We start from the raw sequence: 72,089 nt of genomic DNA on the forward strand, positions 1-72,089 counted from the left end.
TTTTCCAGTTACGATGGCCCAGGAAAATTCAGGACTGTGATGTCCCTATAGAACAAACTGGCTTTAGACAACGAACTGAAACAGGAGGGTTTTTTATTCAGGGACAGTAGGAAGAAACACTGAGTACAGTGGATCTGTGCTTCTGGACCCTGATCATCTTGCTGGTGCAGCAGAAGGCCATGATACCCACCCTTTCCAGATATAGGCAGGAATTCATGCTGCCGTAGGTGGGGCTGGCTAATATAAATTCAGCTTCCATGTCAAAATTATTCTTAAGGGACTATGACTCTCATGGCAGCTCCTCCTTGACCTTTTTGAAAGTTTGATGTCATAGATGAGATACATAGTGATTAGTCAGGCTTGTCACTCTCTCTCATCTCATAAATCAAGAGAAATGATGGATCCTTGAAAAATTCAATAGTTAAGTACAGGTGCCAGAGTAAAATAGAATATAGAACTCAGGTCAAGGAGAAACAATCCAGGTTCAAATAAAGAAAAAACTCAATCAGATAATAATCCCTTGAGCATTTCCTCTTAGGAATACAAGAGACCACCTGGAGTCTCCTGCTCCACAGAACAACTATGTGGAGTTTAGAAAGATACAGATGGTGCCAACAGTATGTTCCTCTTCTCTGCCCTTTCCCACACATCACAAGCCCCTAAACAATCATCAGTGTTCCTGTACTATAAGACTTAAAAGCACAAATGCCATACCCAGAATTCAGACCTACTGGTAAGAAAAGGAGGACAAATCTGGTCTCAGACACCTGCTCCATAGTCTTGCTTTGGGCTAGCTCTATGAACGACTCATCAGCTGAAGTTGGTGCACAAATACTGGGTTTTTCTGAGCATATCTCTGGAGGAAACTTATGTTCCCAAGGTACATAGGTTAGGTGAGGCCTGATCAGTGGGTTTCAGTATGTTGATGATGCCTAAGCAATGGCTTGAAGTACCTGCATGGATAGGAGAAAAACTGGGTGTCAGTGGTTTAACCAATTCACTCAAAGCTCTGGCAGAGCCAATAACTGGATCCAAATCTTCCAATATCTTCCCGTGTCCGCACACCTAGCTGGACATAAAACTGAACCACAGTTGTGAGTCTGTGCACTTTCATCCTTTTTTTCAATGGCATCAAAGGCTAAAACACCACAGCCAAACCTCTCCTTTCTTATTAGGCTGTGGATGACTTTAACCTCTTGCAGGTCAATGCAAAGCTTGGCAGGGAAGGGACTCCAGAGGAAGGGGAGGCCTCTTCTTCAAAGAAGCTTAATCCTACTAGAGAATTGCTTCTGAGCCCACTGCTGAACGTCATCCTCCCCTGCTTGCCTCAGCACTCTGGTGAGGAGTAACTCGATGGCTTAAGCTTCTCCCTGTGACTCGGGCTTCTCCCCAATGATTGCAGCGATGACGCAGCAACAGCAGCTCATCACTGACTCACTCCATCGATGTCTCTGAGAGAAGCAGGGGCAGGAGGGAGACCTGCGTTTCCTTCATTTAAATTCCAGATTTTCTGTGAAGCTGGCAAAGCATGCCTGAGATTGTCTGCATGCCGTGCTAGAGAAACCTTCACACTCGCTTCCTCTGGGAAGCTGCCTGTGGCATCCAGCGCTCCTCTGAGTCAGAGCTGGAGGCTCTTCTGTTTGTTTGTTTCACTGGACATAGACAAATGTATCACATGGGAAAACGAGAAATGAAAATACGTTCAAAGGATGGTCACTGGCACAGCAGTGAATGCCATAGCTTTTCACACAACACAAGGGAAAATAAGACTTAACAATAGCGGCATTAATAACGTATATGTGTGCCAAAGCACCACAGGCAACCAGAAACAGCTGCACGTTGCACAGTCTTCCCCAGTTCTCTGTGGCAATTCCCTTGGGATGTCTGATAAATCACCTTTGTCTCAAGCGGAATTAAAAAAGGGCTCTTTGTCAGTGCATGTGTTACTACGATGTTCCCAATACTCTGGTTCCTCATCTGCAAAGCTACCAGGTAGTGGAGCCTCCTGGAATCCTTATCTTGGTGTCTGACACAGTTTTGCCCTGAACATGTTGTGCCTTTGCAAATTATAATCCGATTTGAAAGTGATACTTATCTAAAGTGGGCTAAATGATTTACGGTTCATAATCCTGGACTTCAATAAAAGTCTAGGCAGCAGACACACAATATCTCTCTGTCCAGAATGTAGTGTTATAATCTGTCAAGGGCCCTTATTTGGGAGAAGGGATTGAATTCCTTGTGTGTAGCACAGACATCATCGCTTGCATGATCCCCTAGCTTTCAAGTCATTACACCACTGACTGCTCCATTTCTCAAGCGACTTCTACAGCTTCGTTTCTGTGCCTGATCCCAGGAATTTTATTTCCCTGGTTCACAGATCATCACCACAGCAGTCTTCGTCATCAAACCACTGGTGACATCGATGTCTCAGAGTTCAAAACCTTATCCAGCTCAGGTGCCTCTGCAAACAAACTTCAGCCAAGGGTTTTTTGAATAGAAAGGATATTGTCACAGTCATCAAAACAAGAGGCTTCCCTATTACAGGTTCTTTTCAGTATTTTCTGCAAAATGGTGTTCTCATTCATTAACGGGAGTAGTGCAGATCTTCATACACGCACTGTTGTTAGCACAGTGGACAAGCATTTGGAAGATGACCTTGGTGTGCTGGTGTCCTGATGCTCTGCATCAGCTCTTACTGTCACCAGGTGGATGATACAGTCCCTGGGAGGGAAAATGTTGCTGGTGGGGTGTTGCTGGTAACTGGCCCTTGCTGGCGTACGAGCTCCTGTGGTAACAACAGTGACCTTGGGAAGAATCTGAAAGCGCAGCAGATGATAAATCGTGGCTAAGTCTATCTACACAGCCATGCCCTAGCACTGCACAGGTTGCAGTTCTCAAAAGTATTTGCTCCAGGGCAAGGAAATGGAAAAACTGTATTGTGAAAAGCAAGCAATGTTTAGCATTGGAAGGCAACATCAAATATGTTTGGCTATAAAGACCCTGCAAATATATAACAGAAGGAGAGCACTATGAGGCAGGAACAGACCGATGAAGAATGATTGAGGTGGATCTGGAGACTGGTTTGAATCTGTGCCTTGCTGTGTCCAGGCAGCCTCGGACTGAGCGAGGACCTGCTCGGCAGGAGATCAGGGTCCCATCACATTATTGAGTGCAGTCACCTTCAGACTCTGATGAGTTTAGCTCAGTGAGTGCCTAGGCTTCAGATAGACGCTGGATTAGCTTGTGCAACATTGCAACAATTTGCTATAAAGCAATACCCTTCTCCAAATCTGGACACCCTTGAATAACCTTTCCCAGGCAGCTCTCTGCCTACTTTTGAGTCTTTTCTTTTGCAATCTGAAAAGAAGACAAGCGTTTCTAGTTCTAGGCTGACACTGTCCAGACACATAATGGAAACAACGTGCTTTGTTTCTGCTCCTCTGGTTGTGGCACATAAGACATATTGAAACAGGTCTCAAAAAAGTGCGGTGAGGAGGAGAGGAACAGAATGAGGTTTTTTGCCTCAAGTGGCTCCTGAAATGAATTTGTCTTCCTTTACTTTGGGCACTGCCCTTGTGGCATTAACAGGGTATATACTCCACTGCCTTAGGACATGGGAATGATGTATTCTGCTTGTGAGACCCATTTTATCCATTTTTTCCACCACTGTATGAATCCCTGCAGCGGTGGCTTCCTCACCTCCTGCAGATCCCACCACTGTTTTCTAGTGTTACTGCCATGCAAGACATCAGACTTCAAACTAGCTGTTGGTGAAAGTCTTGTCCAATAACTAGGTAAGAGTGGGATGAAATCTCAAATTTTAAGGGGTTTAATTTTTATGGCAAACAGATTTGATTCCTCCAAGGACATTTGCTTGACATTGTTAAATTAGAATTTTGGAAATAAACTAGCTGGAGACTAACTCATGGTTTGAAGGCAAAATGAGGTGCCATTACCAAAACTGCAGTATAGGCAGTCTCTAGAGATGGGAGATGTGAGGTCTGTATCTGGAGAGCGATTTGGAGATCCTGTTTAACCCATTAAAGGTTTCATGGCGAAGCTTAGGACAGCTGTATTATTCATGAGTGGCTCTTATACTCCTGGTTTGTTTATGCCACAGATTCTTACAGAAATATTATGAGTTAGAGAGTTGTAAAACATTTTATGGTCTGTACATCCCACTATAAATCCAGGTTGCCTTAGTTACCATCTGGCTAACTGCACAGGTGAGCAGAGAGAGAGATCGAGAGGGAAAGAGAGAGATTAGTACTAATATATTTTGTAAATCTCAAAAGATCTTGTGACTTGTAATGTTGTGATACAACAGAAAGCTTTCAAGACCTGCACAATACAAGAGGACTATGAAAGCAAAGGTTCAGACTGGCAGCTCTCTGACAAGATAGTGAACACACTTATGGGTCTTTTTATTAAGAAAATCATGAATCTGAATATTGCCTAATCAAAAGCTTTAGTGATGCTAATACTTAGTCCCTTCTTGAACGCTTTCTGTATTTGGGCTGGAGAGCTGTGTCTTTCCTGGTAATAAAATGTGTTTCAGCCTCTGACTGTGAGAGCAGGTGGCATGGCACAACTTATATGCATAGGATTAAAACATCTCCCCAACCCTCTTGTCTAAACTGTGTATTGGGACCAGTCTAGTCTATGCTACCTCCTGACCCTAGTGGTTAGGCTGCACTGTCCTGTGAAGCAGGCACAGGCGCTGCCCATGTTAGTTAGTATGGATCAAAATCATGCCATGGGGTAACCTAAACCATATGGGGATGACTAAACCATAAAGACTGGATGCAGGGTAGCATGATCTGGTCCATGCTCCAGTCTGATTTAACGTAAATGGAGCCACAGGGAGAAAAGACATCTTCCGAATATCTTCAAAAATGGTACGGCTACTTGAACAAAGCAGGCTGGAAGCGTGGCACTGGTATTCCTGTGAAGTTTTGTGACACAGTTGTGAGTCACATAATAGTTGATGTTTTTCTTAGAGCAAGTCCCAGCTGCCAGAATCAACAGCAAAGACTTGATATTCTCAGCCTTCATTTGAAAAGACAAAGGAGAAGATTAAATCAAATAATTCTAGCACACACTGTCGTGAAGGAAAGTTTGCATGAATGGAGGTCCCCCTGTGGGCAGAGAGGCCAGCATTTCATAAAAGCTGTTATTTTAAGCCAAGCTTGTAATGTTCTGAGAACAGATTCATTTATTTGTGAGGAGTACTGCTAGCAGGTTAAATGCCTCTGACTCCTAATTCTTTCTTCATTCAACTGCCCTACACATCCACGGTAAACCAAATTTGCATTTTTTTGTAAGGCAAAATGCGCCTAAGCTGGAAGAAGTTTGGAAACAAAAATAGAAGTGCCTGTCCCATGTCCGTTCTCTGCACACAATCTGGAATGGTAGTCACGGCTCATTGATTAGGCCTATGGATTGGCTTTTTGGTTAACTGCTACTGAGTAATGCGATCATGTAAGTTGAGAGCTGCGTATTGACTTACATGGGAGTCTGAGCCTCCAGGGAAGCTGAATAGAGATGTTTGCAGTCACTCTTCTCTAAATGATACCCTGGGGATCTTGGATATTAGTGATGATAGCTCCTAACTGTGTCCTGACAAAAAGAGCTTCTCTAAATTAGAATGAGGAGAATGGGTAGAAATCATGACACATTTATTTTATTTTTAGTCTGAGTTCATACTGAAATCAGTACAAAATGCGGTTGTGTTGGCACGCTGGCTGTTTGTTAGTCAGTATCCCCTAATCCCTTGTAAGTTTTAACCTGATGGCCAGCTTCAACCAAATCTAAAAGAAAGTTTGACATGTCAGATCTCAATTTTCCATGTGTATAGGATAAAAGATGCTACTAATGCTCTGACAGAAAAGTCGTAGGCATGGTAACTCCTACTACAGGTAGGAGAATTCACACAGGAATGCAACTTCAGGACATGGGGCCCACGCCTATTGGCTTCCCACTCAAGAGCCTACTAGTTTCTAAATGAGGTAGCAGAGGGTAGCATTCCAGACACCAAAATGAATGTTGGGGATAAGTGGAAGAATTTGTTTGAAAAATTTATTTATTTTGGGCTAGGAGCGAGCTGCAGTATTTCAAAAGAAGCTGTAGCTTCTTACCTTAACACGTTCAAAGGAGTAGCTGTACTATTTTATGTCAGAGGTATGAAAAATTTGGCCACCTAGATCAGGTTCTAACTGGTGTGTTGCATCTCAATGAGGTTTTTTTGACTGTTCATGCCCAACCAATATTTTGCAAGATTTCTTGACTCAGTGTGGTGGCTTAACCCCGGTAGGCAGCTGAGTACCACACAGCCACTTGCTCGCTCCCCTCCAGTGAGATGGGGAAGAGAATTGGAAGGGCCAAAGTGAGAAAACTTGTGGGTTGAGATAAAGACACTTTAATAGGTAAAGCAAAAGCTGCACACACAAGCAAAACAATATAAGGAGTTTATTCACTACTTCCCATTGACACACAGATTTTTAGCCATTTCCAGGAAAGCAGGACTTCATCACGTGTAACGGTTACTTGGGAAGACAAATGCCACAACTCCCGATGTCCTCCCTTCCTTCTTCTTCCCCTCAGTACTGATTGCTGAGCATGACGTCATATGGTATGGAATATCCCTTTGGTCAGTTGGGGTCAGCTGTCCCGACTGTGTCCCCTCCCAACTCCTTGTGCACCCCCAGCCTACTCGCTGGTGGGGTGGTGTGAGAAGCAGAAAAGGCCTTGACTCTGTGTAAGCACTGCTCAGCAACAGCTAAAATATCCCTGTGTTATCAACACTGTTTTCCTCAGAAATCCAAAACATATCACCATACAAGCCACTATGAAGAAAATTAACTCTGTCCCAGCCAAAATCAGTACACTCACTAAGGAACTCAAATATTATATGTATTGATCAAAAAATGCCCAGATCTCTGTCTTCACTGGTAGGCATAGTAAGGAACTGTAATAGGTAAGAAAATCAGGAGCGCTAAGTCGATGTGCTTCTTGGAAGGAAGCAGGATCCTCCATTCAGGTGAAGGTGAAAGGGGGACCCAGGCAAGCACTTGCTCTTCCTGCAGTGGCTGCCTGGCTGCCTGGCAGCATTAGCTTTCCTCATACTGTAATGACCCTCTCTCACGAAACCTGCACTCAGGCAAGCATGTGCTTCTTGGGATGATAAGACCAAACCAGCTCTTTTGGCAACAGTACATGTTGAAGGCAGAGTTATTGAGGTTCACCTGCAGACAGAAGACTTGGACATCAATCCTTATTCTCAATTCTGGCAATGAAGATGTAGTTCCTCAGGGCTTCTTTTTACCCTTTTCCATCATGAACGCAATCATAACTTGCCTGTTTTATCTGTTGAGACTTTCCTAAAGAGATTATAACATAAAAGTAGCTTTCAAAGTGTAACTAAGAAATATGTATTCTCACTGATCACTGAACTCGGTGGGATCAAATATTAGATTGGAATACAGAGTTGAGTACAAAATAGTCCCCAGTACTTTGTCCATGGCCCCCAGTTTCCTTTGCTGACTTGATGTCTGAAATATACTGGACAGATATTTTTTCTAGCAGTGTTACACATAGATGAGTAATTCTTAGGGTCTTTAAAAATAGTTCAGGCAAAGAACTAGCCATCTGCACAACTAATGCACTTACAACCACCACATCTTGAAATTGCCTGGCTTCCTTTAAGGGCTCCTTGTTCCAGCAATTGAAGCTTACTGAAACAATAAATATGGCAATGCTGTCATTTCTGATGGGGTGAGGAGCTCAGAACTGGTTAGTGTTAATTTACTCCTTGAGGTGGCTTGAATTTTGACAAAATATAGTGTTTTGCTGTTGCTGTTTCAGTTTGCTGGCTGAGCATTTCTTTAAATGCTTACTGCCTCTGCTCAGCAATATAAAAGCAAGATTGCTTTTTATTGCCATTCTCTCCCAGCACAAGATTGTGTCTGGGTCTCTTACAGACTTAGCTAAGCTTGTCAATCTGAGAACTTCATTTGTAATTTGCCAGGAGTCCTCAGGCCATATTTCTTGCAGTAGTCCTCTGTCTCGCAGGAGAAGCGATAGATTCACCCTTAGGAGTGTGGGATAGCAAAGGATCAGCATGCACCCCCCGTGCAGGTTCTGTGGGGGCTTGTGATGTTGTGGTAGGTGGGCTGCATGCTTTCCCTTGTGTCCCATTTGCAGTGGGACTAAACCAGCAAGCTGCAGGATCCCAGGGCAGTGGTACAGCTCAGGGAATTGTATTTGCTGTTCTGGGGACTGTGGCACTGCCCCGACCTTGCCCTCTGCTCATCCCAGTGCTGCTCCCTTCCCCTACCCTGCAGTCCTCAGGCTCCTCATCACATTTCCACTCATAGCCTGGTTCTTGTCCCTTCTGCTCGTCTTGGCTGCCTGGGTGTCAGCCTCCCTGCTTTCAGTCCCATAACTGTCCCTACCAGCCAAAAGAAGCAACCTCAGGAAAAATTTGGCCCAAAACCTGGGATGAAGCATGCTTGCTAGACTGAGAGTTTTAGAAGGACCCAGAGGCTGTGCAACATATTCCGCTGAAACTGCAGCTCATCAGGCACAAGAAGAAGGGACAGGACACTGCTGATAAGTGAGGCATGGAGGTGAGCATGAAGGTGTTAGATAATCATCATGAAAACAGTGAAATAATTACTTTAAATCTATGGAAGATTTACTTCCTAGATTTACTTTAAATTACTTTAAACCTGCTTCTGTCCTTTGCCTCATTCCTTCAAACAGCAGAAGCAATTTTGCTGAAATTTTCTAAGGACCCTGCTTTTTCCACAATCAAAATATACGTTTAAGGGAAAATGTTTAAGCCTTCCAACCTCCAAGCTTGCTGTTTGTAAATAACAGTTAGGGTGCGATAAGAAACTTTCTGTTGATCTCAACGGAAGTTGAGGACAGAGAGAGAAGGCTGAGACAGAAATGCAAGGGACAAAGAGGGGAGATCAGTCAAAATGTGTCAGATCAGTGAACACATGCAGCCCTGCCTTGACGGCTCACTTTTGCTTGTTTTCCTCCAGCAAAAAACCTGTCTTTTTGTGCTCTGCAAGTACAGCCCGTGTCTCACTGAAAATGCTGAGAGGGGGAAGGGAAGGCTCAGAGAGGAGCTGAAAAGTGAAGGGAAAATTCCGCTCATGATTCATTTCTGTGCTTGGAACTTGAAATTCAAGGTTCAAACTTCATTTAAAGGGATATGATTAAAGCTTGGGGAGTTTCCTACAGGATTTCTGCGTACAAAGATGGATAAGGGTGCCTCACAGCATTTGCAAAAGAACCTATGCAGGGTAGGTGCCTAATCCTCTACAATTCCCTTCTTAGGCTCTTTTGTAGATCATACTGAGTTCGTATCTCACATCTTAATGTGCCTTTGTAAACCTTATGCAATCTTGTATTCACCAAATTCCTTTGCTTGGTTATAAAGCAGGCAGTTATTTGCAGCAATATGCTATGAGAACAGCAGATGCTTTCAAGCAGCATTTCCCCAGAACAATTTCCTTTCTATAAACTGTTTTATCCTCCCAGTAATAACAGCAGCCCTTTAGGAAAAGCAGAGCACCAGGGCATTGCTGATACTGAGCATTCCCTGTATTTGTGCCGTACTGGGGCCAGTATGGTATGAGCTGGCTCTTACTTTACCCGACATAACTCCAGTCTGGTATTCATTCACCAGCCACTGAAGTCTCTTACTATGACATGTTCTCATCATGCCATTTCTCTTTCTCACTTCCCTCAAAAAATGAACACTTCAGCATCCAGCTGTTCTCTACTTTTGCTAAGTCTGAATCCAGAAATGATGTAGATGCACCTTTTTTTTCCCTAGCTTCATTGTTTGAAACAGCAGAATAATTTTTGCTGAAACTTTAAAGAGAAAGAGATATATCTATATCTATATCTATCTATATATTTATATCTCTCCCCATTTTGTGGCCTATTTTTAGATGCTACTGCTGACTACCATGAGCTACTGCATGTGAACAATGCATTGCAGGTTGATATATATTGCCTTTCCCTTGTTTCTCATCTTCTGTTGCAACTGTAAAGAAGAATGTGGCTTGAAATGAAGTAAATCTGAGTAACTCACTATATGATTACTTGGAAGAGTCAATCAGTTTTCCAAAACAGTTGTAATGGATTTTATATAAGAAGGTAACTCCCTAGCTAGAGGACTAAGTAGAGAGAGGTCAGTTTTATAAGAGTATTGTATTTGCCTGAATCTCTTTATAGAGCTGCCTGAGTCTCAGACATTGCAAAAAAAAAAAAAAAACAAACCCAAGCAAAAGAATAGAAAATAGTGCTGAAAAAGTTCTTGAGAAGCTACCTAATTACCCCTTTGAAAAAAGCCGAAGCTTAATAGATGCTTCTTTAACCTAACGATTCTCAAGCATTAGGTTACAAGCAAAGGGCCTGGTCCCTCTCATTCTCTATGAAATATGTAGAAGCCTTCAGTAGGAACCCTCACTGATGAAACTTCATGTGGTTTTTGTATTTTTACTGCCCCTTTTTCCAGTTTACCTCTCTCAAAGCTTCTTCCTCTTCCACACCCATGAAACAGCTATGACACTTACTTCGGGAGACAGGCTGAAACCTCCTTATTCTACTCAGTCCTGGTTTTGGCTGGGATGGAGTTAATTTTCTTCATAGTAGCTGCTATAGCGTTATGTTTTGGATTTGTGATGAAAACAATGTTGGTAACACACTGATATTTTAGCTATTACACTGCTGGGACAGCTGAACCCAACTGACCAAAGGGATATCCCATACCATATGATGTCATGCTCAGCAATAAAAGCTGGAGGGAAGAAGGAGGAAGGAGGGACATTTGGAGTTATGGCATTTGTCTTCCTAAGTCACCGTTACACATGATGAAACCCTGCTTTCCTAGAAATGGCTAAAAATCTGCCTGCCGATAGGAATTAGTGAATGAATTCCTTATTTTGCTTTGCTTGCGCACACAGCTTTTGTCTGTCTGTCTATTAAGCTGTCTTTATCTCAACCCACGAGTTTTCTCACTTTCACCCTTTGGATTCTCTCCCCCATCCCACTGGAGGGGAGCGAGTGAGCGGCTGCGTGGTGCTTAGCTGCCTGTTGGGGTTAACCCACAACACATTCCCCATTTTCACATGCTTCTACCCCTGTGCAGCTGTGAGCAAGCTCAGCTTGGCAGAAGTGCTGTAATGGCTGTGCAGGTGTGAAGTGAGGAGAGGCTGGACAGGCGTTGGGAGAGTGAAGGGTCAAAGGAATCCTTGCTGGATGTTGGACTGGGTGTGGCTTGAGTGTGGCTGTGCTGAGTATGACCAGAAGCTACTTTGTAAGAAGGTGGGATGAAAGTCTTTTTTGGGAGGGAATAGACAATTCACATTGCCAGAAGAAGATAGATGGCTGAAGGACAGAAGGTCTGGGATGACCAGAGGGTGCAAGTTATGTGTGTGGAAGAAGGTGGGACTGGATGGTCCCAAGTTATTATAAAAAGAAGGTGGCAGATTTTGATCTGAAGCAGGGGTGAAAGAAGGAATGGTGAGCCTTGATCTAACCTGTGCAGGAGGCCCTGCACAGAAGCCTCTCCTGACTCCCACCAGCACCCTAGACATTCTCTTGCAGTGTTTCTCCATGTCATATCTGTCAGCCTTGTGTGGTTATCCTAGAATACTTCAAGTGGCTCTACACACTTACTCTTTGGCAACTGAATTGCTTGCTTAGTCAAAAAGAGCGATTCAGTTCATCCTGAAGTAGCCACTTACTGACTGGTCAGGCAAATTGCTCTTTTGAGTCCATTCACTGTACTGACTAGATTGGACTAGATTCTAATGAGAGTCTGGGCCTCTACCATAGCTGTAGACACGTCTTTCTCAATTGGGGCTTGGTCGCACCTGCGATGTCAGAGGACAAAGGAACAACAAAGGACCTTGCTGTTAGCACTTCTTGGTTTTGTCTCACCACACTGGGTTTGGATTTCCACTGGCGTGTCTTTCTAAAGCTGCACTAAACCAACAACTTCTAAATATGTCCCTGTTGAAAGCAGCCAGCATCCTCTGTCCCTGCGTTAAGGCCAGCTTTCCCATTCCTAGTCTGCAGGAAATTCTTCACTTGGAGTTTCTTAAAGAATAAGGATAGAGGCCACAGCTCCAAATGGTAATCCTTGTTACTTGTTCTCACAGCATTCTCCAGCCTGATTCCTGAGCTGGCCAATTTTGGGATCTGGCTGTTCACTACAGGTCAGGTTAGATGCCCCCATAGAGAATGATTTCATGGGCTCTTAATCTTCCCATCAAATACTCCTGGCATCTTTTAGGAAGGCATGTTTGCCAGACCCCAAACAATTTTTTTTTTTTCTCCACTAAGTCCCTTCTATTTGTTTAACTTTTTTTTTTTAAAGTGTGGACAGGAAAACTGCACACAGCACTGCAGTAGTGTTTCCTCCAGTGTTCTATGTAAAAAGTAGGTAATTCTTCTCTCCTACTGCTATTTATGTTCTTCTGCTTATATATCTTATGCCTGAGTGAAAAAAAAAAAGAGACACTGACCACACCAATGTAATCTCTCAGCAAAGTTCTTAATGAGTGTTCCTTGCAAAGAAACAAATAAAGGAAAACGTTATGTTTTCTTCTTTTAGTTCCTTCTGCAATATGCCAAGAAGCATTGCTCTACACGTTATCAGCAGTATAAATCTAATCCTGCTTAGAAACATTTGTTTAAGAGATAAGAACCAGAGACCAAAATACATAAAAACTTGATGCTGGGTCTGCAACGATTGCTTTACAATAAATGATAGGAGGGATTTATTTTTCCGTATTTTTCCTCTCAGGGAATTCATAGCTTTTGCTTTATGACAGATAAAAATATTTTTAATAACCTCGCAACAAGGAATTTGGTGTGTGATTCTTAAAACTAATGCAAGACAAACAAAACCTTCTCTGCTTCAGGAGTATGAGTGATCAAAGAGTGTATCTGAAACACCTCCGGTGCTGCCTGGTACAATTCCATTCATTGGTGGCTCACTCTTTTCATATGAGTGTAAAAAACCAGGAACATTTAATGCATTCATATCCAGTCCCTTTTTTACACTTCATTTCCTGTTCTTATTATGAAGCATTGTCAGACAACTAGATCTCTGTACTTTATGGTTCGTTAGTACCCTTGCCAAAACACTCACAGGATTACCAAGTGCTGAGGCAGACTCACTATTTGCACAAACACACATATACACGCATACACACACAGGCTATTTAGATTGAATTCTTATTCATAAATTAGTCTTAATTAGACTGTTCATCAGTCTGAGAGATTATGCTCCCCTGTTATGAGTAGCATTAAGTTACTTCTTAAAATTCATTACCATAGCTTGTTTTTCATGTGTGCTTTTCCCACAGTTTCAAAATAACATCCTCTTATTGCTGAAACAGTTGATGAGATTTTGACATTGCCCAGCTTGGCGTTAACTCCATAATCCTGGCTGCTCCTCCAGGCAGGGTTCCTCACCTTGCATAAGAGGGGAACAATTATGGGACAAGATCTTATCAAGCAAAACTGGCTGACAGGGAAATGAAGTGATCAGGATCTGGTCTGGCTTGCATTCCCAGAGGTTTCATACATGTGATTCCAAATCTACATCCTAGCAGACCCTTGCACCTCCAGCAGTCTCTTTGAAAGGTATCTCCTATCTTAAGGAGAGGGTTTAAATGAATATTGTGCTAAGACACTTAGATCCTGAAGAGGAGAGGGATTAATCTGTCTTCGGCATTTCCTATTTCCTAGCATGGGTGCTCTCGGCTTTCATGCGTGGCTTTTATAGATCCTTTTCAGAAAAATCCTTCCCCTCTGCCAGGACCCTGAGCACTTTCTTAAGTGTGAGATTTCTACTATAAAACCACACAGCAAAATAGGATTTGCCGTCCTGAACCTCACAGTGGCTGACTGAACCTTTGGAAGGCCTTGGCCGGACAGAGAAGGTCAATGCACAGGGTAGGGAGAGCCATTTCTTTTTCCTGTGGGCTGTCTCATATAATTTAATGCCTGCTCTTGACTTCACTTCACAGTGCAGCTGTTTGTCTGCAAGCAGTCCAGGTTCCAATGTCTGGAAATGGGTCTTCGGCGCTCACATCTGCAGAGGCAGCTGTATCTTTCCCACCTTTTTCACTAGAAAGTATCTGCTTGTGATGCCTTCAGCTGGGCAGTCAGTTTGCCCTCTTCTCCATGTTCCTTAACAGACTGCACCATCAAATGCTTTTTTATTTCGCTTGTGACACAGTAAGGCAAGAGGCAAGAAAGCTCAGAAAAAAATAATACTCACAAGCAGCCAAGAAGAAGAAAAGACAAAACAAATCTTCCCACCGAGGTAGAGATCTCAGAGCTCATTTATTTCATCTTCCAACTTACGCTGAGATTTTCCAATTTGCTGATGTTGAAAAGTACATTGAATCTTGGCTGAGGTACAAGATCTCGAACTTTTTTTTTTTTTTTTTTTTAAAGCAGAATTTACATCTACAGCTGCACAGGAGGCAGATAAAAGAGCAGGGAGATGAAGCCTGCCCTTTCCAGGATGGGGAATTTGCGAGCACTGTGATAAATTTCAGAGAAGGAGAGTTGTTTCCTTTGAGTTTCAGTTGTATTGTGGTATTGAAAACCATCAAAGCTAATTTCCTTGTCAGAACTGTGAGGGAGGAAAGAGACATTGCTGGGTTATTTACTTCATTGCTACCTTTTCTTCCTTTGGGATTTCAGCATCTGTGATCTTTCTTGATGATGTCCAGCTTGTCTAACTATGATATTAAAGTGTCCTGCCAATCTATTACCTCTCTTCAAACAGGGCTTCCACGTACAAGGAGGACCAAAAATCTACTGTCAAAGTGTGTTAAACTTGCTTTTTCTCCACTTGAGAACTACTTTAGCAACTTGCCATGCATCCATCTCAACTGAACCCCAGCAGTACAGCAGGAACCAAACAGTGGGTAAACCAAATTAAGGGTCTGACTCACAGTTGCTCTGGGGAGCAAGCTGAACTGTTATGACTGATCCTTACTGCTTAGTTGAAGCAGTCCTTGTCCATGTGCAGAAGAGAAGGACTTGCTGTGCAATGGTTGCCCAACTCGCCTCATTGCCATACTCATGTGATGGGCTTCAGGGGGTTAGCGAAGGGCAGCAGGCTTATTTCCTGGCTAAGAAGCAAACTTGTACTTATTCATGTTTGCTCTAGGCTTGTACGGCTTTTGCTGTCCTTAACCTGCTGAAGATCGTAAGAGCTCTGTGACTCTGACCTACCTACTCAACAAGGAACATCTAGAGTTTATCCATCTATCTGAGCCCACAGTTTGAAGAGGTGAGACTAAACGTGCCCCACGGACGTGTCTTCAAATATCCCAAGTTATGAATGTCCTGTAAGATCCATGAAAGGAAATTTTCCTCTAATTACGTAATTTTCCTTCAATTTGTTCAGCTAGTGTCATATCCTTATAATTGATTTTTAAGCTAAAACAGATATATAATGCTCCTTAAACTTGAAATGCCTTAGTCCTCGTTTAAGACTTTCTTCTCATGTGCATTGTGTGTCCATGCTCAGACATTGGCAGTGGGGCTGCAGGGCGGCCTCTGTGAAGAGAGGCCGGGGCTGCCCCGTGCCAGACACAGCTGGTTCCAGCCGGTCCCAGCCGGCTCCAACGACCCCACCGCAGGACACAGCCCAGCCCCTCAGCCAAGCTGGGGGTGCCTGGGGGAAACCAGGTTTCAGCAAGGGCCAAAGGCGGCACAGGCAGAGGAGGAGGAAGGCAAGGAGGGAGCAGCAGCAGAGGGAGCCCGAGGGCGGAGGAGGAGGAGGAGGAGGAGGAGGGCAGGAGGTGCTGCAGGCCCGGAGCAGGGATCCCCTGCAGCCCTGGAGAGAGCCCGCTGGAGCAGAGACCCACCCTGCAGCCCGGGGAGGGCCCCACGCCGCAGCAGGGGGATCTTTCCTGCAGGAGCTGCGGCCGTGGAGAGCCCAGGCGGGAGCAGGTTGTCCCTGAAGGACTGCAGCCCGGGGCAGGGCCCGCGCTGGAGCAGGGAGACGTGTGAGGAGGGAGGAGCGGCCGAGAGGGGCTGGGATGGACGGAGCGCAACCCCCATCGCCACCCCACCCCCTGCGCCCCTCGCGGGGAGAGGAGTCGGGAGTGAAGGGGTGAAGCTGGGCCTGGGGAAAGGTATGGGGGAAAGGTGTTGTTTTTGTTTCTCACCATCCGAATTTACTTTAATTGGCAAGAAATTAAATTAATTTTTTCCTAAATTTGAGTCTGTTTTGCCTGTGACAGTAACTGGTAAGTGATCTCCCTGTCCTTATCTTGAGTCATGAGGCTTCTTATCCTATTTTCTCCCCCTGTCCTGGTGAAGGAGAGTGAGTGCGCAGCTGGGAATTTTGGCCCTTAGCCAGGGCTAACCTGCCACATCATGGCAAGTTGATCAGGTAATTAAAAGCATCTATTCATTTTCTTTGTTTCTTAGACAATATCTTTCGTTATGATTGCATGTGCAAAACTCCAGTAAAATTGCTCAGCGTTGACTCTTCCGTTGTCAGCAAAAGCCACTGTCTCCTCAGTGTCCCAAGACGTAACAACTGAAGATCCTTGCTGTATTAATGTAAAGGGCCCAGGAAAAGTGAAAGTTTGCTGGTAAAGCAGCTTGTGTAGAGAGACGTTTAGACTTCATGAGAAATGTTTAGCATCACAAATGCTTTTGAAAGTGTGACTGACTGACACACCACCGAGGACCCACTGGGAGCAGCACTGGTGAATACCACGACTTAGTTCCTCAAACAGCAGCTGAGGTGGCTGTCTCTGGGAAATGTTAGAAACTCTGTATGTTGTCTTCAGAGTGCCCTTTCATGGCAATAGTCCCAATAGGAACACGTGTGTAGCATTACTGTGACCCTCTAAGTACTGGAATAGGTTAACTGCTGGAGCTCTCTCTTTGTTTTCTACTAATGCAGTTTCTTTGCCTGGCTGCTCACACTTTCAAGATCAAGGGACCACATCCTTATATTGGCCACTTATCTGACTAGTTTTTCCCTCCAAGCCAAAAAAGGATCTGTGACGGCCAAAGTTTCTCCTGACAAACCTAGAAATCATTCTGTCTGAATATATGGTTTTCCTTGCTCAGACCTCCACCCCAGCTGGCTACACGGATTAGGCAAGGTGTTTTGAGAGACTGAGTTGTTACTCCTTCTCTTCAGCAGCAGAAGTTAAGGGCAAGTGGGAATCTAAGGGCCAAAGGGGTTTCAGTCATGCCAGTTTGTTCCTTGCTAGCTATGCAGGAGATAAGAACCTGGGAAATGTGATCAGTGAAGCTTGAAATTGTGCCCTGCTACACTCCTGTTTTGGACTTAGCAGGAAAGGGGGCACCATCTAGTTGCCTGATGAAAGGCATCTAGGACCACTTCAGAGTCCCTAAGGCATCCTGCCTGAAACTGCCTTTGCTGTAGGTCCTGTGGCATACCTGTGCAGCCATGATGGCTGCCAGTGGCATCTCAAAAGTCACTACACACTTATTTTTGGGCAACTTAATTGAGCCCAAAGAATCAAAATGGCAAAGAAGCATGTATCTTCCACTCAGGTGTTCCCCAGAACTCATACTTCCACCTCCAGATTTTAGTATAAAAGAGAAATAACGGTTTAAGCTTTTCCCAGTGTTCAGATTAGCAGAGGAGTTTAGTATTACTAAATACACAGATTCATAGCAAGCTCAGTAATGACCAGTGGAAATATCTCCATGACATTGACTCGAGTCTGATTTGAGAGGAGCCTGATTGGGGTTGCATACTCTGTGGAAAGGGGATTGTGTCTTTGGCATAGCAGCGCCAATAAATGACGATGATTAAGTACTGAGCAATACGCTATAGTCCCCTTAAGGAATGATTGGACAATCTATTTAAAACCAAGATAAACGGAAAATTAGAGCAAACACTGTGGGAAGGCTCATGCATCGACAGTGGAGTGCCTCTGTCATGCTGTCTGTCTGGAAGTCTGCCGGTCTCATACTGGTGGTTCTTCCCTTGGTTGCTTTCTGGACCAGCATGGCCGAGAGCAGCTTGAGACATGCAAACACTAAAGAAGACGTGAGGAAATGAAAGCCATAGTGTTATTTTCACTGGAGGCCAATAGCAGGAAAAAAACACTAGTGAAGCAGAGAACAAGGTAGAAGAGCATGAAGTGCAGTAAATTCCCCTAAGAGTGAGAGAAAGGTATTGGTAAAAGGGGAATAGTATGCATGAGAATAGGATAGGAATGAATATGAAAGACAGGCTAGGGCAGGGAGAAAACCACTAAGGGGCAGGATTAGTCGACATGAACCTAAGGTTTGTGTCAGGAAACCTAAGATCTCTCACCAGTTCAGTCATGATTTCCTCTCAGGTGAATTACTTGCTTTCTCTGGACATCTAAATTCCCTTTCTGGCCTTTATCTACCAGCCTTCAGATGTAAGGCTCACTACAGCAAGGACCCTCTTCTGTAGCTGTATGAGGACTAGCACAGTGGAGTCCTGATCAGTGACATAAATAGCAAGGAGAGAGTACAGCTGAAGAGAAGCCTACCTCTTGGAGGGATCTGGGATCCAAAGCAAGCAGGAGGTGGGTGGGAGTGAACAAGAACAGCTGGTTATAGAGGGTCCCCACCTTGTTCAGTGCACCAAGATCCCTGATGAACTCATGGATCAGGAATCGTCTGGGGCCTCCAAATGCAACCGTGACCCTTGGCAATAAGCCAAAGGGGTTTGGTTCTCCAGAGTGGCTTCAGAAGGTCAGGAGGGAGACAGCTTGTTTTTTACTTTCCTGGTGTTACTCTTCCATGATTGCTATCCAAGTAGCTGTTGAAAAGACATCAGAAAGTCACTGGATAAAGAGCAGCACCTCTGGCAGAAGGAGTGGTGGGACTTACCTATGGAGAAGTCTAAGGATGACTAAATGTGATGACAGACTTGTCTCCTTTCTCTACTTGCGCCCCTTCCCAAGTCCTTCATGCTGAGACTTGCTGTCCACCTGTATTCTAGGCGTACTCTGGCTGCCTGGATCGTATGGTTTTAGAAACCTCCTGATGCAAAATAATAATAAACAAACAAAAGAGGTTATTGAAAACATTACAGGCCATAATTTTAATAAATGTTGGCTCCTGTCACTATGTTCTCTAGTATTTATAGTTTTATATACTGCCAACAGATCCAAGCGTTTTGTCTTTTTGACAAACATTTCGTGCAATCATAAATTAACTCATTTTTCAGCAAAATCTGACATCAGTGGTTAAGCTGTCAGTATATAGAAGTGCTAGAGTTGGCAAATCCTCATCTCATAATGAAAACAAAGAGCTTTAAATGCGTCCCAGACAGTGAGCTAAGTGCGCCCGGGCTGAATCTGCTATCGCAGGCCACATTGGTCACAGATCTGACACACAGTGATTCTGCAGCTCATGCATCAGCCAAAACGGCTCTCACAAATGTTGGCCTTATTAATAATCCTGCACAGGTATGCAGGAGCAACTCCTGGGCTTTCAATGAAGCCAGGGAACTTAAAGCCTCTTCATTATTTCTTGCTGGCTTGTGTTGAGTTCCATGTGTTGCTAGTTTAGATCTTAAGAGAAGTTCTGCACCAGGTGGGTGGTTTTTTTAGATGCAGTGCTAATAAAAACAGACTACAGACTGATAGAAAATTGATTTATCCACTTGATGCTGGGATTTACCCACTTTCTTGTTGCGTAGGACACTTTGGGCAGATAGATCTGCTGCCATCTTTTTTGAGGGAACTGCAGAGGAGAAGGCAGAGCTGCCCTGAGCTATGTAGAAGCTCAGGAAGAGCTCTGTTTATTGCTATAATCCATATGAATCTTTCATTCTGAGCAAAGGCTCATGCTTAAAAACCCCAGTAGTTTAGTCTCATTAGCTGTTCCATTTCTCGATGTTCTTTAAGAGGGGGCTCCTCCACAGACTTCCTTGGGGGGACATCCTGCCTGCAGAAACCTGTCTAAGCACAGTGCTGTTAAGACACTTCTCAAAAAGGGGAAACATTTCACCCTTCCAGCACCCACAGGGTAGAAAACACACTTCTTATCTGCACAAAGATAGCAGATGAAATTACAGCAATGAGTGGCTCCTTGCAGGAGCTGAGGCAGAAGGCAAGAGTGAGGAAATGTACCCAGGCTACTACCAGCACAGTTGTAGTTGATGTGGGGGTACAGAGGCAGCTGAAAGAGCGCTTGGCAAGCTTGAGAGATTTGGGTGCCTACAGACCCACGTAAGTCCTTCCAGAAATCTTGGTATTAACAGGTATCGCCCAAACTCAGACTTGAAGGTCTGAGATTAAAGGTGAACAGGAATTTAATCCCATTTCCAGGCATGCATCTCTGACGGGAAATGGCTGATGTTAATATTAGGGAGTAATGTACAGAGAGAGCTCAGCTCACATTGCCTGGACATCAAACTGGCCACATGTGTGCCAGATCCAGGATCTATCAGCATGCTAATGGGTTTCTTGGGAGACTGATTTTCCACCCTGGCTGTGGCACTGCACCAGCACAGCACATCTTTACCTGGAAACTGATTCATGCCAAGATAACTGTGAGCAGACAGAGCAAATTCTGTTTACTGGTGCATGCTGAAAGGGACTGACTGTTTCATTTGGATTGGCAAATCATCTAGGTCAAATTTTAGGAGACAGTGTGAAGGGATGGTGACAAGACTGCTCATAATTCACTTGGTGCCCACTGTGTAAACATAAGTACTTAGCACCTTCTTAGACTTTTTGGCACATCCCACCTGGTCTCTATTGGGTGATGAATCTTCCACAGGACCCATGTCATATCTGTGGATGTCTAGGACGTGGTAGGGCATTTCATGATGTTTGCAGAACTAAATGAAACCTTAAGGTCCGTGGAAACATTACCAAAAAACTTCACTGTGCTTTGGAGCCGACTTTCAAATGACTGGGGGATTAGTAACCCAAGAAAATTCTCCACTGAGGAAAAGGTTTCTATAACCCTCTCTTGACTGCAGATTTCTGCTTGCATAGGGAAGAAGAAAGTACTGTCTTCCTGCTCTGGAAGCTAGTATGGAGCAGCTCCCGCATGCATCTCAGGAACCAACCAACAACAGCTTCTGTGGATACCTTTTGCGGTTTCCAGCCTGTCTGGGGACTGGTTGTGGCAGTGGTGGACATTTAATTAAAAATAGCCACCATTCAGTTTATATGGACTATTAAGTTGAAAAAAAAAAGTGCTTATGCTTTAATAAGTGGCAGCCTTCAGATTCGCTAGTGACAATGAAAGCAGTACCATGCCGATGCCTTGCATTTTTTGTTCAGTGTTCCTGCTTCAGCTAATGTCTACTCTCATTCATCATATCTTTTCAAAAATTTGGCTTTCCTCCCAGGCAGGATATGTTTGATTTTTTTTTCTGAAAGGAATAGAATATAATAGGAACCATTTTTGTTTAGTTGCAGTGAAATATACAAGGAGATAAATAGTACCTGAATCAATAAAGGGTGAGACCGCAGGTCTTACTGTTTAAAGATTTAAACACCGCTTATTTCTCCATTCTTCCAAAGTGAAAAAATTGTGATTCTTTAATCATTTGAAAATGGTTATAGACATATGTTCGGATAAGGCCTTTGTTTATCAGTGTCTCTAGTGTGTTGTGTTCCTCTTGTCTTCACTTGTTTAATACAAAGCCTTTCAAGATCTCTCGCAACTATTTTGTTGAGGAGTGCATGGAGTACTTAATGCAGTATAATGCTCAAGAAGTGCCACTGACATCTCACTTATACAGTTGTAAACAAAGATCTTTGATTTTTTTTTGCTTAGGGAAACAAAGGAAAACAAGATGGAAAGCAGGGTGTAAGGATAGGTAATAATTTCCTCCAGCAGAGCTAGGCTAAGAGCAGATTTGGCAGGTCTTCCCACCTTTGGCTCCAGCGATTCTGGATCTTCATTGACTTCAAACCCTGCTGAGAAAACTTCTTACCACCTGACTTGCACTCTGGGCTTCTGCTGTTGACTACCCAAGAGGAAGACAAGAGAGGAACATGAGAAAGATGTTCCTAAGAACAGGGTTTTGGCACTAAAGGAATATAAGAAAGGTTAGGCTTGCTCATGTAACCTTGTGCCCTGTCTGCTCCTTAATAATTTCTGTTTTCTGGTAAAGTGAACTACAGCTCATTTTAATAATGCTATGGATTCAAACCTCCCACTGGACACTCCAGGCATTGCCCAGGTATTAACCCAGTATCTTAACACAAAGAGTCAAAACAAGTGTAAAAGTCCTACCAGGAAACAAGGATGAATCCTGGTATATTCATTACCATTTCCCCTTCACAATCTAGAAAGAGTGGGAGTATTTAGAAACAGAAATGGGTTTTACTCTTATAAACCGGTTTGTTTTTACCACAGCTTGGTGGTGGGTAGAGTTACGGGCTATTTCATAGTGGAGAAAAATAGAAATGAAAGAGACTAAGAGACTTGTCATGGTATCACACATGGGGCAAAAGTAAAGCCATTCTCCAAACTGTTGGACCTTTAGCACTAGGGAACCCATAGAAATTCAGAGATCTTCTCTCAGAATGAGTCTGAAAACACCAAAGCAGCTGGAAGTGACCACTGGGCCAGGCCAGATCCAGCTGTGCTGCAAATTCAGCAAGTCAGGTGAGCAGCTAGAGTTGCACCACAGCCAGGAGTACAGATGCTTTCTAAGGCAGCGATTTCCCCTTCCCAACCAGTAAATCTAAGCCTGGTTGTTTAATTAGTTTCCTACATTTTGATGTAGCTGAGCAAAGTGCTAGTCACATCATTTCCTGGTGCTCTGCAACTGTAAACATGGGGAGGCCTTAACTGCATTATCCCAGTGTCCTGTTTGTCTTGGAAATCCTTGCAAATCCAGCCATCATCATCCCAGTTATCTCAAGCAATTATTCTTGAGTATGTGTTTAAATGCTTCCCTGAAACAGGATTGTTTCCTGAGCTGGGCTCAAGTGGCTTATCTAAATGCAGACTGTACTGCAAGTTCACCACTTCAACAAGTGGTGAAAACTTTGACTAGTCTAGATTGTTGTAGTCTTTACACACAAAGGAGTGCAGCAATAATTAGAAATCAACTGCATAAGGAGATTTGAAAAATCCATTGAAAGAGTTTGGCTGATTAAAGAACTGGTCACACTGAAGTGAACATATAAACACTGGACTGGACTACTTAGTTCAACAAGTTCAATTCCTTACAATTATAAACAAGTGTATAATAAATGTGTAGTATAGAAAGGTCTATAAAACATTTATTCCACCTGCCTTCACAGGCCAATAAAGCATTTATAACAGCCTGTGCCAAGACTTATAATCAAAAAATCAAATGCCACCACTATAGTATGGCATGCAAAGAAGACCAAGGGCTTTGCCATGACATCCTCCAGTACTCATAGGAGGCAGGCAGTGCAAAATGCTACAGGCAAAGGCAAAAATCTTACTCCAGCACTCTACACCGCTCTGATCCCCCAAGGATGTGAGTGTGTCAGTGAGACTCACCAGCAAAGAGACAACTTATCACCTATGCATGTCTGTAGCAATCTGCAGTGATTCAGAGAGAGGTAAAATCTTCCTCTAAAGCATCCCAGGAGACAAATTGTACCTAAGAAGGAAACAGTTCCTCCATCATCCCTCTAGGCAACTGGCAGAAACCCTGAAGAATGACAATGATGATATATTCAATGATTTAGGCTTCCTTGTCAAACCAATGGCATCACCTGAAAGCATTAGCTGCTTCAAAGGAAGTTGAAAGGAATGAAGTTGGCATCTAAAAAGGAATGAGAGGATGAGAAGGCTGAGGGGTGGGGAAAGCTACATTTGACCTGTAGGTCCAGATCATTTCCAGTCCTCCTATAATACGACTATACTATGGACAGATGCTCCATGAAATAGGGAGGAAATAAAGGAAAGAAAAAGACCACATACTCTCTGGCTTATGAGGAGATAAAACTACTCTATGGTCCTGCAGAGGTAAGAGTATGGCATGGACGTCTGAAATGTTCACATATATGTATGTATGTTTGCTCAAATATAATTGCAAATATGCACCAAAGACATTTAATCAGGGCAGAGGCAGTCTCAGAAAGTTCCCGTCAGTGAAGTATCTTCTGATTGCAGAGGCTTATGATGAAGTTAATGAGAATAACACTTTAATCATAGATAGCTGCTGTTGTGGGGAGTATAATAGCCACATTATTTAGGCTGGATGTTTTTGCTCTGACAAACACAAATTTAGATCATAATGGTCAGATGTTTGGTTCCCAATTCTCAACTGAGTCAATTAAAAGTAGAGAGAGTAGGAGAGTTCTTGCTGAGAGATGAATGGACTCTTTTGAAAGACAAATCTTTTTTGTTCACATTTCTACATATTGATTTAGGAACTTAACATTGGCTACTGAATTTAAATTAGGAGCCAACAGATACTGCTCTGCTTTGTGAACACAGTTAATGAATTAAGCTTCCCAGTATGCCCTCAAGGTAAGTAACAATCATTATTTGAATTTTAGAAATGCAGAAAGCTAAGGCTGAGTAATCTCTGAAGTATTTATCAATGTGCCTAGTTCAGGATATCTACCTTTTGGTTTTCCGGAGACTTGTTCGGTATTCTGCTGACGGTAGGTGCAAAAATTAAGCCAAAGGACAAGATCTGGAAAAACACCATAAGCACTTCCAATTTAGGTGTCAGAGGATGAAAAATTGGATATTTGTGCCCCCTGCCCTGCCACCCTGCATGGTGAGAAAAAGGAAGCGTGTGGCATCTAGGATATCTGCAAACTCAATGGGGAGAGGTTACCACCCCATGGGGCAGACAGTCACACACAGCCTGGCATCGAACAACCAAGCAGTGTTTGAACAGAGGAGTGTGTTTAAGTGCCCTCTGTAGAGTGCATATGTCTGAATCAAGCATGTAGCTTAGATGCCTCCATCCCTGGGTCTCTGGCTGAGGGAAAGTTTGCAATGTGAGGTTTTGCTCTCTTTGAAGGTGATACTATGATGAATATGTATGTAATGAACTAGTGGTCAGAACCTCATCCAGAGCACTGTCCATGTTGCCTGTAGGCCTTCCCATCTTCAAATGTCACATCACTGAAAAGAAAATCTTAATCATGTCTTTTACTGAAGCTAGTTTACTATTGAGTTAAAGATACAAGAGATGTTGGAATAGAAGTTGAACAAAGGGGTCCTAGTCCTACCTCTGTTTACATACTTTTAATCAAGGATTATCTAATGTGACGTGCGCAGAGCAAGGGCTGGAGAGAACCTTCCTTTCAACACAGTTGAGTCTTCCAAACAGCACAGCCAAGAGGCCAGCCAGTGTGGAAGAACTGATATACCCCTAGGTCTGAGGCTGGCGTTAGTCCTACTCACATGTTTAGGAATTAAACCTGAAGCTGCAACAGTTATGTCTTGCACCAGAAATCTGTGCCAAAAAGAAACACAATGAAGATGTCGAGCTGGTAGAAGAGGATCACCTTGCAAGTGCAAACTTATTATCTGATAGCTATAAATATATATTCTGAATGTTATGTATGGTATCCAGATTTCTAGGAGTGTGGCAGCAAGGCAAATTGAAGTGGTAACAGGAAAATCTGAGGGGAAATTGAAAAAAGTTGGAAGCATGCATGCTCACTCTCTTCCTCTTAAACGAGTCAGCAGCTGTTATCGACACAGCCCGGTACTCATTTGAATGATGTCCACAGAGCACGGTTTCAAAGGAGAACTGTTTAAAACTCTAACAAAAGAAAACACTGGGAGGAAACATCTTCCTGCGATTCATAAGGTAGATGGAAGACATGGAAGTGCTTATTCCACAACTTGTTTCAACAACGGCAACTGGTGGTTTTTCCTTGCCTCAGTAATGATACTGATCTACTGCACAGGAAAGTGTTATCTTTCCAGGGCCCGTAAGTCCCTGCTAAGGTTAACAGCAGTCTTTTGGTAGCACAGACCGTCCTGAGGACAGCAAATTTAATCCCTGTCAGATTCCATTACTTACATTTTTGAAATGATCTTTTAGTAGTGCATATTACAGCTGCCTGCCTTCTCCACACGATAGTGCTACAGAAATGGAAAAACACTGAAAAGATTTCAAAATCTTCTTCCAGAAATATGCCACTTCTTGGATGAGAGAGGTAAGCAGTGTGAAGAACTCAGTGGTCCTCCACAGCTGTCTGGTTTGGCTTTCACTGTTGAGCTGACATCCAAACTTAAAGACCTTAATCTTGAAATTTAAGGTGAAGGGAAAACTGACACAAATTATTTCATCAGTAAGTGCTTTCAGAATGAAGCTTGAGCTTAGATAACCCAGTTCACCACAGATTTCTTTTGTCTGCATTTCAAAAGAAAGTCAAAGAAGAAATAAACTTTCCTAAGATGATGTAGTCAGAGTATTTGGAAAATGCTAAGGAGAATTTTGAGATGTGACTTTCTGTCCTCAGCTGCAACATACTCACCTCTTCGCTAGCTTCTTGGTTGCTAGACTTATATGCAGAATTCCTAATCAGATTGAAAGTGTCTTGAAAGTAAATGTCAGTGACCTGGAATGGAAATTATAACCTTGCAAACAGATGTGCAATTAAATGCACAGCCACGTCAACCATATTTTTAGCCATTACTGGAAAAAACTCAGCTTTCTCTTTCTGAGTGGAGTTCCCTTTTGATTAAGTGCATGTTTCAGGTCAACACATCTGAGTGAAGCTGAAATTTCCATGATGAAAATATTGAAGTCCAAGTTCAGGTCTGTCTTGTCAGATGACCTCCTTAATGACCGCAGACAAGTAGCAGTGACACATTACATATCCTGAAAGTGGGCTGAGAATATGCAATGCTGGAGTTCTCATTATTGCTTCTCTGAGAGCAATTTTTATGACACTGATGGCAATAATATACCTTTAGGTCTATGACCACACTGTATTTTTTAATATAATGTTATGAGAAATTTAAAATTATGTAAAAATGAGTTAATTATTAGCTACATATTATTTTAACCTCCTATTTTTGTGCAAAGTGCAGATCTTACTGAAAAATCTCACCCTGGCATTGGCCCTGAAGGGGAGCACAGTGGAGGCACACCCCAGCCACACAATGCAAGTCATAGAAGAAATTTAGAGCTATCCACAGATATCGGTGTTGAAATAGATTTATTGGTGCTGGACCTGAACTGACATTTCCATATACCCATGCTGGGGTTTGTGAACTTACTGGCTTGTTTGAGGATCTTTTTTCTGCACTTCATTGTGTGCTGTAATTGCACCCAGGTCTGAAATATATAGGTGGCACTAGGTCAATAAACGTTTATCCTCCTAGTCTAGTTCTATGGTTGGATGCAATCAATGGGGGGGGGGGGACAACCTCCGAAACCCCACAGAAACCTGTGGTGTGGAGAGTGGATAATGTGTCAGTCAAGTGAGCAATGCTGCCTCCCTGGAGCACGCTGTTAGAACTGGCCATCAGCAGTCAGGTGGTGCATTTTGTGGACATCCTTGAAAAGGTGAGTCTTGAGGGAGGGATCTGGAGGAGACAGAAGTGGTGACTGCACACTTCAAGATCATGTTCTCTTTAGTAGCAAAATGTGATTTAGGAGGAGAAACAGATGTGATTTGATTGGTGGGTAGACGTGTACAGTACAAGTACCTATGGCTTGATCACAGTGGCTGTACCCCTCTGCTTTTTTCCATGGCCTGGAGGTGTAGATCGCTAAATTCTTCAGAACAATAGGTTTTTGTTAACCCAGTTAGTTAATTTTTGCTGAGGTAGGTTGAGGTGCACTGATACCATCTGCTCTGCTGACAGGTCTGAGAAACCAGTAGCATCTACAGAGGGGGAAGCCTGGGCCTGCAGGGGTGATAATCTCTACCTGTATCTGGGAGAGGTTGTTATTGAAGGCCCCAGGAGGACAGCAAAAACCTAAACTCCTTCTGACCTTCTTTGTTCAGGGGAGTGACTCAAAAATCTCATTTTTTCCATAAACAGGCATTTATATCTGTATCAACATCACCAGAACAAAAGCAAAGCAGCTTGAAATAAGACTCATTCTGTCTCCTGAATTCAAACGCTCCACAGTCTGTTGTCAATGGCCCCTCCGGTTTGACAGCATCTATTGTTCTCATGTAAGTATTCCATTAACTCAAATTCCTACCAAAATGGGTTAGTCACTCCTGGCTTCTCCTTTATGAGCTGTACCAGATTAAAAATGCCTCAGTAATAAACACCTGAGTGTAACCTGAGTGCTGCGATAATGTATTGTGACTATACATTAGAAACTATTGGGTAATGCATTTTACAGTACAAAGCAACTTTGCAATAAATTATGAAACAGCCCCATCATAAAACATATAAATGATGATTCTTCAGATGAATATGCCATCAATATTTTGTCATTGTTTATTATGCTTCATAGCACAATACATGGCCATAAATATTGCTCAAATGACTAGCACATGACAGGCTGTACAGTGATACTGTACCTTACCTCTGTGCGGATAAAGATGCAATCATAGCTTTAAATCACCTTTGAGTAGAGTCTGTGGAGGACAGTGGCTGGCCCCTGCTATAAGGCAGAGTAGCCTCCAGCCACTGCCCTCTACATCCAGCGCATGTAGAGCTGAAAAGATTCATGTATTTCAAGGACCTCTACTGTTCTTGCATCTACAGGGAACTCTTATTACTATCCTGGCTATTTGCATGTTCTAGATCCTGGATTTCTTCCAGATCTTAAGTTTTTTCCCCTTATTCCTTTCATTGATTTTGGTGGAGCTACTCTTGGCCACAAGACATCAGGATCTCACCAAAGAACCAAAATATTAATCCTAGCTCTGGTAAAATATGTCTTGTGACGTTTCTTAAAGAGGGAGAGTAGGAGCATTGACTACAATTCTAATTTTCTGTGAGAGTGGAGCCAGCTGGCTGCTTTTGGTCAGGATTGGTCAAGTGTATTTTCTTCACAGTATAGCAGAAAGACACATTGTAGAAGGTGAATATATAATGATGGATATTTTATTATCATGTAGTGTCTGGAATAGTTGAGCACTGGGAACATAACCTGGGAGATTACTCTTGTCTGAGTACTCTCTCTCCAAGGAAGTGCAAGCAACCATTGTTGGAAGGTGAGGTTCCATGTAATCTAGTACTGTACAACACCTCGGAATGTATTAGCCGTTTCATAAAGAATGTACCAAGAATCATGTTGTCATTACCAATAACTGATGTGGTCTTTTCACAGCAGGGCTGATTCAGCTGCTCTGCCTGTTCAGAGAGAGGAAGGCAGGTAGCGCTGCCTGGGCTTGTCCTGGAAGTTCGTGAAGTGTTGACCCACACTCATTTATTCGGGGGGGGGGGGGGCGAATTGCTTTTAAGGTAAGTAAACACCTTTTATTGATTCATCCTGATCCCACACCCCTTATGAAGGAGGGAAGTGGAGCTCGAGAAGAGTTACCAAATTATCATAGCATCTTCCTGACTTTGCACTTTCTGCAATGTGAACAGGCTAGCCATGTTCTTCATCGTCCTAAGCATTCCTGGGTGATCTCGTTGATATAATTCTTTTCCTGCATGTGGATTAGTAAATGTAATTTAGAAGCACTTGAGCTTGCAGAAGGACAGTCCAAATAGGCTGGTCAGTCTTATGCGAACAGGGATTCAGGTAGATGCGTGCTGAATGGGAAATTGCTGTGGGAGAAAGACCCTTGAAAGATGTTATACGACTGCCTGTTTTTCCTGAGTCAGATCTAATGCAGTGCTCCAATTATACGGTAATGGTGAATGCATATCACTGTACAAGTGTGACCCTGTTGTATGCAACAGGCAAAGCTAAGGTCAAGGCAACAAAGTCCCTTGTGCTTTCTGCAGAAATAGTATTCTTGACTGTTCTGTGCTGATGAAATTCCAAGGTTTTGTTACAGAAAAACAAGCAAGAGGAATGGAAAGTAGTTTCTCCAGCTTCCTAGCATTAAAGCTTGCCTGTCCTCAGTATGACTCTCCCTAGGTGCTGGCATGTTTTCCTTCTGGTGCAGCATGCTCTGCATTATTAAAAGGCTTCTTGTTTGACCTCATCATTAGGTTTTTATTTTACTTTGTGATTGTAGTGACTAAATATAACAATAAATGATTTAAAGAGGAGACAGAAATAAGTGTTAGAGAAAACAAACAGCCTCCCCCCTGCCAAAATGCTGAGTGGCATAGCAGAGAATGGTTGAAAGAATCAGATTTAATTAGGGTTCCTTTCAGCACTGAAAATTCCATTTATGCACACTATTAAAATAATCTTCTGCATTAATACTAATTTACATCATCAAAATAGCACTTCATCTATTATTCATACGGCATTGTAATTTCTCCCAACTGAGAGGGTGAACCGTGGTAAGTCTCTTCTGTTAAATACTGCACAGATATTAAGATATCAGTAATGGCTTAGGTTTTTTTTCTACCACATTAGATATCCCACACAGTTTCCTCTCTTCTCTGGATCTGTGTAATGACCACTGAAAAGACTGTAATAATTATTACACTCTTTCTATGCCCCTTATGGCCAAAGGGTCTCCCTTTCACAGGCATTCTTGTAAAATCAATCTCCCTTTGCCTGCTGTCCAAGTGCAGCCTCGTTCAGGGGAGGGTACAGGAGCTGTTTAAGCAAAAGAGTAGCTCTTGAAGGAGAGCAAAGAAAAATCTCCTTTCTTCTCGAGTTTGAAGGGCGATAGGGAGAGTCAATGTGCGGAGCGCAAGACAGCTGGTATTTCATGCAGTCTTGTCTTGGAGATGGCAAACTCTTGCTTTCTGTACAAAAGCAAGTGACTGATGCTAGTTTGCAGCTTTCACTCTCTGTGGCAGGTTCTCCGTGTGCATGCGTGTGTGTCTGTAGGATGTTGGTGTAGCTCCCTGTTCCCAACGGGCATCATGGCATGCACCTACCTCATGCTACACCACATGCCAGACTGGGGCATCTGGCTTTTTGAGGAGCAAGTGCTAATGGACATCATGGTGTTTTTAGATTTCTGAGCCTGACTCTCACTATGCTAAGAAGAGACCTAAGTTGTCTTTAGACTACTCTGGCAGTAGAGAAGGATCTTTCAACAGTGTAGTTTTCATCTACTTGAAATCACGGTTCTCTGAAATGTTTACTGGGCAGATTCATTCTTCATCTACACACTTCTGAAGTGAAAATAAAAACTTCTAAATCACCGCTTAAGGAGAAACTTCCCTGATAACTTATCTATTAACCTGAAAAAAGAGTAGGTAGAGATATTTGAGCATTGACTGCATTGAGCATCAGCTTATATCTCCTGCTCCAGTGGAGGGAAGGGCAGATGACCTAGCAGGACTTTCATGTTCTGAAAGTCTGAGTCTCTGCTCCTACTAATTAATACAAAGGAAGAAATAATTGTCTACAAAGATTGCTGCTAATCACTGAATAACAAGCTGGAGGGAGGCAAGGAGGTAGGTGGGATGTAATTTTACTTTTGACAAAGAAAGAGGTCTAAACAGAAGTTTCATGTGTCAGTTGAAGATGAAAAAAACACCTCACATGGCATTTCTTGGCTTTGGGACTCAAGTGGCCTTTCTACTGCTTGTTGGTTTAGAGTCTGCAGCAAAGCACAATATGACTCTGCAACGTTTAAAGAGCAATAATCGTGTAGACTTGGAAATCAATAACTAAGAAAAAGTCATTCCAGCCTCAATAACCCTAAATATCAGAAATCTTATAAAAAGGATTATTTTCTTCCATGAGTTGAAAGGTCTTGCTTTATTACCCTTGTAGTTTTATTAATCTCTATAAAGCTTTTTTTCACCTAGACTGGTGTTTAATAATTACTGTTTGTCATATTCTTGGCTTTTTAGAATATATTAAGCACTGTAGAGCAGATGTACAGTAAAGTGCGACTAAGCCTGACTGGTCATCATGAAACTGCCTGTGGGAAGGCTACTTCGATAAAGACTTAAGTGTGGAGGCACCATAAATTTGTGGAAGCAGATTGAGTTTTCAACGCACTTAGAAAACCATTAACTAACATGCATTATGGATAGATTTCCATCACTGATTTCTTGCTGCTACATGTGATCATAATAACATAATAAAAGACCTCTGACAGAGTAAAAATTAAGCTTCAGAGTGGATTTATATGATTTAAATGAATATATGAAAAAAAAGATATTTTAATGTGCTCTGCATTATCTCTCACAGTGTGAGTTCTATGAACTTCATGAGTTCTTTGTTAACTTATTGATGCATGGCACTATAGTAACAATTAAATCAGGGTCCTCACGATAAGATATTCTGCATTCGTTTATTGATTTATTGGTCTTTATAGCCAAGACCTTACCTCTTCAACAAAGAAGATAAGCAGGTAAAAGATGTATGAAATGAGTTTAGATAAACAGCTGGGTATTTGTAGCAGAAAATATACAATGACCTTTTGCTCAAGGTCTCAGAGGATGTTTGTGGAAACCAGAAGTGGATACTTGGGAAGAGAGATCCAAATTAGGTGGTAAAGATTGATTAAGGAACTGGGTTTCACAAGGTTTGGTCGGCTTGGATCTGTAATGACTGGACAGAAGGGAGCTGTTCTGGAAAGTGGAGCTGCCTTTAGCAAATGTCAATATGTATGACAGAGAAAGCTTGAACAGATGGTTAAGCTTTCTCTAGCCCATTTTGAGAACTTTCAATGAGAAGCTGAAGGACCATGACCTCACACTGTACTCAAGATTCTCTGTGAAACTAAGGATTCTACTTTCCAGCCTGTCCAAAAGTTTCAACATCAGGTTGCTAATGTAAAATAGGCCGAAATAGTGATACATCTATATATATACACATACTGGAAACAGTAAAAATGGCAGAATTTAAAAGTCACTGTCTCATCAGGTAGTCTGACCACAAGAAGGACACCCAAGTCATCCACTCAAGTGTTAAGCAGGAAAATGCTGCATGCTAATCCTCAAATCCCAGTTATGACTCTCAAATGTGTTGCTATTTTCCTAGTGTAGCAGCTTTTAAAGCCAGAAGGAACTATAGTAATTATCCAGTGTGAAATGCATAGACCAAGCTGTAGGACATGCCTTAACTGATTCCTTTTTCAAGCCCATTATCTCTCCTTGAGTTGTGATGTAACTTTCAGAAAAACATCCAATATTGATTTAAAATTTTCCAGTGATAGAAAATCCGTCATAGCTGTTGGTAAGTTGTTCTGCTAGTTAATTACCTTGCCTGTTGAAAGTTCATGACTTATTTCTTGTCTGAGCTTGTCTAGACTGGGCTAGATCTTTCTGTGTGATTGCCTGTGAGATAGAGGAATGTTTAATTCACTTTTCAGTTCTGTATGTGATAACTGGTGGGCAGCTTAAGTTACCCATGTGATCTTCCTAATATTTTGATACCCATCCTGAAGTGTAGAGACCAGAACTAGAAGGAGTAATCCTACAGCTGTGATATCTTATCAAATTGAGAGGCTGTATAATTTCTGTTCATACACTCAGAAATCCTCAAATTTATGTATGCAGGAGTCATATTAACCCTTCTGACTATGTTACACTCAGAAGTCATGATTTTTCCCAAAGTCACTAATTTCCAATTGGGAAGAGGCTAATATATTATTCTTTATTCCTTCATGTATAATTTGACACTTGATAAAAGCATACTTTTTGTGTGTCTACTTTATTAGGTAGTTCTGTCTCAGTGACCTCTCTTTTCAGCATTGTCTGCTTAGAAATCCAACTAAATATTTTCTCTGTTTGCAATTACTTGTCAAAGACTATCAGTCAACCAGTTGTAAAAAGTTCAACATCTACATATTCATTTCGTATTCTCCTAGTTCTTGTACAAGTTGTTTCTGGTGTAAAGTCAAATACCATAGTGATTTCTACTGTTTTGACATTGTCTTTTTCATCCAAGCCTGCAGTCTCAGGAAAAAATACACTATACTATTTTAGCAAGATCTGTTCTTACACTTGAATTCTGATTTACATATTGCCATCTTTAATTCCTTATTAATCAATTCTCATATTAGGCAGGCTATTTTTTTTTGCCCAGGATAGGTATCAGACAGAAATTTAGCCCTGTAATTACCCACATTTTTCTTTTAAAATATTGGGTCATATGCATTTTACCCCAGTTCATTGGAATTTCCCTAGTATTCTAAAATATTTCGAAAATAAATAGAAAACCACCTGACCAAACATCTTCTCTTTTAAGAAGTTTGCAGGCAACAAATGTGGACCAACGGATTAAAAATGTCCGAATTTCATAGATAGCATTCCAAAATCCACCAAAACCAATAGTGTTTTTTCTTATTACTTATATAAAGAACTCGACCATGCATACCTTTTTAGCATAACTTTGGATAGTTGAATGAACATACATATCGTTCTTTAATGCCAAGGAGGATGGTCCATTATGGCATTAATAGCTCTTAATGGTCAAGGTTTAATGATCAAGTTCTCTGCTATATTTCTGTTGTGCTCCTAATACTTTGTTCATCAGGAGTAGGCTGCAATTTGATGTACCTTCATACAGCAGTGATGGTAAAAAGGTACTGCGGTTAATAGGAAGTTAATAGATATTGCTGTGTTTTTTCATTGTTAATGTACTTTTTATTTTATTGATCAAGTATGAATCAGAATAAAGTTATAAGGTTTTAAATGGTAGGTGATGAATGTCTAGTTTGCATGACGTATGCTTTAATTCCTGAGAGAACAAGGGAAACAGGTCAGCTGGTCTAGGCACTAGCCCGAGTTTTTAATGGTTTGTACGTACTACCTGCTATAAGAGGGGGGTCAGATGCTCCTAACTGTAATATTTGTTTTTTACTTCAGCAGATGTATTCAATCATTTGTTTTCTCTTCAGTTGCTTAGTACCTTGAGGACAGTCATTGCCTAGTATAAGCAAAGACAGATACATCCTTGATCAGAATAGGAGAAATATGAAACTGCGTGGGAACTCCCACATGATGTGACAGGGAATGTGTTTGCTGAAGAGAAAATAAATAGGCACCATTAGACAAATTCCTCTCACTGATTTAGACCAACTGAGCATTTGTCCTTCATTGCGTCTTTGCAAACTTACATTCTCTCTCTGTTTCTCTCCTTCTTTCTCTTTCTTTCTTCTTTTCTTTCTTCCTTCCTTTCTTCCTTCCTTTCTTCCTTTGTTTTTCCCTTCCTTCCTCTTCCTTCCTTCCTTCCTCTTCCTTATTTTCTCTCTTTTTCTTTGTTTCCTTTCTCTCTCTTCTTCTTTCTACTTTCTCCTTTCTCTCTTTTCTCACAGAATCACTAATGTTGGAAGGGACCTCCACACGTCATTTGGTCCAACTCTCCTGCTCAAGTAGGGCTACCAAGAACTAGTTGCCAAGGATGGCAAAGGTCCATACTGCTTTTGAATATCTCCAAGGATGGAGACTCCACAACCTTCCTGGGCAACCTGTGTCAGTGCTCAGTCATCCTCACAGTAAAAAAGTATTTCCTGATGTTCAGAGGGAACCTCTTGTGTTTCAGTTTGTGCCCATTGCCCCTGGGTTTGGCACTGGGCACCAACGAAAAGAACCTAGCTCCATCCTCTTTGCACCCTCCTTTCAGGTATTTATATTGTCGTGGTTTAACCCCAGTCAGCAGCTCAGCACCCCGCAGCCGTTTCCCCCTTCCCCCTCCCAGTGGGCTGAGGAGGAGGAAAGAGGAAAAAAAAAAGTAAAACTCCTGGGTTGAGATAAGAACAGTTTAATAACTAAAGTAAAACATAATACTAGCAATAGTAATAATGAAATATAATAATAGTAATAAAAAGGAATATAACAGAAAAGGAAGGGGGGTAGGAAAAAAACCAGTGATGCACAATGCAATTGCTCACCACCCGCTGACCAATGCCCAGTTAGTTCCCGAGCCGCGATCTGCGCCGCCCGGCCAACCCCCCCCTGTTTATATACTGGGCATGACGTTCCATGGTATGGAATACCCCTTCGGCTAGTTCGGGTCAGCTGCCCCGGCTCTGCTCCCTCCCAGCTTCTTGCACACCTGCTTGCTGGCAGAGCATGGGAAACTGGAAGTCCTTGGCTGAAGATAAGCGCTACTTAGCAACAACTGAAACATCAGAGTGTTATCGACATTATTCTCACACTAAATCCAAAACACAGCACTGTACCAGCTACTAAAAAGAAAGTTAACTCTGTCCCAGCCGAAACCAGGACAATATACGTTGATAAGAAGCCTTCTCCACTCCAGGTTAAACAGTCACAGCTGTCTCCGCTTCTCCTTTCTCCTTTCTCTTTTCTCTCTTTTTTGGATCCAAATATCAAAAGGACTTAAGCATGATGAATCATCACATGTTATGGAAGAGGTCAGTTACAGCGACTAGAGTTACAGCTGTCATGACTAAATTGTAAAATAATATTACAGAGCCATTAGAGACTTGTGAACTCAAGATACGACACTGCTATTTCAGGTGCAAAGGGATGCATTTTCCCATCTGTTCTTTCAGTCCCAGTAGTTAACCAGATTAATTACTGGCGTGATTCCAGCACATTAGGGATTGATTTGCCTGGTTATTTTTTGGTGTGTGTTATTGAAGGACTGTGATGAAGCATATAGTATTTTTACAATAAAAAGCACTAACCCATAAGCTCTAGAGAATGTGTTTCAAATCTGCCTTAATTTACTAGACCTTCAATGTCTGAAGCATGTCCTTGATGGGCATTTACCGGTGTTGCAAAATCACCAGAAGATGATTTGTTGCAATGCTCAGAAACTTCTGAGGGCTATAACAAGGCAGAGGGCTGCCAGCCAGGTTACAGTGCAGACATTTTGCTTTCTCATAATTGCTGTCTTCTAGTATGAGAATCCAGCTGAGGCAGACACAAAAAATAAGCAGCATCTCCAGGCTACGCTGAAGACTTTACAAAGACACATTTGAACCATACCTGTTTAAACACAGGGACTGTCACAACATTCAGAGGAGTTCTGGCACCGGTTGTCCCATGCCCTGGCTGATATTGTCTCACCAAAGTTGGGACCCAACTTATGTAGCCTGGTGGAGGAGCATACCTCTGACTTCTGGATTTCCCGTGATCTGGTACGGGGTGAAGGATTCATCCCTGTTTCTGTTTTTGCAGATCCCTTTGGAACACACACTCTGGCTAGCTTGGTTCTTGCAAGCACTCAAACCCAGACAGCTATTATGGTAAAAGTAGAGGATGTATGTACTGATGCAATTCATAATTTACACAGCAACCATGTAGGAAATGAAGGTGTCCTTCTACGACTGTGTGTATTTATTCACCTTGAAGGGATTCACTCTCTTTCAGCCCACTTGCTCAGCTCTCCCAGCTGTGATGAAATCCTTCAGCAAAGCTCTAGTATTCGGAATTGCTTTCATTGATTGGGGTCTTGATCTTGTTTGTCTTTGGAGACAAACATTTCCCTAGAGACTCATTTGTGCTTGGAATTCTGCTCAAGTTCAAACCTTGCCCCTTGAGCACTATCACTCATAAAACTGATATATAATGGAGATATTATGTATTCACTTTTCTTCTGAAGGGTCTTTCCTGCACATGCCTATCTTCAGAGGTGCTGGTGTCTTTTGAGTATAGATGGCCAAGCAGATGGATCTCCTGGCAGACTGTAAACAAAATTTACTAATTGCAGCTAACAGTAATATACTTTGTGAAGGAAACTCTGAATGGGCCATGGGGTTCAAACATGCTACTAGGCTCTATAAAATACTGAAAAGTGTCATACATGGAAAACATTGGTTGAGAACTACACTTACGAAAGCATACACAGGAAAACAATGTCTGCAAGTGATTATTTTGATTGCAACTATATACTACAGAAGCTAAGTATAATTTTTATCATAGTAGACTTGAGATAAATAACCCGTCAACTCATCTTTGAAAGATACCACAAGGTGGACGTCCCGTATAGACTCAGTGGCTAAGTTAGGATAGAGGCTGAATCTTGATCTATGTTTTCTCAAAACAAACAGGATATTGAAATATTGCCACAGTTTCATTTTTATTGTTTGATGACTTGATGCACTCTGGGGTTTTCAGCCATGACAAACCACAGTGCGGTAAGGGTGGAAGGAGAGGGAACTGACACCGTTAGAACATATATTGAAACCTGTTGTGTTAAACAAGAAAACAACGGAGCAGGCAGTGAGCAGAAAAATCTTTAAACAGTATAGATGTCATCGGAAGAACACACCTGGTTTGTGTCATTTGCCTGTCTGGGAACCAAAAATCAGACAAGGGTGGAAGAATCAGTGATGTGGGAACCAAACAGGTAGAATTGAAAGAAAACTTTCTTACCTCTAAATTGGAGAGATAGGGGTTTGATGGATGGACTGTTAGATGGATAACGAACTGGCTGGATGGTGGCATCCAAAAGGTTATAGTCAATGACTCAATGTCCAAGTAGAAACCAGTAGCAAATGGTGTCCCTCAGGGGTCCATATTGGGACAGTGTCATCAATGACAGACAGTGCGATTGAGTGCAGTCTCTCGGCAAGTTTGCAGATGACACCAAACTGAGCGGTGCAGTTCATTTGCTTGAGAGAAGGGATGCCATCCAGAGGGACCTTGACAGGCTTGAGGAGTGGGCCCATGCAAACCTCATGAAGTTCAACAAGGCCAAGTGCAGGGTCCTGCACCTGGGTCAGGGCAATCCCCAATATCAGTACAGATTGGGGGATGAATGGATTGAGAGCAGCCCTGCCGAGAAGGACTTGGGGGTACTGGTGGATGAAAAATTGGACACGAGCCAGCAATGTGCACTCACAGCCCAGAAAGCCAACCATATCCTGGGCTACATCAAAAGAAGTGTGGCCAGCAGGTCAAGGGAGACTCCACTCTTGTGAGACCCCACCTGGAGCATTGCATCAAGCTGAAGGTGGTGAGACACTGGAACAGGTTGCCCAGAGTTGTACATGCCCCATCATTGGAAGTGCTCAAGGTCAGGTTGGATGGGACTTTGAGCATCCTGACCTAGTGAAAGATGTCCCTGATCATGGCAGGGGGGTTGGACTAGATGATCTTTAAAGGTCCCTTCCAACCCAAACCATTCTATGATTCTATGTTTCTATGAAATATGGTTTGGGTAAATCATATAGGTTTCTTCTAGTACAGCAGAACAGTTGCTCTCTCTTCTCCCTCAGGCCCTTACCGGACTACTGTTTATTTTATATTTGCAAGTAATCTGTATTTGATCTTTTCTTTCCCTTCACATCCTTTACTGGAAAATACTTAATCTTTAAGCTAGCCACATTGGTAGAAACAATCAATCAGATACGGGAAATCAGAAGGCCTCAGGTAAAAGACGCAGAATTTATCAAACACTTGCAGTAATGTCACTGTCAGACTGTGAGTTTTGGCAGCTCTTCTGAACTAAGCAAGGTCGAGCTAAATCAGTACCAAGATGAGAGACCACGAAATAAAACCTGACTCAGTAAGCAGCACTTCATCTTTTCAAGCAATTTAGCTTGGCTCTTCCAACACAATGTCATTAGATGTCATGCTTTTTTTGAATGAACAGCTATTGGAAAATAATCGTGCTTAATTCCTTGTTGTCTTTGTTTTGTGTTCATTTTTATAGAAGGGAGTCTTTTTAGTTTCAGGCAAATTAAGAGCTGCTTCAATATCCCCAATTCGACGAGTATGTTAGCTGTTACTGTCCCTAAGATGCTGAAGTGGAGTTTTATGTCTAGAGTGACTGTTATGCACTATCTCTTATTTACTGCTTATGAATGCCTCCCTCCTAAGATAAATGGAATTTACAAGCAGAGAGTTGACTTCAGCTTGAACCCAAATGAAAACCTGGTTTAAAGGCGTATTTTTTCTTGAGCTAAAGCTGAACTGAATTAGTCAGTATGAAATCTTTTTTGAAACTGAATCACTTTGGTTTTCCTTTTTTTTTTCCTCTTTTCCTCTTGAAATGGAGCTAAAGCCAAACTGTTCCTTTGAAAAATGTTGAATTTAAATCTGTACTAAAACAGAACAGCTCAGGTCATGCTTGAAACAAGATAAGAGTTGAATAAAAAAGTTTCCTTGTGTGTCTCCTTGTTTACAAGTAAAAAGGCCTCCAAAACACAAAGTCTTGAAAAATATAGGTGTATGCCAGCTCTGCAAAAGCAGTCAGAAATGAGATGGGATTTTCTTTGCTCATGTACCAACACTAGAATCATAATTCCTTGTGCAAAGAGAGTCTCCCTTTACCTGGTGTCCCTGTGTCAGTGACTTGCCACCTCTCTGCAAATTAAATAATGAGGCAACTCAAGTGTGGAGAGCCTTGTCGAAAGCCTGCTCAAGTGACACTGTTCATTGACATCTCTGATGTTTGGACCAGGCTCTGAGACCACAAGAGCATCCAAACTCTCCTGAAGGGTTTGGGCTGACTCAGAGGATTCAGGGGCCCCAAGGGCAGTACAGTTTGTCTTCCCACTGATTTTATCCTAAAAAGTTAAACCATTGTTCTTAAACCAAATGTTTGGCTATTTAAGCATCACAGCAATTGAGAGTACCACATCCCTCACTCATTGTAGCTACTCCTGGGGAAACTTTGCTAATAGGATTTAACAGTCTGTTGCACAAGGAAGCCAGTGGCATTTAAAAAAACCTTTGTTCCTCTCCTCTCTCTCTTTTGTTCAAAGCTGCCAGATTGAAGTTTACTCAGTAAATATGCAGAGACTTAAAATTACCTTTCAGTTAGCATGGACTGAAATGGGAAAAATCTAATTTACTGCCAGTATCGAGAGTGTCAATAGAAAAGAGTCATCAATATGACGTGCACATGGAAAATAATTCATTTCTCTGTGTTCCCAGGTGGTTGTGGTGCAGATGCAGTGGTTGCTTGCATCCCATAATTAAGCCCCAACAGCTTTGCAATTGTATTATCTGTTACATACATTATCCTCAAATCGTCTTCCTTCCAATGATGTAGCTGACTGATACGCTGTGCTGCTAAACAGCTGACATGAAGATGATGATGCAGCACTAGCAAAATGTACCTTTCGATGCAGGCACTGGGATGATATATAACCCTATAATGACTCTGTTTAAGCTGGGCAGAAAGCATCCAGGTGGGACAGGATGACACAGGTGGAGGCTTTTGGGGAGCTGGGAACAATCTCCCCTTTAGGCTCCTTCTCCAGCACAGTTTCTGCTGGTTTTATAACAGTGGATTTCTAAACCCGTCTAACTTCCCTCCCTCCCTCTGTGTTTAGATAACAATATTTAACTTTTTATAGCACTGCAGTGGTAGGGATAAACTGTGACAATCGTTGCTGAAAACGGAGAGAAAGTACAATACAACCCCGTTCAACAGAAGACGGCTGTTGGCTCCTGATTCAACAGCGCATCACATTAAACCTTCTTGTCACTCTCTTCAAAGCTCTGCATAACTCTTCCCTTCCCTACTTCTCCCCCATTGCCGAAGTCCTCCTCACCCCCATGACCGCTCTCACTCTGCCAATGCTTCTAGCTTTGTCAGGTTGTTGATCAACAAATCCCACTGTTGCCCATGAGCCTTACCACATATAGCCCTCTATATAAATGGCCCAACTTCCACCCACATCTTAAAAACTCCTTTGTGCTGTATTACTTCTTATAATGAATTGATTTGAATATACTCTGCCCAGGCAGAGGCTTCAAAGACTGACAAAAAGTGGATGATTTTCTAACTGAGATAATAGGTACAGCAAGTATTTATTATTTGGTAGCAAATATACCTCATTAAAATTCGCTAGAGTGAAAAGTCTGATCCTATTCATATTTGATGGGGAGTTAGTCCAAAAACTTGGCATAAAGTACTGCTGCCTGCTCTCAAAAGTAGGCTAAAACTGGCTGTGTGCCTGGTTTTCTTTCTCTCCTTTAAACTACATCCATCCTCAGATCATGAGCTCCTGGGCATAAAATACCCCCATCCTGAACCAAGCAAAAATTGGGCATAACTTTAAAGAAACCATCATCTTTTATACAAATGATATCCCATAATGCTTTACTGGTTTAAGGGAAGCCAACTGGTATTAAAAACAGAAGTAAAAGATCGGGTAATTTAGAGTAGTGGTGGAAAGTGTTCGTAGCTAAGGTTTGAAATGAGAGCTCACACAGGACACATGGAAGAGGTCTATGGGAGTTCAGGTTGCTGCAATGAAAAGAGCTATTGTATTCCAGAAGGCAAAATTGTAGTGAGGAGGAAAGGCTCTGAGTGAAAGGGTTGCTGGGGCAAGTGGATGAATATTTTTAAATTCTAAAAAGAAGTGATTGAGATGGAAACGTCCAGTTACAGGAAAAGCTACTGTGAGGAGGTTAGGAAAACATTGTCTAAGGTAACTTTCTAAGAGGGGGAGAGTGATGGTCTTCATGATACAATATGGAGAGGCGCAGTGAAATTAAAAACCAAAAAAGGAAGCTCAAATAAGATTGTACATTTTGAGGAAAATGCCTAAAAGGTGATGATAGATTTCTAGACCTGAAAGCTGGGAAAGAGGCTTAAAAATTACAGAGTGTGAGTAGACACTGCCAACACCACAGTAATTCTGGATGGTACAGAATTAGCCTGTCTATAGACTTTTTGTGCACATGGTTCAAACTAAGTCAACAAGTCAACAAGTTGGCCATTGTCAAAAAACCGTCTACATGACAGTTACAAGGAGAGGTGGGCTGTTCCGAGGTGTCCGCTTGCATCTTATTTTTCTCATAGCAACACTGATTTGAGACTTCAGTGGGAATTATACTGGAACTGCTCTACCCTTCTCTTAGTCAGGTCTTTGGGCTTTTTTTCTTGGTTGATCTTCATCTAGCTGTTCTATGCTGCCTTTGGGCTCAATCCAAAACAATGAAAAATCAAATTGAGCCTTCCTACCAGTTCAACAGATTTTTAGGCCATGCCTTCAAAGTCATTAAAAAGGGATTTGGGATCACCTCTGTTGTTAGTTCAGGGGACGAGGCTGAGAGAAAGGCAAATTTCTTACTGTGTCCCCAAGGTCAGAATGCAAGACACTTGCTCAAATGGAGCTTAAGTGCCCCAATGCCAGGACTTCTGTTTCTGTGCTTTTTTTTTTGGTTTGTTTTTTTTTTTTTCTCCCCGGGTTAAAAGGAGCTGCAGGAAACTTAGGAGAAGTCATCAAAAATGAAATGACTCATCCAATAAGGCAGTAAGGGATTTAATTAGATCCCAAAATGAGTAAATCTGGTTGGTCCACGGCAGTATGGAGCAGATGCCAAGCATACAAGCATCTTTGTGAGGGTGGAAAGCCCTGTCTGTTAGTACAGAACAAGGCAGGGGTAGTGGAGGGTGCCAAATATCTGTCGATAACTCTATACAGGGAATACATCAGGGGAGGCAGAAACATGCCATCAATAAGCTCTACAGCTCACTCTGTCTGCCATGATCCCTGGAGCAGAAACTTATTGTAAAAGTCCCAGCATGCAGTGTACTACGGGATCCTGCTCCAGGGCTAGTCATTTATCTTTCTCTGTGGCAACCAGGCGAAAAAGAAATGAAAATTTTTAAGCAATGACAAGTGGAAAATTTAGAAAACTGGAGTGCCTGACAAATATCAGTTCAAAGATATTTAATGAACTGTGATTAAATATTTCATGTTTCAATTAGGGCCTAACTGAAAGTGAGTTCAGGTCCACACAAAAGCTACCAGTTCTGGCCCCTACCTTAATGTTTAGGTTTTATCTATAACGTCTGTTGTGTAGGAAAGCTTTACACCAGGGTCTAGTCTGGAGGTTCGCTAACTTTGTTTTGTGTATTGGTGTTAAAGGAGGCTGAAGAAGGATGGTTACGTGGTGCCCTTCAGGCACTCCCTCTTGGTGTGAAGAAGAGGGCTCCCAGGGTTTGCTCCCACCAGGTCCTTCCTGACCCCTGAAGCAAGTCATGCATGAGTACGGTAGAAACAGCAGGTTAACGTCCTAATAAAAAATACAGTGATCAGATGCAGGGCAGCTCAACGGGGACCCAGAACAATCATTTCTGCAGGAGGAGAAAGATACAGTTCTGTAAACATAAACACACTTATGGTCCGCTTAACTCTTGCTATTATGAGAGGAGTGAATAGCTCCCCATTTCATACAGCTTGGTTAACTGCACGTTTACAGCAGGGGCCACTTGAGGCTCCTTCGACTCAGATGCTTTTGCTTTGTTCCTCCTCCTGCCACGGCACTGAGGTGTATTCAATGACTGCTTTATTTCCATTACAGAGTTGATCAGCCTTTCACTTCCTTAAACAGCTGCCACCAGTTAAAATGAAATATTTGCACATATCACACCTTTTAAAATTTAGTCCTGTTCAGTTTGCAATCTCTTCTTTTCCTAAAAGCTGTACTTTCAAAAATTACATATTTGAACATAGAAGATATAAAGTGATTGTAAAAGGAAAGTGATTTAAAGATTTCAGTATAATTTAATGTAATTCCAAACAATATTCTGTATCATTTTACCTATAATAGCTTCTCTTTGATGATGAAAAGTTTTCTGTAACTCTATCCTACTCTCTGGCAATTATTCATATCCTAGTTGAAAGGCTTTACATTCCTATAACTGTAATCTTTTATATTAATGATTTGCCCATCAGCTACCCAGTAATATTTTATAGAGATATCTTTCTCATTCTACAAAATTCCTTCCTGCTTTTTATAACTATTCAGAAACCAAAGAGCATAAAATGTGCCATTTGAAAAGGAACTTGTTGATACCCCTTACTCACTGGAGATATTGTCATCTGGAAGTTCCCCCAAACTGACAACAGTCTTCATTTCATAACACCGCATTAGCTTCAACTACAAAGATACTGAAATCAGGATACAGCTAATTTTTCCATGGAGTCGAAGATTGCAAAAGTAGACTCTTGGTTAGTTACTTGTTCACAAATATTTTGAAACTAGTTGGAAGCTGTTTGGGTGACCTACACTCATAAGAAGGACAAAAGGCCAAAAAAGGTCACTTGTCCTGCTTTGGTTGTTGTCACTAATGAGAAATTTTTCCTCTTTCTAAACAACTTTGCACTGACTGAAAAAACGAGTTAAAGAGGACCAATAGCTGAGCTTCTAATGAGCCACTGTCTCTACCTGACCTCAAAAACTGTCAGACACAGTGCCCAGTGTGTCTAGATGTTGTTTGGTGATCATCTTATTTTCGCTGTCGGAGAGGACAACAGTGTACACTGTTTAGAGATGTTCCATCCATGGTGGTTTCGAAGCATTTGTTAGAGGAACCATTTATCTCTCCTGCCTGAGGGAATTTTAATCTAATTGTGGAGACCACCTTGGCATTGATCTCACAAAATTATTTTCATTTGGAGACGCTGAGTAACTGAGGTGGAGGTGAAGTTTCATACAACTTGAAGTTTTGTGTTTTTATGGGATCATGTTGGTAAGCCCTGTCTAGAAATGCTTGGAGAACACCACAAGTGAAAACAGTTCCTCTAAACATGATACATCAAAGTTATTAATTCTGTGAGTCCGTGTCCTAGAAGTTCCTCCGCCAACAGATTATTCAAACTGGATGAAAAAAGGAATTCTAACACTTCAGAGGGTTGCTGTTGAAGTAATAACATCATAGTGTAACTGATTATAATCACTTGTATTTAAAATAAAGTAACATCCTTCCTGTAAATGGCAGCTCATTTTTTCAGTCCCTCATACTCAGTGGAAGATGAATTCATGCCACTATTGTAGCAATTCTGTCAAACAATAATTCAGGTTGGCTTTATCTTTCAGGACAAAAAGGGAGATCAAATATGCAACTGCAAACTGGAGTCAGATCAATTTACCAAGGAAAGAGAACAGAACAATATGCTGCTTCTAGAGGGGTCCTAACTTAATTTTTCCCCATTCACATTTGTATTCTTGGAAAAAGTGATTCATGTTGTGAAATAATCAACGAACGATTCAGAGTAAATTCCAGTTATTGATATTCCTAGTAGCTGAGAACATCTCATCTTTCTCTTACCTTGGTTCTAATCTCACATGCTGAGTTTTCTTCCCTTCCAGTACTACAGCTGCATGCAGCATAACTGGAATTTCTGATTTAATCATGCCCTGTGGTTGTGCAAGGAGCTAAACTTATGCTTGGAGATACAGTATCAACTACAGGTTCACAGATTCCAGGACTAAAACATCCAAAGGAACCACTGTAGTCAGATAGTCTGACCTGTTGCATAGTAGACACCTGGGGACCTCCCTGATTTTGTGTGTGTTAGAACAGGAGGATATAGTTTCCAGCTCACTGTGATTTGGCTATAAGTGCTGTAGAATCCTCTGCAACTGCTATTCCAATCTTTCTGTACTAAAATTGTGGGTCTCAGCCTAGCTTGGTTGTCCAACTACAGATGCTTGTCTATAACTTTCGTCTACATGATTGAAGAGCTCATGATCCACAAATATGTTCAACTCCTACCCATCTCTACAGGTGTAAAAGATTAGTACTGAGCTGGAGAAATGAAAATTTGAAATACTAGGCATGCAGTATTTATTCCAAAATTGCAAGTAAAGTATTGTGACTCCCCAAAAGCAGCCACAACTATGAATTTTACTGGATGTTCACAAACTTCTCCATTCACAATTTTTAAGGCTAGAAAGGATAGTTATGATTACCTAATTTGCCTGTTTCCCTAAATGCTGTGAATTGCAATTAAGTGATTTGTACACGCATGCATTTGTGTGACACCATTTCTGTTGAAGACATCCATTGTTAGTGAAGAAAGTGCAGAAGAGAGCCATCTGGATGCTGGGAAATGGGAGAAGCAAAGCAGAACTCCCACATCCTGTAGCATGAGCGTCCAGAAGTGGTTATGTGAGAGGAAAAAAAAAAGAAAGTTCTTTAAAATGCTCCAAATATATCACTTTCAAGACTGAGGTCGCTGTCAGCAAAGTCATGTTACTCCCCATAGAAACTCTGTTTAAGTTTTACAACATTTCACATTCTAATGAAAAATAAAAAGATGATGCTCATGCGTTGATCTGGACTGTGCTTCTCTTTAAAGTTTTGGCATCTTGGTTCTAAGTAGTTTTCTTCTGTCAATGGAGCACCCTAGTGTTTCCAAAGGACAAGAAGTAGAAGGCAAGGCAAGCAGTAAGTGGACAAGTATCCTCCTCCTACTTTTGTGTAAGTCAATCTTCCATTACAGTTTGAAACAGGCAAGGATGGTAGAAAAGGAAGAACTGACACCCGTTTATTGCCATTAGGAAGATGAGAAGCGGATGCGCCTGTCCTGGAGAGCTGGTTACCACCTGGCACCCAGGACTGTGCCTCAGTTGCCAGGTTGTGCTTTCTAAGCAGAGTAAACATGAAATGAACCACAACTCTATTTTATGTCAGGAAAGCAAAAAATGTTGGGGCTCTGTCTCACCCATCAGAACTTGTATTTAATCTTTCCAATGAAAATAAAAATTTTAAAGGGGAATAAAGATTTTTAACATCCAGAAAAAAAAAAAGAGAATCTCTGAGGACTCATGCTGGAAAGTGTTTAGCTTTGATCCTGTGCCAGGTAGCAAACAGAGGATGTTATTTTCATTTACAGTGAGCTTATCATTTTAAACTACAATAACAATAATATCAAATTAAAAGTTCATACAATACTAACTCTTGCTTTAAGGACTTGATTGCATCTCATAATGCTCAAAAGCATGTAACTCAGAAAAATATCATCTTCAGTCATATGGGTTTTCAAAATTTGTAAAAGGCCATAAAAGTGTGAATTCAAATTCCCCATAAATCATGTGTAGCCTGGGATGAATCTTTGATGCTTGATGTTAGCTGTTCATCTCTGTCCCTTGTGAGCTTGGGATACACATTTCTTTCCGGTTTTGACTCCAGCAAAAGCATATGCTCAGTGGTCTGCCACATACAAAACTATTCTATGGATCTGGGTTAAAATACCACTGAAACATCATGTCTAGACCTCCTTTTGCTATTACTTGTACAAATGCTAAATGTATATTATATCTTAGAAAAGAAATTCAGCAGAAATATGCTGACTTAGTCCTTAGGTGCTCCAATCATATCAGGGCACTATTAGGAAAGGTGCTGTACAACCACCGACCAGAATGGTTGAACCATCAAGAGCTCGCAAATTAGACGTAAGTCAAGACACAAGAGGTGGTTATAACACAGAGGCAGGAGGAGCATTACAGAAACTTGTTTCCGCCCCTGGAGCCACGCATGAATCTTGACCTTTGCATTTTGGGGGTACAATTAGGATACCACATGGTCATGGGCTTTCTCCAAAGAGCTCCGTTATCCCATTTCTGGCATCAGCCAGATGTATTTATTGAATAAGCATAGGTTCCAGAATTTCAAAGATGTATGGAAATAAAACAAAACCACCACCAACAGGGAAAAAACGCAGCAGATACTTGTTCCAAACTTCTCACAGTTGAGAAGAATGGGGTGGGAGGGAGTGCATTTATATAGGAATTGTGTGTTGAAGGCAAGTTGTCTTAATAGATTTTTGGAACATTTATCTGAGAAATACACAGTGTTACTGCATCTCAAGGATTTCTGCTGTACTGCTGTCTAAGCTGTTTGCGGTGGGACAGATTCTGTGTGCCTGGTTCCTCTCTCAGGCAGTGCATGAGCCACTCTACTGGTGGCTGTGGTGTTGCACCAGTTATTGTTTGTGTAAATAAGATGAGAATCTACCTCCCCTTAATGAGTTTAAGGTAATGAACCAGTAAAATACAAACTAGAAACAGTTTTGCAGTGGTATTTTTATTTTCCTTATCCAACCACCTATGGTAAAGCTGGGTGGAACTCTTTTCACTAATTACCTTTCATTGCAGACCAAACTTACTTCCAGCTGGGAGTGCTGCAGGGGCCAACAAATCTTTAGGTGTCTCATTAGAGGAAGTCTGATAGAGCACACGCCACAGTCATGGTGTTGAGCAGGAAATTAGATAAGCAAGGAGAATCTGGGATCAATGAAAAGATCTTTCAAACTATCAAGTTACGCAACAGCTTTTACTGAAGTAAGATGCATGGATATATTCCCAGGAGGCGCTGCTGGGGAGTCTAAGCTAGGCATGAAAGGGAAGATCTCTGGAGATCCTGTGGAAGCACTGGGACTCCTCTGAAATACTCAGTGATGCTGCTACCAGAAAGCCATTCCAACTGCACCAAACAGGGATGGACAGGGAGAAAAACTGGGACAGCATCAGTCATAAGGCTGTTGTGGTTGTTTGATGGATTTGTGAAATACTTACTAGTGTAGCACCCAGATGCTCTGCTTTTGACATGAAAAGGAGCCTTTCGAAGGGATGAATGGCAAACCTGCTTATCTCCAAACTCATAGCTATTGACATAAGCCTGGAGTGAGGCAAGTGAGGCATACATTCCTCTCTTGCAGCATGCATTGTCTCAAAGACCCCTTTGAAACTTATGTACTGTGATGGGGGAAGGGTAGGAAGAAAATGAAGGCCTGGCTGTAAAACAAAAATCGTGCTTCACAGCGTGTCAAGGATCTCTTGGCTTTCTTTTTGCTAGTCTTTTGCAAACTAGTCTTTGATAAATTTTTCTCAAAGGAACATAGGAAAGAGATGCATCTTGGAATATCAGCTTGGATACAGCAGTAAATTACAGCTTCATACACATTTACAGTGAATTTCCTACCCACCAGGCAATTAGTTATCTGGTAATGTTTCCCTTTTGTCTCACTTGTACCCTGATATGATACTTTTGTGTTTACTTGTTGACTCACAGCTGAGACCTGGGAAACCTTATTGAATAGTAACTGTGCAAAGCGTACCATTAAGAAAATCCTGACCAGCTCTTGCACATCCATTTATAAGTGTCAAACACTCCTTCCATCCTCCTCTGTACACTGTTGTGTAGAAGGTCTTCAAAGATGCTCTCTTTTGAAGAGTAAGGAGTTAATTTCTTTGTTTCTCTTTAGCTTGATAGAAAAGAATTAGTTGTGATAGTGATGCATAGAAACCTTGGATTGAAACAGCAATACAGGCAGGAGTAAGTGTAGCAGCAGCAGTATTTTCCATGTACTTTTTCATTCCAAGTGCGTGTGCATGGGGAAGGTTGGTTGTATCTTCAAGTGATATGCAAAATATATTGGACTTCATTCTTCTTTGTTCTCCAGTTTGTGGCATCATCTTCTGCACTATAAGGTCCATGTGAAAGCTACAAACAAGTGTGAAAACATATTACATCTGGTTTAAACTGGTAAGAATGAGTTCACAATAAGGAAAGCAAAGATGAGCTCCAAAAACTTTGGTTTCAACTCACCTTGCAATTTTGGGTTGCGCCCATTTTTTTATGTAGGCCTCCCTGCACCTGCATAAAAGATGGGGTAAAATAAGACAAGTGGCTTTACTATATTGCACCAATATGCATTTTAACCTCCCTCTAGGAGAGGTTACTTGGTTACATGGAGTACCATGCCTTTGGCTTCACTGTCCTCAACAAAGCCCAGTCTGAATTCAGACTTAGGGTTTAGGATTATAAATATAGTATTTTAGGATAAAACATAAAGTGTGACGTATGCCTAGCAAGCAGCTATCAAGTTAGAAAATCAAACCGAGAGATAGAGAAGATAGGAAAGGCTGGGGGAGAGGGAAAAAGGGATATTTTTGATGAAGAGAAATAATTTCTTTGTCCTCCTTAGCATTGAATTCTCCTCCCTTGGGTGTGTCCTCTTCCATTCTAGTATCATCAATCCACTGCATTAATATGATGTTTGCTCCTTCTTCTAGATCATTAATGAAAGTGTTCAATCTTCAGTTCACTAATTAAAACTGACCTTGATAAAGACAGCTTAGATGGACGTTAGGGAATGGAAAGCAAGTAGGAGGAAATCCTACTTGGTGAGGATTTCCAAGTAGGAGAGTTTTAGGAGATGAAAATTGAGTATCTGAAGTCAGAGAAAGTGCTGAAGTTCCTGAAAATTTGGTAATGTGTCACAACTCACCAGAAATGAAACAGCTTAGCCTCTGTCTAGTCAAGAAGATGTGGACACCTTGTGGTCCAGTGATTACCAGACAGAAGGAGTATCTGGGATTCTGTGTCCTGAATCTGGCAGCAGAACTGATTGCAAGTTTTCCAGCATATCTCAGTTTACCTGAAAGCATGGTCTTATAATACACAATATTTGTGAGTAATGATTAAAAGGAGCTTCATTTTGATGACCATATTCATAAAAGCAAAATCGTATTTCTGAGTAAAGCAGGATGTTTGCCCAGAAAGTCAAACAAATGTATTGCATTCATCATTTGATAGTTGCTCATCTGACATTTTCGTTACATAGACATGGAAGTATATAATTTATAAACAGAATAAGAGTAAACAGAGTAATGCTGAAATAAAAGCATTTATTTGAAGGATGCCATGAGCAAACAAAAGCATCTAATTTTTCAGGTAACACACTGATGTGAAAGGATGTGAACCCTTTAGCCCATACATGCAACCTTAGATAGAGAATATCTTTTATAACAGGTTGTCTTCAGATACTGTCTCAGAAGTTAAAATAAAGAAGGGAAAGTGGATATTTTAAAATTTGTTTCTTTCTTTCTATACACAAAATTGTTTTTTAGAAATATGCTCTGCAAGAAAGAGTCCAGTTAATATTCTATTAAAAGATAACTATTGATAAAAGATAAAATTGATCTTCCTGCATTAGCTGTTGGTACAGCAACTTTGAAATCATCCAATATATCTTCTGAGCTGTGCGTACAATTCTAGTTGGTTAGAGGGAGATTGCTCCTCATTGGGCCCCTCACTAAAACAAAGACATTGAGGTGCTGGAGTGTGTCCAAAGAAGGGCAACGAAGCTGGTGAAGGGTCTAGAGAACAAGTCTCATGAGGAGTGGCTGAGGGAACTGGGGTTGTTTAGCCTGGAGAAAAGGAGGCTGAGAGGAGACCTTACTGCTCTCTACAACTACCTGAAAGGAGGTTGTAGTGAGGTGGGTGTCGATCTCTTCTCCCAAGTAACAAGCGATAGGACAAGAGGAAATGGCCTCAAGCTGTGCCAGGGGAGGTTTAGGTTGGATATTAGGGAAAATCTCTTCACCGGAAGGGTTATCAAGCATTGGAACAGGCTGCCCAGGGAAGTGGTTGAGTCACCATCCCTGGAGGTATTTAAAAGATGTGTAGATGTGGTGCTTAGGGACATGGTTTAGTGGTGGACTTGGCAGTGCTAGGTTAACGGTTGGACTTTATGATCTTCAAGGTCTTTTCCAACCTAAATGATTCTATGATTCTATGATTTGTCTTTTCAGTCTGCTGTCTCCCATGAATTTGCAAATTTTACCTGCTGTTTTCAGAAGCAAAAATACATAATAAAGCTTAATATCTTGCAGCAAGTTATTAGAAGATTTGAACTCTGAAAGCTGATATATCAGCACCAGGTGAGAAAGTGAACAGAGTGTCTGGATTAAGTGATAATAATTAAAAAAAAAAAAAGTCTTAAGAATTAACCAGGTGATTATGTTGCAATGCGATAACGCAATCAATCTCCAGTAAAACCTCTGCAGTGTGCTGACATAGGTTCTGTAGCCTCGGGTCAGCCTTGGTTTGTTCAGTTGCAGATCCATCTGGCTAGCAAGTTTGCTAGCTCGACTCATAAATCATTAAAAAGCTATTCTGTTATTCCAGGCACTGATGCTCCAGTTTGTTGATGCTCTTCTCATTCAGGGGCACAGCACAGCTAAACAGGTCATTGTTTGACTTATGCAGCACTTCTAAGAGAGGTTGGTAAAATGTTCAGAATCGCTAATGCCCATTATGTGTCCACTGACAATGACCTTTCTGTGAGCTACCCAGAAAAGCACAGCTTGCGCTGAAATTTACCACTAGGAGAAGCTAGAAGCTCTGTTGTTGCTAGGCAGATGTTATGGATGAAGGTAACGTTAGCTGTTAGTTAAGCAAGCAGTGTTCAGGATGACCATATCCCTGATATTTTATCTTTTCCACCCATTCCCAATACGCATTGCAGATGTGTGTGCTGGAATTTCCTGGGTCCATACTGTATTCTTGCAGCCCTCCTCTGGTAAGTACTTATTATGGTCTCCATTGTAATGGTCCCTGTCCTCCCTGCTACCAATGATGGCTCCAAAACTGGCCCTCCTAGAAATTCCCGTATATGTATGAAGGAATACAAGTGGAGCAAGGGAAAAAGGAACAATGACACTGTCTGTAACGCATTGTGAAAAGCAGTCGTGAATGTATCAGATCTCTGACCAGTGTTCATTACTAGAGAACCCTGCTACCAAGTTCTCATGCTATGCTGGAGGTTCATCAGGACAGCTTTGGTCCTGGGGTGGAAGATCAGGGAAGTGAGCACACACGTTATCATGTACATTGACCTTCACAACGTTCCTACCTAATTTGCTAGAACTTTTCTTCCAGTTGTTGATGTTAATTGATGCTGTTTCTACAGACGATTCAATGAGCTATTGTTCAGGGCTAGCAGCTGGCTACGCTGGGGACATGGAGGGATGACAAGGAAATGTCAGTTACACGTGTGTCAGAGAATAAGAAGGGTCTCATGTCCTAAAAATGAGTCCAACCAAATAAAGACCTCTACCTTCATTAGCCCACCTAATGAAAAGGGTGCCAGTGGTCAGTTGTTTAATAGGGCTGAGCTGTAGAAGGCAGCAGAAAAATCTTGCACATGCATCAGTAATGGGTAGTTTCCCATATAAGGGGAGTGGAGGGACTTCCAGCCATGATGTATTTGGAGAAGCCAATGAGTGACTAATGGATGAGTAACTGTGCATGCTGACTTAATTGCAGTGCCTGGATTTGGGCATGTTGAGTCTTCATGGAGACCTTAAATACGTATCCTCAGCTTTCAATCTACTTCTGAGCCTCCTATTTGACTGTTCAGATCCTCCCCCCGCCTCTAGTCCTCTGAAGCACGTGTGCAAATAGCACGCTTCTCCAGCAAATACCCTGGGCCACGAGAGAGGCAAGATTTGCTAAATCTGTAAAATCTCCCTCTATAACATCCAGTGTAAGTGACTTTGTCAAGCTCCCTTCTGCCTTTGTTCCAAACACACCTCATCACCTACAGCACAGCTTCATTTTGCATAGTGTCTCTGGGGCAAGCTGCATATTTAAGTTGCTGCCAGAGATAAAGAATGAGCAATGCCACAGAGAGAGCAATCATCGTACCAGGCACGTGCAGGGAGCTGGGGCTGCAGAGGAGATCTGCAAATAAATGGAAAAAGTAGATGGGTGACTGCAAAACTGCAGTACCTGCTTCAAGTGTGGGACATCAGCCAGAGCTGCAATACCCCAACTCAGAGTGGTACTGCTGTCTGCTCCAGCACTTCAGAAGGCCAGTTTTCTCTTGGTTCATATTTTTTAACAGTAAATCACGGTATATAAAGCTGACTCTGCCATTAAATCAAGAGTCAGATAATCTGGCTATTCACTTGGAAGGAAACTTCCTTGTTGATTAACATAAATAAAGCCTTTGGGGCTCGTAGGTGTCAGAGCCAAGGCACAAGGGAGAAAGTGATAAAGGCAGGCAACTGTGGATGGCAAAACGGGAGGATCCTTAAAAGGGTTGGAAATGGACCTGTCACATATAGTTTTGCTGGTAATTTGATTATTAAAAGAATTAAAATTTGACGATCTTAGAGAATAAATGGCTTATTTTACAGGGCTGGAAGGGAAATGCAAAGTGGAGTGAAGGGAGCTGCACTTTTGTTCTTCCTCCAACACGCCACTTCTGTATCATATAAATAACATCTGGGGCTAGTTCAAGCACCAGTGAAATGCTCTGTCTAGGAATATGATCAGTGATGTTTTCTTGGGCAAAAAAGTTATAGAGCAGGTTATAGAAACTGACTCCTCAGTGGTAAAGGGTAGTGCGGCAGTGCAGGCTCTAGGTACAGCTGAAGCAATGAGAGGAAAAGAGAGGTTGTCCCCCTTTGGTTCCTCACTCAGCCCCATTGGCCTCTCCTCTCCACTTGTAAAGTGATGGTGATGTACACACCCAGGATCTGGGTGAGATACATATACTCTAGATTGGAAAGCCCTGTTTGGATGATACCAACCTGCAACAGCAGCTCTGATCAGGAAGGGCATTTGTGAATTCCTCCTGCAGCTGCAGCATTGCAATGACAGGAGCAGCAGCTATTTCAGTCCTTCTGAGGACTTTTGCTCCTGTATAAGCCTACCAATGTGAATACCGGAGACGGTTGTTTTTTGTGGGGTTCTTGGAGATGCCATGGATAGAGCAAGGTGCTGTTGTGACCTTCAAAAAGCATATGAGGAACTCAGCCCAAATTGACATTCTTGTGTTTTTAAATATTGCTTGAAGGTTTGTGAGCCCTAGCTGGGAGAAAAGGCGGCATTTCCTTCTCCTTGAAAGAGTAAAGCATCACCCGGGGGCTCTGGATCTACTCAAGAAAGAAACCAGAGAGGGGAGTTAATGCAGCTAAGAGTGACCAGCCTTATTAGCTTGAAAGAAAATCCATGTAGAAGGGCTCCAGCTCACAGGTGTCTGACAGTTTCCAGGCTCTGCCTCATCTGGCTTTGGAAGTAATCCAATTCAAGGACAAAACTGGCACAATGTGCTTGGGAAGTTACCCAGAACCAAACAGCCTGGTGCCAGCTGAAGTACTAGCACCAAGGCATGGCAGTCAGATATCAGGCTAAGCTGAGGCACAAGTGCACGAGTGAGGATCAGACAAAAGTTTGCATGGCTTCTCTTTTACTTTTCTCCCTTCACTCCTTTGTTTTCATCGAAAGAACTCCTAGGAATCATTTAAAAAAAATAAAAATCTCTTGACCTAAAATCCCAGAGTGGATTGATTTTTTTCTTGCCTTAAGAGAGATCGCTGGTGCTAGCAAGTCACTTGTTAAACAAAAGACTTCCCTCTGAAGCACCTCTGTGCATGTGAGAGGAATAAAGGAGAGTTTTCCTAGAGAAAAGTCATTTGACTTTTTCACTCTAAGTATTTTAAATTTCCTTCCTTTCATTTTTTTATTGATGTATTTCAAACTGTTTAAAGGGACTGCTGTACAGCAGCCGCTATGGGAGAAATTAGGTTTTTTTCAGACATCAGTTAGGTATTTAAAATTTTAACAGGGGAAAGAACTTATCTTTTAGTGAGAAACATACCCTTTTTTTTTGTTAAGTTTTTTTGTTAAGCCTCTGAAGATGGACAGAAGATGAAAAACTTGAAACCAAAAAGCTTACCTATGAAACAAGGGAAAGTTTTGCAGTTTATTTCAGGGTTGAAATGTCTCTATTTTCTTCTCTATGATATATATCACTGGAAATGGTGTGATTTTGCTTGAGACAACTTGGTTAATTCACAGCGACAGCATCCCAGAGCTCTAAGTTCAGCTGGTTCCTTGACAGACTCTGGATGACCTCTCCTTTCATAAACCTGAAGCTACTTGGAGTGAAGGTCTGTCAAACTGTCCTTCTTCATTCAGAAACAGGCATTCAAAAGGGTCTGTCATTACTCTCCACGGTGTAAGAACTGACACCTTCATTACAAGGTGGCTGTAACCAGTAGGTAACCTTGTCAGAAAAGTCAATTAATAAATCCTCTGATAATGGTGACAAACTTTAACATTCCACATTGCTGAATGCTCCAGATCACTGATTGGGGAAAGATCTGAAAATTGTTTTCAGTCTAAGATTTCACTCTGCTGGGGAAGCCTTTTCCAGAACAAGAGAGATTTTTACGGTCCTGAAACCATAAGCAGCAAAAAACTGGAATGTAATATAAGCAAAATATAAGGGAAACGTCTTTTTATGGACTAAAGGGGTTATTTAATTGCTGCATGGAAAAGCCCCTGTCTCTTTGGGTGGGTATCCTGTTTGGGGTATGACTTATGCTCCAAGTTTCTCAGCTTAGGAAGTTCCTGGTGTGCTCCCAGAAGAACAGGGAGACACTGGGTGTTAAGGTCCTCCCTGGGCACTGGGTCAGGAAACAAGAGACATCGTCCTCTCAACGTCTGTCTGGAAAAGCCCTGGTCTGATTTAGGTGGTCTTGGTCCCACTTAAGCCCTTGTGCTTAGTGTTTTCTACCAGCTTGATGTATCTGAGAGCCTGGATTCAGCCCATGGGAAACATTAAGCCCAAGGCCATAGATCGGGCTTGGGCACATGAATCAAGGCTGGCAGATACCAGCCCTTGTGCAACTGTGTGCGGGGAAAGTAACTGAAGCTTCAGTCCACCAAATGCCATAACCCATATGGGACAGAGCATGTAAGAACTGCTCTTCTAATTTGAGCTGTCTTGATGGGAAACTTTCACAGAAGGAATTTCACTGTGGACCCCAAGATCAGTGGCAATGACATGAAAAAATAAGCCCATCATTGAACTGCAAGTTGCCATACAGGCTCCAGGGATATGTGCATCTTCATAAATGCATCAACCTCGTCTCACATGAAGCACTATGGTGCTTGCAATGGCAAAAATGGAAAATTTGGTTAGGCTAGCATGAAACAGCATCAGCAACTGCAGCATCTGATTGCAGTTGTATCAACGCAACCTTCTTAGCCTGAAGGTTGTCTTATTTCTAAACACAGAGACGGAAGTGGCCGTGCCCCGAGTAGGTGAGGAGAGGAGGGGGACAGGTTTAGGCAGGTCGCTGGTGTTGAAGATCAGAAGCTTCCACGTAGACAAGAAGTGATTGTGGTATGAAGTCTGCTAGTTCAGGGGGAGAAGCTCAGGTATTTCCATAGCAACAAAATTAAAGAAACAATTCCTGATGGATCCTTTGGCACCATAAATGAAGACTTGATTTGTTCCAGCCACTCTGTATGAGCTAAATTGGTGTTACTAGAAGGTCTCCAACAGACATTTCACTGAGTTACCTCTGTGCAATGAAGGGCAGTGGCATGAACAACTTTTGCACTTTGGAGGTAGATGCAGGAAAGAGAGGGGTAGACTCTCGTTTGGAGTGGGAATTTGGTTCAGAGTCATCTTTAAAATGAAGAAAGACTTTTAAAAGTCTTTCAGTCATAGAAGGCGGGGTAGAGAAAGCAAATAAATATTGATGAAGAATGAAGCTGAGCATATAACACCACTTTCATTAGCTTGCTCTCTCCTGAGCTCCTGTGATGTTTTATGCATTTTAAATTAACCAGTTTATCAGAGGCCAGGTTAATTCCTACCACCTGGAAATGTATATATATATATATATGTATATACATTTTGAAAGTGTTTCTGGAAGCAGGAGGTATTCATCAAGTGTATGATTTGCTCTGCAAATTTTCATTTTAAATTGAAGAATGTCTCATAAATAACGATTTGAAGCCTCAAGAACATGAGGCCAACACTAATATAAAAAAACCCTGAGGCAAATAAACATACTCACACGCAGAGAGAGAGGACCACAACCAGGTCTATAGAATGCATTAAGGCAATTTTACGGCAACCTTGTTGAACCATTTGTGCCCCAGACTGCAGAGAAATGAATCCATTCAAAGTTTCCTGTTGAGTGCTTGGAGAATTTTTATGGCAAATTTGTGTTAAAAAAAATTCTAGTCATTTTTTCACAGATATGCTTCCTTGCTCTTATTCCAGCTTTGACACCGACTCCTCCTGTTGCCTTAGGCAAATTCCATACATTGATTAAAACTCTGAGCTTTTCTAAAGTTAGTTTGCTGCCTTTTTGAAGAAATTAATGAGTGATAAGGTACTGTTCATCACACGTGAAATCAAAAACTTTCCTGCTGGTTGCATTTGAGACATAACCTTGAGATGGGACTTTGCTCTTCGATCTCCTTCTCACATAGCAGAGATTGCATAAGCAAATATTTTATCCAGGTGAAAATGTAACAGAAATTTAGGGAGGCAGATTAGGATGCCTAAAATGCTGAATACTTCTGTTTTCTTGTGGTTGACAAGATCTTCCCACTCCAGATATACATATTGGCAATTCAATCTATTTTACTGTAATGTTTGAGGAGAGCTCCATTTTCTATTACTACAAAATGCCCGTTGCAGAGGATGGATGGTTGAATTGTCATTTCTTGGCATCATTTTGAGTGAGGAGCAGCAGAAATAGTTGCTGATCTTGTACAGTGAGAGAAGGCAGGGGGGTTATTCATATCTTCCTGGGGAACTCCTTCATTTCATCCAACTCGAATACTGTGTCAGCCTCAGAGATGAATCAGACTTTAAAAAAAAACTAGGAAAAAAAAAAAAAGAAGAACAAACATAATGAATGCTTAGGTATGCACAATTGATAGTACACATTTACAGATTGTGATATCATCAAAATCTGTGTAAAAATTGGAGAATTTTCTGATCACCTTTACAGTAAGAAATAATTGGGGCTCTAGATGCAAGATCTGACAACCTTAGAAGTCCTTAAACGCTTTACTAGTTTTACTGCTAGTGTGCCTGTTGCCACATCAGTCCCCACATCATTGTGAGATCATACTGAAGTCAGTTCTGACAGAGCCCAATTCATTGCTTTCACCTTGAAATGAAAGTCAAGCTGGCAAAGTGCTGAAACGAGCTGTTTGTTGCAGCTTTTGGACAGTGCCTGATTGCTTCCCGGCGTGTCCGTGATGGTAGAGTCAGCGCGTTGGCCTGATCCTGCCTCCTCAGCACTGAGTCTGGGGGGAGTGCAGCAGAATTAAACATGAAAGAGATACCACTACCTACGTCTTGTCATATCTCAGGTTGCTGCTTGCCTTCATTCATCTATTTTTCAATATCTCAGTGGTCTGTTTCAAGCAATGGAGCAATCCCTAAAATTAGAGGAGCCTTGTATGTACCCAGAATTGCTGCCTGTAGCAGTGTCATCATGGCTGGCACCTGGCATTGCCTCCAAGTTCATGTAGCCTGAGAAAAGCCGGGCTACACAAACCTGTAATGCATACTGGTCTTTCCTCTGATTTGTTTCCTTTTGTTGGGGCTTAGAAAGTCCATGTGCTTTCCATTACAAGAAATGTGGTGTTAGATATCAGACGCGGGGGTATCCAGCATCGTACAATCACTTTCACTTGGCACATATTATACATAAAAAGAAATTCAACCTTTGTCATGAATTTATTATATTGAGTCGCTACACCGAGCATCATCTTGAGAAACAGAGATCCAGCAGAGTTAAAGGTACAACCAATTAAGGAGATGCCAGCCCAAAACCTTCATGTGTTTAAGTCTCATTTTAGTTCAGAAATGGTTCCTGACTTTCGTGAATATCTGTGTTATTTATAAGCTTTTGCTAAATACCATTGATGAAAACTTTTCAATCTGTGCACTGTTTGCAAACTGTTCACTTCAAATCATCACTATTCATCATATGTGTTAGCTCACGTGGCCTGGTTTTTTTGCATCCTGCTTGGATGCCTGAGATAGATTCATAGGAAAATAATAAGTAGTATTTATTCAGTACAATCTGTTTAACATTCAGAAATGTTTTCCAGAGCGGGAAATAGTTCTCCAATTCACAAGTATGCAGAATATGAAGAGTGCGACCTGTTGAATAGAAGAGCTCTAAATTAGAATCTAAATTGGATTCAATTATTCTGAAATATATTCATGAATATTTTACTTAGTCAAACGTGCGCACTAAAATATTTAAAACGATAGGCTTGACCCATGCTAGAAATAACTTCAATGTTCAGTATGAATAATAACAGACACTTTATGCAATAGAATTTCCCTCTGCATTCATATTATGCCCGTGTACAATGCTAGCGTTTTTCATTACTGTGATATGTGACACCACAGAAATGTATAATCTTTACAAGTGAATGTGCTTGAAGACCCAAGGTCCAACAGCAATAAAACATGTGGGCGTCTTTACTCAGATGACTTACTTAAGTTATTCTTAACGTAACGTAAAGATTAGCTTGACCAGATCCAACTTTCCCTCAAGAACTGTTTCCCAGAATACCAGAAATGGAACCAGGTTCCTGACTTTCCAACGTCATGCTCTGAATTTCTTTAAAATGGTACCTTCTCAAAGGTATTAATTCCCAATCTAACTCAATCTAAAATATCTTTTTTTAATATTCCAAATTATCAATTTTTTTTTAAGGCTTACCATGATCTAATCTAGTTTTGTTAATTTTCATTGATAAATTACAGGAATGCTTTTGACATTATAATTTCATAGTGGCAATAATCTGGAACATCAAACATATGTTTGTTTGGAGAATTTTTAAATTATTCAACTATTAAAAGAATCTGATTTATGCAGTACTTTTGCACTCTTTTACCAAAAACTGTTGGTGTAGAATTTTTGTTACAAATAAAGGGAAAGGCTTTCAGAAATGAAGAAATGTATTTTGACAGTTATTTGAAAAGAAGAAAGAAATGATAGTGCCAGAAAATGAGAGTTGCAAAGTGCTGAGCTTTCAAAAATGATGTGGAGATCATTGAAGAGGATGAAATAGAGTAACGAAGACGGAGACCTGAAGAGTGGAAGCTGGACAGAAAGTGTACTTTGGTACGGTAATCTGTTGAAATTCTCAAACAGTGAATCAGAGCTGTATTTTAATAGAATATGAATGATTTATACATATCTCACAATCTACTCCCCAGAAGCATAAGCAAAAAAGGTTTTTAACCTTTTGACATGATCAACTCCACATCACATCTCTGCTGTGAAACTTTAATGTTCTTTCAGGCTTATCTCCAGCTGCAAAATGATTATGGCAAGTACCTGAACATCTTTAGCTAGTCTTAAAACAGCTCTTTTTATTTGTTCCGCTTTGTGGTTTTTGCAAGTAAAGTACACTGTCAGCACCATTTAAGGGTACCGTTTGAAGTTAGATGCCTCGCACATTTTCAGTGGCAATAACTATATATACTCTAGTAAACAGAAGATATAAAAGCAGAAGTGTAAGTGGGAAATCTTGATCTATGCAGGCTTCTAAGAAGCATTTAGGCATTAACTCAAGAAGGAATAGTGTGGAAATCTTGCATAGTCTTTCACTATTCATTTCCTCAGTACCTAAAAATATTCCTTTGCTTCACCATTAAGCCAAGCGTGATGAGGGCAAGGTGAGCCAGTATGAAATCAGAGGATGCTCTTCTTTTTCAGAACTAAAATATCCAAATAGATCAGTATGTACTGACATAAATAACTGAGGATCTGGGTTGCGTTCAGCAGAGCCGTGAGCTGGGGGTGGTTTCCTTGGAAAGGGAAGAGGACTTGGGCAGCTTTTGGGAAGAAGCAGGATTTTGGGAAAGGGCTTCTTTTAACTGCAAGGAACAGAGAATGGAGACTGCCATTGCTCCGAGCAAACCTCAGCATCCAACAATAACCAAATCCTTGTTAGGTGCTTTTTTGCTCTGACTACATTCGGCATGTTTCTGTCTTCTCTTTTATGCATGTACAAATGACTACAATGATTATTCTTTTTTCTATTCTTTTTTTTTCAGTGAAACAAATTAATCAGAACTATTTTTAGAATTTATTTTTTCCCCTTCTCTGTTCCCTCTAAACGTTAGTTGACAGGTTTCCAAGCCTGCTTTCTCATGTGCTGTAAATAAAACAAAAGAATCAGAGTTGGAAGATATCTGCTACACTTATATAAGATGCACAGAGAACAAATTCCAAAGGAGACAATCACAGATGTCCTCAGTATGGAAGACTACATTTGGCTTAAGTTCCAGGATTAATGACTGTGCAGTTAGTTATTGTTAAAATTGGATTTACTGCCAAGTTTGTTAAAAAGTATCAGTAATTAAGCTTGAAAATATTTTCTTCCTTTATAAGCTAATGTGGTCATATCATTGAAGTCATCATGCGCCATGATTTGATTGGTACAGCCCAGATTTTATAGGCATCTTTGGCTATTCTTTTCAAATAATTGAAATGTCTTAGTGTTTTCATTTGATCAGTTAAATTTTTAGTTACTGAAAAAAAAATTAGATATTCTGATGCCAAGTAGAAGAAGCTTATGTATAACAGAAACTAATAATTCAGTGGATTGACTGTTCTTGATGATGAACAGTGCTTGGAGAGAAAAGCTAAGGACCACAACACAGTCAAAGCCGCTCTTTGGAGTACTGATGAGTCTCCTTCACCATAGCACAATGAAACAAATGGGTCTTAAAGTTACTCAAAGAAATCCATCTTATTAAGAAAGAGGAATGTGTTACAGTTGAATCAGATGCTGACAGCAGAGAAATTCTGCAAAACAAAGAAAAAAATGCCTCCTTTTCAAACTAGTTTCTTTGGACTAGAAATTATATAGGAGATGATAGACGTGGTCTGTAGGACTGTTAACAAACAGTCAGGTTGGGATATGCAGGAGAAAGCCACAACAGGTTTTGTTAGCCGCAGTGGGACTCAGCTCAGTTTCAGTCAAGATTATAATGACGGTAGAAACTGTAGACCCCGTCCTCTTTACTCTGTCTGCTCACATGAGGAAGACAAGACACTCACTTAAAAGACAGTACCTCTAGACGCAGCAGGGGTACGTGGAATTATCAGCTTTAAGCTAAGCAGACAGATTTTGTAGCTGGGTTTGGGTGGGTTTTTTTCATTGTTGCTGTTGTTGCAAAACTGGGTAATTTTATGACTGTCTGATGTAAGGGTAATACTCAAGTCCCAAGTCCAACACTCAGAGATACTATGGTTTAATAACTCCCAAGGGTCAGCCAAAACTGTTCAGTGAAGCACTCATCTTCTGACTTGAGTTGTATAGCCACGTTTCTCTTCCTGCTAAAACTTTGATGAACTTTGCCTTGAACAGCTGCATGGAAGAAGTATTTGATGGAAGGCTCAATTTCAAACTGATGCAATAGACTTCAAACTAGCTTTCCAGAACCAAGATCTTGCTAATTGCCCTATAGCTTCTTCTTAATGTCTGCAAATAAAACAGTTATACAGATTCCAAACTGCTCCTCTTGAAAGCTGGATATTAATTAAGCTTGTTCCTATGAAAGCACCTTAAGTATCTTTGCCCACTCACTTTCTTATTTGTTTATGCACTTGCACTATAAAAATAGTTCATTAAAAGAAAAACGGAGATCATATTCAGATGCAGAATAAAGTCTCCTCAGTTACTGAGCTTGAAATGTTGCCATAAAAAACAATGCTTTCTGATGAGACGCATTTTGTAATGTTTAATGAAAGGTAAAATCAAGACTTAAAAAAATGATAGATCATAAAAAAGCCCATACTTAATGCAGCACAAGGGAGAGAGATTCATGGTTCTGGTGCATGAACATTTAGGAAGTGGTTTCTGTGGCGTATCTGCTTCAACTCAGTCGAGTTTGCAAAATATGTTTTAGATGCAGAGTAGCACTGATTCTGTTTTTTTCTTCCTCATGTTTAGCACCGAATTCTCTCTCTTTCTTAAATTTTTATATACATATATACATGACGTGTGATATGTAGATATATATTTGTCATATTCAGGTAGAGCATTCTCTGTCTTAGCTTTCTCTAAATTTCTATAAATATGTGGGGGTTTGGGGTTTTTTTTAGCTAATGGCAATGCTTTTATTTGAGATCCAGTGAATAGGGCATCTCACAGATCCCATGGCCACGATAGGTAAAAGATCCTTGGAGACATTCAAAACTTGACTGGACATGGCTCTGAGCAACCTGGTCTAGTCTAACCACCTTTGAGCAGGAGGTTGGATTAAGGACCTCCAGAGGTCCCTTCCAACCCAAATTATCCTGTGACTCTGTGATATTTATTTTCTGTAGGCCAACAGGGATAGATTTTGTGCCAGTATAAAGTTGTTAACAAGACTAGATTCCCTACATGGCTTATTTTGGAAGGGAAGAACTTAGCAACATTTGTCCAAAATGCAAAGAAAGGCAGTCAGCTCTTCTGTAGAAAAGACCTGCATGGATTCTCTTGGTTCTTCTAATTCAAAATTAATAAGAGAATTATGAGGTTTAAATTGGTCAAGAGATATTAAAATTTAGTGGAATTCAGAGGCAACTGATTGATGATAAAGGAGGCAATAGTAGGATTATGAATAAATAAAATGAAGGTTTTTGTTCAGGAAGTCTTTTGGTGAAACTAAGGGAAGTGTGAGGGCATGTGTGTGATCTAGGTTAGCAGACTGTTATTATTTGCCTCCAAAAGATACATATCCAATCTTCTTTTAGGTGACTAGTGAAAAATTTATTCATTCTGCCTTATTCTAGTCACCAGAACACAGTAACATTTCAACAAAAACCTTCTTCTTAACTAAATGAATTGAGATGTGTCACACACTGGAAAGATCAGAGTTCGTATGTCGTACATATGAATTCTTTCCTCTAGTATGTCATTTAAAAAACCCAGATACCCTTTGTAAGTGGCTATAGGATCACATTAAAGTTCACGTCCTAAAAATTCAGTGTATAATTAACTTAGAATTTTACAAAAACATTTCTATGAATTATCTAGAAAGTAAACATGGTTTGGTACTCTTAAAGGCCACATTCTTTCCAGAAGTGAACCTCTTCAGCCCTCAGTAAGACATTTGATATTTCTGCATAGAAAACTGTGAAGATGGAGGAGATGATGAGATAAAGGTTTGTAAAGGAACTAAAAAGTTTAGGAAATTACTGCAATGGTATTTGAGAACTGTTTATAATGAAAAGAGAATCATCAGATTAGGAAGATTATTTCTGTAATTATTCAAAGCTAATTCTTGCAGCTCGTGTCATCTATTGTTTTCACTAAGGATATTGACACAAAAATAAGACCATATCAGCAGAAGTAAGTGATGACAAAAAATTTGGGATTCATTATCAAGGTAGAGGAGTATTGGATTAACATACAAAAGGAATTTCTGGCCACGAAGACTGGAAAAAATGCCGTTGGATGAAATTTGGAGGAAGGTTTAGAAGTTTTGAAGGTCTGTTATAAGATGAAGTCTCAGCAGAAAACAAAAGAGAGGAAAGATACAGACATATTAGCTGGCTCACAATGACTGTGACCCACCAGAGCAAGGCTGTCAGGAGAAGCACACTAGGATGTTTTTGATGGGATTTCTCCATTTAAAGAGGGAAATTTTAATGCCATTGTAACAGACCTGGAATACAATGTACACCTGTCATCAGCATTATTCAAGAGAGGTATTAAAATTAGAACAGGGTTACTAGACTGGAAGAATAGAGAAACTACTTTAAAAAAAAAATTTAAAAGCTTGCTTTCTTCAGACTAGCAAAATGAAAGCTAGCAGAGGATGTAATTATTGCTTATAAATATCTATAAGCAGGTAAATTCCAGGAAGAGATAGAAGCTAAAGGACAAATGGGGTATAAACTGATCATAAATATGGTTAGGCAGGGAATTAGAAGAAGCCTTAGAGGAAGAAGATTAATGCAGATCAGCTGTTCACTTGGAGTAGTGAGTACAGATCCCATAACTGCTTTTAAGAGGGAGTTTGATAAATGCATGACTGGGGTGATATGACATGACTTCCTGTGATGATTGAGGACTGGAACTGATTACCCAGGAGATCAGTTCCTAAGTGGATAGATAATTGGTGGAGAGATGAGGGAATAAGCCAAGCAGCACATAGTGTTGGGACCTGAATAGAGAGAAAGCCAGAGGTTAGAATTCATTTAACCATTTATATGGCAGATATATGGTTTAAGAGAGTCTTCTATGTTCACCCTGTAGACAACGCAGAGGAATCGTTTATATGCAGAAGCATATAAAACCAGGGGATGAATTATCTTCCTAAGTGAGTTATCTTTTTCTAAGTCCTTCTCTGTTGAAAATAGCATGAGCTTAAAACGCAATCTTTAGATAGCCAAACCTAGCTTTTTGGTGACTGTAGTTAGTTGAAATAAATCTTGCCATATCTAAGGGAAAATGTGTGAATAAATGGGGAGCTTTAGAGGGAGATGTGCGAAATTCTTCTGCAGAGAGGAAAATATGGACCATGATTTAGCTTAATTCCTGTAGTTTTACAATAACCTTGATAACTATTCAGCATTTAAATTACTTTTGCAAGTGATTTCCTTGGCAATAGAAGTGACTTGACAATGACAGCGTGTTCATCAGAGAATGCCTGCTAGAGATGTGTGTTGGAAGAGTTGAAAGGTGAACATTTCATCTAAGGTTAAGAAAATCATTCTTTTCTCATTTTCTGTCAATGGTTCTTAAAGTTACAAAGCTGTTGCTACCTGATTTTTCATTGCATTTGATCTTAGGAGAAATAGAGGTTTATACAAATATTTTAAGAAATTACTTTTTGGACCAACTAACTGTCCTCTATCACATTTAACATAAAACCACAATTTTTTCTTATGTTAATCTGAGTGCTGAGTTCTGCACAATTCTGCAACTGTGCACAGGATATTTTCCTCTCATATTGTCCTTTGGTAGTATAGACAATTACCATAATACAGAAAATGCACTTACAACAGCAATTTGCAATTTCCTCAAAACTATACAGACATCAAAGCTTGTGAGACACATGAATGAACAATTTCAAATGCATGCCAAATTGGGCAAAAAGACAAGGGGCAAGATCAATAGCAAATACCAAGGAAAAGGAAAACGTTTCTTTCTAATGTAAAGAAACAATGATTCTTAGCAAAGATCATTAAACATTGTATTGTTCCTGCCATGCCATACAGATGAAAGCTTTCTGTTTAATTTCTGTAGGGAGTTGTCTGTCTGTGAGGGTTCTTTTCTTAGCTGTGACCAAAAAGCCAGTTCAAAGTTACTTTGAAAATACCTGTCGCACGAGCACACACATGCACACCTTTCGTCCTTTCACTTCTAGGGGTCATACTCTTCACCTGGGAAATATTACATCTTCCTACCTCCCACACTGACCTTATCCAGACTACTCAAATGGAAGAACTACTGATATCTCTAGGCAATGGCTGAAATACCGATATCGGCTATTACCCTCTCCCCAAGGCAGATGCTAATAGCAGTGGTTTGCCTCTTGTGTCAGGTGGCAGAAGCCAACAAAGAAAACATCTGCCATTGCCTTCCACGGCTGCCTTCACCTTGTCACAATCTATACGTAGTCCCAGCCGAAGTGATACAGTCCCTTGTGGTAGAAGTGGGCTCTTCTCACCAAGAAGGTGAAAAATCACAAACTTCATGTTCTGATCATTGCAAGTGATGTCTCAACTATGTCACTGTTCCTTTCAGTGGAGAAAATTTGGGGATTTTGTCATTTCAGAGATAAAGAGGTTGAACAGCGATGTATGAAGTTCTGCTGCCACATCAACTCATGCCACTATTTCCATTTCCCCTGTAAGCAGTAATTGATGTATAAAATTAGTATAAAACTCCTTAGTATGCCACATGTTTCAAGCACTCAAGCTACAGTAGGCAACACACAGTGCTATCTCAGCAGGAGAGTTACTTGTCTTTAAAGAAGCGCATGTCCAGCTGGCTTCCTAGAGCTGTTGCTTTGCAATTGGCCATTCCAAGGGAATATTCATTGCAGGGAATTTACTGAGCCTAGACAAAGTTCATAGAATCATAGAATGGTTTGAGTTGGAAGGGACCTTAAAGATCATCTGGTTCCAACCCCACCGCCATGGGCAGGGACACCTTCCACTAGACCAGCTTGCTCAAAGCCCCATCCAACCTGGCCTTGAACACTTCCAGGGAGGGGCATCCACAGCCTCTCTGGGCAACCTGTTCCAGTGCCTCACCACCCTCACAGTGAAGAACTTCCTCCTTACATCTAATCTAAATCTACCTTCTTTCAATTTAAAGCCATTAACCCCTTGTCCTATCACTACATGCCCTTGTAAAAAGTCCCTTTCCACTACACGTCCTTGTAAAAAGTTGGCTTGGTTGGGTTAGTTTGTTGGCACATTTGCATTCTGCAGCAGACAGAGGTTTGTTTTAATTACTTAGAAGTGTTGCATGCACACAAATCATTACCAACCATTTGCTTGTAATGCAGACACACTAGGGAAAAGCTTCTGCCAAGCGAGTATGACTGGGCCAGTATTTTACTGTGATTGCTATCTTGCAACTGAAAAATGAGAGGGTTTTACTACTTTTTGGATTGGTTTTGGCCTCCCAACTCTCCCTAACATTCTGGGTTATACATTTGACCTGAACATCTGCAACAGAGTGAGGAAAGGAGAGGACTCCCTTCACACACGTCACCCTCCCTCCAGCACTGGAGCTGCCTTGTATTTTAAATGTTTCAGAGCGAAGGAGGACAGATTAGGTAGAGCAACTACAAAAAAGGAGACCTGATCTTTTTCCTGTCCTAAAACTTTGCTCAGTGTACATTAATATATAGATACTTGTGGTTGGACGGTGCCTGGAGGAACCACCAGTAATAACTGATATATAAAGAGAGTTAGTGTTCAGACATCTGCAGTCATGACAATTGTACAAATACACAGTAAACGGTTGTGCCTACTTTGAGATGCCTTTTTCTCGATGGATGAGACATAAAAGGTGGCTGACACAAACAAGAGGACTAGATGGAAGAGAAGAGGAAAAGCTTTTGGCTGTAACAAGCTGCAATAATACACACCAGCTGTGTGTGCAGTTTTTAGTCCATTGGTAGCAGCAAGCACACCAGTCCCAGCTTACTGCATAGACAGTCTCTGATGCGATAGCCATGAATTTCCCAGCTACACAGAGTTTTTTCTCACAGTCTGCCATTTTGTAGGATTTCTGCCAAACCGGAGAGATGGAGGCAAACTCAGTGTTGTACCAAATCTGACTGGCAGAGGAACTGCGCTGTTCTGGAGCAGCAGCAGAACAACCCACAACCCCCAGAATGACTCCAGAGACTGTGTTTGGGCAGCTGAACTTTATTCCCAAAATAACTGAGCCACATCATAATTCCTTTGCTTGCCTGAAGCACCCCACAGCGTGTAAGACTTCTGTGCAGGGTTGGCTGATATGGTGCAGGATCAATAGGAGACTTTTGATTGCCTAGTGGTGATTAGAGAACAGCCAGAACATAGTGGGACATGTGAATCTGGAGATGATCTGTACATCATGATATTTAATGTGACAAACACCAAGTTTCAAAATGTAAAACCGCAAATGAAACCCTAATGGTAGAATTTATTTCCAAAGTAAGACATCTATACATGAATGACGTGTCTGTTGAAACCTCCATGATAGTCACAGGAGGAGTAGAACTCAGTTGTCTAACCACAGTTATCTGGTATCAGCTGAAACATATTTAAGGTGGATCTCAGACATCTGTATGTGGCTGTGAGATATAACAGAGGGGCTGGAGGAGGTTGTTTATCTCCTTGAGACGAAGGTGAAGAACAGACAGGATACCTAAGAGTATCTAAATTGGATTACTGTGTCTAAGCAACAGAATAGGGTGAGATCTGGTCAATGCAACTTAGAGAGCAATCCTGGACACACTACCCTACTGAGTTGCACCTAGTTCCCACTGACTTCATTGTCTAGATCTCCATTAACTGGAATGGGAGCTTGAGTACCTTGCTGACATTTAGTAACCTGCAGGTTTACACCTCAGTTTAAGAGCTTCAGTCTGAAGGTCTGACCCATCCAGTCTTCCCCTGCTTCATTTCCCCCACTTATGAAATGTATCTAACAATACTTCTTTCTGTCAAAATGTTCTGTGCTGCCTGCTTGGACTACGTTCTTTCTGACCAGCCCATCTCCTGCTATGTATTTGCAAAGAGCTTTTGTCCTATACAGAGGTTTCTATGAATTACTTTAATACAAATAATAAATAAGTACTTTAATACTGAAAACATTTATATAGATATTCAGAAATAACAATACTTCAGGTAGTGCCATGAGCATACTTTTCCAATCCCCTGTTCCCATTCCAGTGCTCATCACCTGTCTGTTGTGTCTGGCTATTTCAGTTCTTAATCTTTAGAAGACTCCTCTTCACCCTCTCACAATGTTTTAGCACTTCAGAATTACTTTTCCTTATTGTCCCAGCAACTTTCAAGGATGTGACAGGCATGAAAACTCCCAATTAACTTTATATAAGTCCTTCCACTAATTCCAATAAAAATGTAAATCACCATTAACAATTCCTTTGCATGGTTAAATATGAAAAAGGAGAAGAATGGCTCTTCTGTTTTAATAGTCTAGACTGAAAATAAGGGTTTACTATGCTGATCAGAGATTTAAAATAAATGTACCTCCTCTAAAATCTAGGCAGCAGTTCACTGTACGAGTATGACATTTAATCACAGCAGGGTGGTCAGGCTTCTGGGGAGGTTACAGCTGTGTTAAGACTAAAAATAGAGATGAGTTAGTACTAAATTTCAATGATGTGTACTCAAATGTTAAGCATCTTAACCTAGTGCCTTAAAGACATGTGGCTTGAATATTTATTACATGTAAAAGGATGAAGACATCTCATGTAGTGTTTGCCTCTGGTACAGCGTTAGCTGGAGATAGAGCTTTTGTATTTTCTCTTACCAAGCTCTTGTTCACACAGAAAAAAAAACCTGTAGATCAATTTGAGCTGGGTTTTATACTTGTGCAATCTGCCTGTCCTTGGGTGGGCCCCCAAGCTGCGTGCAGAGCTTGAGGGGAGTTTGGGTACTGAGCCAAGGTCAGAAGAATGGACGGGAAGCTTGGAAGAAGAAGGGCTGAGGTTGCCTAAGATTGTTCCCAAACTTGCTTTTCATCAAGCGGGGAAGAGATAGCTACCATGTGCTCTTTGGACTCGCATAGCAACAACCATATCTTTAGGCTCTCTGGTGTGCTTCATGTAGCCATTAGCAGTGTATGCAGCTTTTGGCAGGACCACCAGCTTGCATGAAGTGCGAGGAAGATGTCCTTATGGGCTGGAACTGATTGTAACAATACTCCTCCTCCAGGGAAGATAGAAGTACCTCTGTCCCTACTTCTCTGAGTCAGTCCTCAAACCTCTGCACACACTTCTCCATGCCGTGGTGGCAGAATGTTTGGCCTGCCTGGCTGCAATTAGCACTGTCACTATGCCGATACAAAGTGAGGAGCAGCACTTTGTTGATGGCTCAGGAAATTATGGGGGATAGAACAGAGCCATGTAGGTGGTTCTGACTGGAGCTGCCAGGACCAACTAGCAAAATGACTCTTTCTGCAGGAAAAGAGGAAAGAGGGCTTTATTCCATGTTAAAAAGCAAATTACAAAAACCCTAAATTGCACTTTTTGGAGCCTTCATCTGGTATGTTCTGGTGAAAACAGAATTATATATGTTCTGGCTAGCAAGAAATAATCTTACCACTGTACTGTTTCTAA

The sequence above is a fragment of the Gymnogyps californianus genome, chromosome 2, assembly GCF_018139145.2.
Source record: "Gymnogyps californianus isolate 813 chromosome 2, ASM1813914v2, whole genome shotgun sequence".
Taxonomy (NCBI): domain Eukaryota; kingdom Metazoa; phylum Chordata; class Aves; order Accipitriformes; family Cathartidae; genus Gymnogyps; species Gymnogyps californianus.